Source organism: Miscanthus floridulus, chromosome 3, assembly GCF_019320115.1.
Source record: "Miscanthus floridulus cultivar M001 chromosome 3, ASM1932011v1, whole genome shotgun sequence".
Classification (NCBI taxonomy): domain Eukaryota; kingdom Viridiplantae; phylum Streptophyta; class Magnoliopsida; order Poales; family Poaceae; genus Miscanthus; species Miscanthus floridulus.
The window spans coordinates 27,076,493-27,148,581 of NC_089582.1; the positions used below are offsets into that span (position 1 = coordinate 27,076,493).

Consider the following 72,089-nt stretch of genomic DNA (forward strand, 5'->3'; position numbering starts at 1 on the left):
AAGATCTATGCTTTATCACTTAATTAATAATAATAATCACTTGATTGGGCAGTACAATATCCAAATAGACTATGACAAGATTACAAAAAAGCACAAAGTGTTTGGGTTTTAGCTGCTTACCTAGAAAGTTATGGTTACACAAACTGAAAGGTGATTGATCAAGGACCGGACCAGTGAACAACTGACCTACAGATTGCCAGAGACCTGCATGAGTAAAATAGTTTGCATTACCTAAAAGAAAAGTTAACAGTAAATTCTGCTATAACATAAGCATCTAAAGCTAGAGCCGCTATAAAGTGATAAAATTTCTTTGCACATTGTCGATAAAAGCTGATTACTTGGGATAAATAGGTAGAGATGTCCAAATCACATGAAAACAATCCCAAAAGAACCATATCAAGAAGATTTTGTAGTGCTGGACAACCAGGAGCAATAAAATTCCAACAAGTCAAATGAACAAAGGAAGCAATGACTACATTTAACTGTCACCTTATCTATCCATAAATACTAAGGGAAGTCAAAGAAACACATCATTTGGCATCAGAATAACCAAAAAGAAGATAAAGAACAAAAATAGTGAACCTACACAAGTAGCAGTTAGGTGATTGAACTATTTGATTTATATCAGTTGTGCACATAAAAATAGTAAACCGACAGCAAATTCAGCAAAAAAAACAACCTTGACAACAACAAGGGACCAAGAGTAGCGTAGTGATGAGTCGGTCACCTATCATGGGCCTCAGGTACTTCTGCTTGCAGATCTCAAAGATCTTCATGGAGTAGCGGTTGTCCTCCAGCTTGGTGAAGCCGCTGAGGTACCTCTCCACCTCGTCCCACTCGCCGCCCTGCACGAGGTCCTCGAAGTGCTTCATGTTGAAGTAGAAGCCCAGAAGAAATACCACAAGACAGTGACCATCTCCAGAAATTTACCCATTATCAAGAGCAAAAGAACTCGAGAAATGGCTCAGATTTACCCATTATCAGTATGACAACTACAAATTAATTTCACCTGGAGCTTAATTTAATTCTCTCTCTCTAATGGGAATTGAACTGGCCACAGAACTGGTTGCTTGTACTGGTACAAGCCATCCTAGTTAAGCAGCAAATAGAACAAAATATCCCAAGTACCAGCTCATAAGGTGCTAAAGTGCAGAAGTTCTCTAATGGAAACTTGATTCATCACAGCCACTCAAGAGTAGTACAAAACAAAAAAAGTCACAAGGCATAGTTAGGGACATTCGCACCAACACTCAACAACCACCTATCTATAAGCGCTGAGTGATAAAAAGAACCCTTGGCTTTTTATTACATATATGTCTCTGGGATACATATAGAGTCCACTACATTATTACATATATATATATATATGTCTCTGGGATACATAAATCATTTTGGTGCAGGTGCTTTCACCGTCCTCTTCTCACCATCGGGGCGGGCCCACGGCATCATCCCGGACTTGTTGAATCGGTCCTCGACGGCCTTGATCTTCTTTGGATGATCGGTAAAAAGCTCGAGCTCTGCGTAGTTGTTGTATTGTTCGGGACTCTGCACCCCATCAGCTCCCACAATCCGCTGCTTTCCGGACACAACCACATGCCTTTTTGGGTCCTCTGCATATATATAGTAGGCCACTTGTGCGACATTGGTTGCTAGTACCCACGGGTCATCTTTGTAGCCGATACTTTTGAGGTCCACGGTGGTTAGCCCATAACTGTCCACTGCAACCGCATTCGGTTTGACCCACTGGCAACGGAAGACGGTTATGCGTAGGTTCTGGCCGTAGTCAAGTTCCCATATTTCTTCAACTTGCCCATAGTATTGCCTCCTCTGGCCCGTGTACTCTTCTTCGCCCGCGTATCGAACACCGCAGTTCTGTGCCGAGCTCTTCTTGTCCTTGTCTTTCATGTGGAACTTGTAGCCCTGGACGTCATACCCTTGCCACGTGGTGATTTAGCTGGATGGGCCTAACACAAGCCTCTTAACGGTCTCCGTATCTTCATCAGGGCATCCTTCAAGGGGTATGTGTTGCTCTTTGAGCCACTCTACGAAATTGCTCTTGTGATGGTTCTGGACCCATGCCTCCGTGCGTTGTCCATCACTAGCGGCGTGGATCTCTTCCAGGTTCTTTTCAATATATTTCTCCATGCTCACTAACTGATGAAGGATGCTGTAATGAGCTTCTTGCACCATTCGGTTTGCCACATCGGTGCGCACTTTTCGGCCTGTGCACCCCATCCCTGAGGTTTTGCCTTCGTGGAGAAGATGGAGGGTCTGTGCTCTGTATTTGTACAGGCTTTACTGCGGCAGGCGACATAAAACGCCCATCTCGGTAAATCAACTCTTTACCACGGCGGGCAGTTTAAAGAGCCCGCCATGGTAAACCGTATTAACCGCGGCGGGCGATTCATACCGCCCGCCGCGGTAAATAACTATTTCCTGCGGCGGGCAGGTAAGGTTGCCCGCCGCAGTAAACCAATTTCCCGCAGCGGGCGCCCCGGTGGCCGGCCTCGCTGGCCGACCACCGGTTAACCGTGGCGGGCAAAAAAGGTGCCCGCCACGGAGCGTATTTTGGCCACGCTGCGCAAATTGATTCCTGTAGTAGTGAGGGAAGGGGCGAAAATAGAAGTCGTAGATTTGCTGGTTGCATACCTACATGAGAAAATAGAACAAAGAATTAACCAAACAAAAGAAATGGTTTTAACAGGCAGTTTGACATGTACCAAACTAGTAACATACATGAGGTGATATACTAGTCAGCGCTTTCACAAAAATGTCCAAATTATTGCTAAGAAATAAGACATTGTTTCAATCTGTAGAAGCATATAGACCATTTTATTTTAGAGAAAGACATACAACCAATAGAAAGAGAGAACAACAGTCATAAACGTATAATCCATTTGTCCAAAAATTGAATTACACCAACCAGATCAATGTAATGATTTTGTTTGGGTTAAAGAATTAATAAGTGCTGCCCCTAGCTGCTACAATTTGAATAAGCTGCTGCTACCATTTGAGCCTGACACATTCTTTACCTCAAAGACAGAGTAACTGCTAATGCATGGTCTGAATTTTTAGACGCAAGCAACATATACGCAACACCATAACGACACAAGGTAGTCAAAAGTAACATCTTATGAAGAAAAGAAACCATCCACCGGTGAAACTTCCTGCGTCTAATGCATAATATTTAGGTAAGTCGATGAGTTTCGGTAGCGTGTAGTAAAAACATGCACTAGTGATATGTTGCCCTGTAAACAGTGTCTCAAAATTCCATTAGTGACATTCCTTGCATGGCAGGCAGTGTAATGTAGAAATACAAGGTTGAGAAAAGTTGGTAACTTACATGGGAACTGCATTTTCTAAATGGTCTGGATGTTAAATTGTACAGTGATCTTCTGAAGATTTGGTGTGTGCTGGAGAAAGCTAAGTAATGCATGAAGATCTCCAGACAGACACCAATCAACAAGACAAAATGTTCTTAACTTGTGAAACATAGGGCAACATTCCAAGTCATTTTTGAAATTAAACTGAATTGCAAATGGATAAATCCAAGTCATGACTTAAACTTAAGATCTGATCATGCGATGATATATACTGAGGTGGACATATATGAACATTGAATATATAAGCACTGCATTTAAATATTATAAGCTCATCTACAACATTAACGCTGAAAGGAAAATCATCAATATCCCTAGTTTAGTTATTCATCAACTGAGAAATTGAAAGAACTGAAGCGTATGCAGAACAAGTTATGGATACATATCATAAAAAACTCTTACATGTATTCACCACAACCTGGTCTTTCAAAGCACATGGATGCATAGCAATTGACTTGGACTTTATTACTTTTCCTGTTAATAGATGTAGAATATAGTTGGTTAAATATATCGTGAACGAAAAAAAAGAACTAAAGTTCATGACAAAATAAGGACAGGGTAACTTCTTACATATATCATTGTATCTCCACAACCTGATCTGTAAAAGAACATTCATGGATAATTATATCATGAACTAAATTTAATTTAGTAGCTGGATAATTATATCATGAACTAACAAATTAAAAGAACTAAAGTTCATAACAAAATAAGGACACAGGCGGCAGAAATATGAGAGCGGTCATCATTTTTCCCCTGGGCTAACACCAAATCTGCACTTGACAAAGCTCAAGCGTTTCGTAGACGGGGAGATGAACTCACAGGCTTCGAATATGCACGAGGTGATCTCAAGATCCTCGAGCGCTGGACATCTCGAAAAATCCATGACATATTCTTCGGTGTACACACGCTCAATATGCAGCACCGGTGAGCGGGCACGGCGCCGGCCACCGGCGGAGCCCAGCCGCGCTGCGCTCTGGCCGGGGACGGCCACCGTGGGCAGATCCGGGGCGGCGCGGGGCAAGGAGGGGAGGGACCGGGGCCGGCCGCCGGCGGGAGGAGAGGAGGAGGCGGATCCGGGGCGGCGCGGGGCAAGGAGGGGAGGGGACGGGGCCGGCCGCCGACGGGAGGAGAGGAGGGGAGGGGCCGGGGCGGCGCGGGGCAAGGAGGGGAGGGGCCGCCGGCGGGAGGCAGTGAGAGGCAGCGGGTGCAGGGAGAGGAGGGCCGAGCAGGCGCGAGTGCGTGCGTGCGGCGGCCGACGGGTTAGGGTTAGCACTTCTTCGTTTTTTTTATTTATGGTGTGCATATATTTTTCTGTGCGTGCATACATTTTTTCTGTGCGTTTTTAAAGCACCGACAGAATAAATTGAGTTTTTCTGTGAGTTCTGATTTTTTCCGTGTGTGTATTGTCACGCACAGAAAAATCATACAATTATTCTGTGGATTTTCGTATTTTTCTGTCGGGATATTTTGAAACCGACAGAAAAATCGTAATTTTTCTGTGCGTACCGAAAAAAACGCACAGAAAATTTTTTCACGCACAGACCAATTCGAGTTTCCAGTAGTGTCCAGGTTTACCAAATTTTCGAACTTATAAGCTAGTTGTCGTCTCATCACGTTGATGGTCCAGGTCCACTAACGATTTGATGATATTTGAACAAGTTTTACTAAGATTCCAATAAACAAAGAGTTAGCTCGGTTCAAAAAAAAGGTGCGCGAAGAGCCCTACGACATATCTATTTTTTATGCTGTTACCGGACAACAGATGAATTGTAAATAAAAACTTGGTAATTTCAAAAAACTTGGTAATTTAAAAAAACTTGGTACACATTTTAAATTAAAAAAACTTATACTAGCGCCTTTAAAACTTTATACTTTATAAGATTTAAAACTTTGTAATTTCAAACTTTTAAAAAAAAATCACAAACTTTATACTAGGACAATTTAAAATTTGTATTTCAAAGATTTTAGTAGCAGCAGCAGCAGCAGCAGAAGTAGTATAGCGTGGCGCCGACGCACAAGAAGGTAGCCCCTGCTTGTCTCGTCCCGGCATGGCGACGCTCTCCCGCGTGGCCTCGTCCGCGGCACGGCGCCTCGTTGCTGTTGAGGGTCGACCAGGGCTAAGACTGGTTTGTGCACCTCAACGCCGATGAGTACCCGCTCGTGACACCCGATGGTGATTCCTCTTCTCTACACCTATCGCCGAGCTCGCCGTCGTCCTCGATGTCCTCCCCGCCGCCTCGCTCTGCCTCTCATGGGACGCCGCCTAGTACCCGCCTCGCTCCGCCTCTCGTGGGATGCCGCCCGGTACATCGACTTCGGTGATTCGTCTTCTCTACACCTATTGCCGAGCTCGTCGTCGTCCTCGACGCGCGAGGCTTGCCCTAGCGCCGAGGGAATCGGTGCCAACCACCGACCACCAACCAGTGAATCGCGGCCGCTCCAGCGAGAAGGATGGCAAGGGCGAGAGGGGGAGGACACGCGCCTTTGCAATCGCAACAGCTCGGGTAGTAGTAGTAGCAGTGATACCTGTATAACGTGAGTGGAGATAGTTACATGGTGAATAAATTCTACATGTAGTAGTTGTAATAGTGAAAGGTTTCTTAACATAAGTTTCATAAGAGGAAAAAACAGTAAGAAAACAGCAAAAAAAAATCATCAATCAAAGTCAAAGTAGCAAAAAGCAACAATGTTAGAAAGGATTTTGGAAGAGTAGTAGATTAAAAATTAACAAAAATTGCTCCACGCGCGCTTCGAGCCCAGGAGCTAGAGTTCACACAAAGGCTCATCTACAACTGGGTTACTGAGGTTTATCTTATACTAAGAGGCGTTTATTTTACTTGTACAGATACGGTGCTGATTTTCTTAAGTGGATCGGCTGCGGCGGGCGAGGGGTGCGTAAAGCGTGCGCCACACCCGTCCTCGTCACGGGCGACTCTCATATTTGCTCGGCTCACTCGCAGGTGAGTCCGCTAGCGCTTGGCTCCAGGCTTTCACGGGCTTGGGCTTCATCTGTTGCTCGTCCGACCGTCGTCCAAGGCGTCGAGGAGCAGGACTCCACACCGGAGTCGAGAAAGCCGGCCCCGCGGACGGCCCCAAGAACTACGACCGCGGCCCGGGCGGTTCGACCCTCTCAGATCCGCAACCTCCGCCGGCGCCCTTCCCTCCGCCACCAACGCCGGCGAAAGTTCTTAGGTATGCAACTGTAGTGGTGCACACCCCTTTTTTGCCTATCAAGGCAGCCTGTGACCGTTTTTAAAATTGCTTGATCAGGCACACATGGACCACGATCGATTCTGAAATTGCTTGGTCAGGCACACATGGATTTGATGACACAAGATGACACAATTTGGTTGAACACCAATCATGAATTCCTCCTCACCGTGGTTGAAGCCCAATCCCTCTCCCTCTCCTGTTTCTGTAATTCGTTTATTCACATGTGAAAGCAATTTCCATTAACAGGATATCATGTTAATGTAAACTACTGTTACAGTACACCCTCTGAGCCTTTAAGGTCTTGCCGTTCAGTACATATTGATGATGTTTATTTTTTCTTTTATGTTGCAGTCAGTTCAGATATGTAAGATCGATAGAAAAACTGAACACCAGCAGAGGTACTGAAGGCAACAATAATTTGCTGAAGTGTGGACGTATGTGCACGAGTGAGCTTCGCATGCCATTTGGAAGAAGCATCAGCCTGTTGTGAACTTAAGTTGATGGATACCTCACAGAGGTTGCAAAGGACCCAAATAGACTATTGTACAATTTTTTTAGCCTACTTGAGACAATGGCTTTTGTTCTGAAATTGATCTGTAAGAGTTGATCATAGATATGCTATAAGATGTTGTATGCACATTGTAATTTTTGATCTGAAACTTGTATACAAGGTTATCTAGGATGAAGATGATAACACTACTTTGTTTGCTTTGGTTGTGTTTGAGGCCTGTCTAAGCCTTATCTTCGTCCTCTGGTTTGCTGTGCTGCTGCAGCCTGGGCTGTAAATTGTATTTTCTCTGAAAGCTCTCTTTCCTGTCTTAATTGAAAGAGAAAGCTCCTGGTATTTTACTTAAAAAAACACTAAACTCAGCGAGAAATTTGAGAAGACGATAAGAAGGGAATTGGAGTAAGATATGTCTGGACGGAGCAATATAAAAGACATGCTGTAAGCATTTCAGAAAACAACAAAAAATTCCAACTTGCTGATATTTGTGCATATGACAGGAACCAATCGGCCTGCAGTTACCTTTTGCAAACACTGAAAGAGTCCAGCCGTGGCCTTTCATGGAAAACAAGAGTTATTTGAAAGCTTCAAACGCACACATTCGCGTTTGCCGTGCACTTGCACAGTTGCATTTGCATACCAAATAGAAGCATAATGCTCTTTTTATTTTCAGATGCCGAATGTGTGCTCTTGTTTATCCAAAAATTATTCAGAAGAAAGCAAAAAAATTCAAGCTTGCAAGTCACACCTCTAAATAGTGCATTGTATTTTATTTTAATTCTGGGGTCTGGACATAAAGAAAAACAGCAATCGAGAGAGAGAAACATTCTAAAATGACCAGCGTTGCCCCTTGGTTGAACCAGACCCTGTTGGTCGAGCCGGACCACTACTTGGTCGAACCAGACCCGCTCTATCCAACCCTAGCCGGCGGCGTCTCTAGTCTCCCGCAGCGCCGGCGTCTCCAGTCTCCCGCAGCGCCGCCGTCGCCAGCCACCCACGCCGCCGTCTCCAGTCTCCCGCAGCGCCGCCGTCTCCAGCCAACCACGCTGCCGTCTCCTGCCGCCCACACCGCCGTCTCTTCCCCACAGTCGGCGTGCCATGGATGCATGAAGATGGCTTCGCCGGCGAAATCGAAGCGGCTCCGCCCGAGCATAGATTCACCGTCCAAGGGAGTGAATCTGTCATGGGTTCCTGAGGGGTATGCACTCTTATCCTCTTCCACTTTTCGATCTGGGGTTGGTTAACAGGGTTGCAGTGAACTTGGGGGTCGATTTGCGCATCCGAAGCTAGGGTTTTCATGATTTCTTGTTCTTGTCCATGTTTTAGGATGGACAGTAGTTCTGCATTACGCATAGCAGTGCGTGTCCCATGTTACTATGAGGCTTGCAATGACGGTAGAAATGTGGCTCACAATGCAGCAGATTTTCAGCTCATTGTTGATAGGGACACTCTGAATCTGATTGATTTAAGTAAGGATGTAGCTGCCAAAGTGTCTATTGGGAAGAATCAGGGCTTCAATTTGACATATTTCAACAAGAACACCCAATGCTATACCAATCTGACCTCAGATGCAGCTTTGATGGATGCTACTAACAATTATTGGCACCTAAGGCGGCTACCTTTGTTTGTGAATTTTTATGACATGATTCCTATTGCATATAGTCAGAGTGTGTCTTTGGATAATGAGGCCAGTGCATCTGTTGCTCTCCCATTGCTGCCCCCTCTGCTTGGTCATGATGATGGGCAGAACAATCAGATTGTTGAAACTGTTGGGCCTGGTGGAGGTGAGGCCGATGTGGAGTCACTTAGTGGGGAGAAAGTGATGATGACAGTGTTCACTCTTCTAACTCTGATGACTCAGCTGAGAAATCCACACCTGGTCAAGGAAGAAGCAAGAAGAAGCATGCTGATGATGATGTTTCATGGGAAGAAGATGTTGAGGAGTATGTTGGGGTCAATGATGAGGGCCATTATATGCCAAAACAGCAAGATCAACAAGCATCAGAGGGGCATACTGACTCTGACTCTCTTGTTCATGATGATTTGTATGTTGATGATGATGCTGGTTGTGAGATCAATGAGCATGTTACTAACTTAGAAAACCCAACTATAGAATGTGGTGTCACATTTGAGGATGGGGACACCTTTAAGAGGGCTATTAGACAATATGCTGTGCTAAAAGAGTTTGAAATTGCAGCTCCTTACAGTGAATCCAAAAGGTATAGAGGGCACTGCAAAGGATTCAAGAGCAAGAAGAAGAGGTGCAAGTGGAGGATACATGCTTCTCAATTGCAAGATGGCAAGACTTGGCAGGTCAGTTTATTTCTTTTTCAAATTTCCTTACATTTTGGTTCTTATTTTTCCCAACATGTGTTTGATGATGTGCCTTCCTTTTATTTGTCAGATAAAGAAGTTGGGAAAACATACTTGTGCCAGCACATCCCAACTGGAGAAGAACTGCATGGCTACCAATGCCTGGGTGAGGGACAGGGCCATTACCATCCTGAAGGATGAACCAACAATTCAAGCTGGTAAACTGAGGAAGGATTTGCAGAACAAGTACAACATCCAACTTTCATACTATGTTGTCTGGGATGGACTGCAAATGGCTCTAGAGCAAATTCAAGGAAAATGGGATGACAACTTTAAAGATGTTTTTAGATTCAAGGCTGAGGTGGACAGGACAAATCCTAGTAGCATTGTGGACATTGAGTGGATACTGGCTGGTAATAAGAGGAGGTTCACAAGGATGTTTGTTGCATTTAAGAGCTGTGTTCAAAGTTTTTTGAATGGATGCAGACCCTTCTTAGGTGTTGACTCAACAGTTTTGACTGGGAGGTGGAGAGGGCAGTTAGCTTCTGCTTCAGCTATGGATGGACACAACTGGCTTTTTCCAGTGGCATATGGTGTCTTTGAGTCTGAAACTGCTGAAAATTGGAAATGGTTTTTTGATAAACTTAAAGTGGCAATTGGGACTCCTCCAGGCCTGGTCATATGCACAGATGCAGGCAAAGGAATAGATAAGGGAGTTACATATGTTTTCCCAAATGGAGTAGAGCATAGAGAGTGCATGAGGCATCTAGTGAAGAATTTTAACAAGAGGTATAGAGGAGTAGTGTTCAAGAAACATTTGTGGCCAGCAAGCAGAGCTTACAACCAGAGGCACTTTGATCACCATTACAACATCATGAAGCAAGCTTCACCAAGGGCAATGAACTGGATAGAGGACAACCACAAGCACATATGGAGTAGATGGAAGTTCTCTCATGTAAGCAAATGTGACTATGTTACTAACAACATAGCAGAGACCTTCAACAGTTGGATTAGGAATGAGAAGTCCTTGGCTTTAATTCCTCTATTGGATAGGATCAGGCAAATGATCATGGAGAAACAAGACCTTAGGAGGTCACTGTCACTTAAGCTGAGAGACAAGATCTTGCCTCATGTCACCAAAGAGCTGCATGCCATGAGTAGGAATTTACAGTATGCCATACATAGGGGGCCCAACAACACTGCTGAGATTCAAGGCACAACAAAGGAACTGAAAACCTGGAGGCATATTGTCGACCTTGATAATAGATCATGCAGCTGTCAAAGGTGGTAGATTACTGGATTGCCATGTACTCATGCTCTCTGCTTCATCCATTCCATGCGTAACAGAAGTGTGGAAGACTACATAGATGACTATTATTCGGTTGATAAGTTCAAGAAAGCATATGAACATGTGATAAGTCCCATGACAGATAGGAACCAGTGGCCTGATGTGGACTTGGGTTTCAAACTTTGGCCTCCAAGGTTGAAGAGGGCTACAGGTCGGCCCAGATCAAGAAGGATAAAAGGTTCTGAAGAAGGTGGCAAGCAAAAAAGCCAGCGCCAGTGCAAGAGGTGTGGAGGGTTTGGTCACATGATGAAGACCTGTAATGAAACTATTTATGACTCTGATGCACCGCCACCAGCACCACCAAAGCCCAAGAGAGCAAAGAAAAAGAAAAGCACTGCCACAACAACTGTCTCTACCCAGCAATCACAGATTGAAGGTGCTGAAGAAACAACTGTCTGTCCTGCTCTGACAAACAGCCCACCAAACATTGCACCACCAGCTCTAACAAACAGCCCCGCAGCAAACACTAGGAGGTAAGTGTAAAGACTTGATGCCTGTTATCTATGACAACATACTGTTATTTATCTTTCTAATGTTGGGTATGACTACAGCCGCAAGAGGGCATTGGAGCTAGGTGGTGAAACTTCCTCCCCAATAGTAGAAGTGCAGCATCAAAAGAAGAAGAAGAAAAAGGTGGTGACCACCAAGGCTACTGGAGAAGAAATGCAGGCTGGGGAAAAGGAGGCAAGCAAGGCTGGCAAGAGGATCAGCAAGAAGAAGCTCATCCTAGACCTGTGATGCATGTCTTATGTAAATGATCTATTTTGTGGTGAACCTGTTATGTAGTGTGATGAACCTATGAACTCAGTTATGCAATCTCAATCATGAACTCAGTTGGCAGACTCTGTTGTGTGAAGTGATCAAATTAAACCTGGATGCATGTTTTTGCAACAATTTTGCACACCATTTTCTTGCCCCATCATTCATGAACTCAGATATAATTTGGCAGACCATTTTCTTGCAACATAGTTAAGATGCATCATTGATTTCAAACAAGTTACAGATAAGCTGGATACATGTTCATGACCAACAACACTAACTAGATACATGTTCATGACCATGACCAACAACACTAACTGGATACATGATAACCAGGATACATGACAACCTGCTATTCTGCTTCACTTGACCAACAACACTAACATAACTAACACCAAAATGAAAACCATTACACCACCAACTACAAGCAGCCGCTCTCCAATTTTATTCATGTTGGTCAACAATTTCTTGTTGCTCTCAAGTACTGACTTCAGTAGTGCCTCTGAACCTTGGAGATGAATCACTGCAGTCTCCAACAGATCTTGGCAGCCATCAAATCCTTGGCAGGCCTTCTCCTTGTCATTGCCTTCCCTCATCACCTCGAGCGCCATGGCACCCTGAACTCGAACCTGACTACAAGCGCGAGGAAGAACGCCTTTGGCGACCAAGTAATTGATATACTATTCCTCAAAGTAGTACACTCCACACGCAAAGTCGGTCTGGCAAACAAGAGATGAAAAATAAAAAAAAAATGCGCATCTCCTCAAAACCAGATCAGAAGTCAACGACCACTTACATGCTCAAGCAGTGGACACTTGTAAAACCTCTTCCCCTTGCTGCCAGGCTTCTGCGACACGCGCCCGATGAAAACGGTTCCGCACTTGTGGCAAGGAACCAAGGGCAAGAATCCAGCTTGGTCTCTGTAGGGGTCGACCGACGGCGAAGCTGGGTGCGGCGCGCCGAACGGTGTGGAATGCGAGCTCGATGCCATGGCTCGAAGCTAGGGTTCGTCGAGATGGGAATGAGGATGGGGAGAGAGACTGACGAGAACGAGAACGGGGGAAGGAAGAAGACGACTGGGGCCGAGCCGAGCTGGTCCAACCGGACCACCTAAATGATAGGACTCAGGCCGGCAGGGGTAAAAACGTCTCTTTACTGTGCTTTCTCTCTCCCGATTGCTGTTTTTCTTTATTTTAACGGAGGCGGTGTCCACTGGCAAACATTCGCGATTTCATAATGGTACTCAGCAAAAGCAAGTGTTGGCGGTGTGTTGCAGCCAATTTGTTGTTTTCGCGATGTCCCACAGCAAAAATTGCCTATCAATAATCAGCAAGAATACAGAGAGAATCAACTAAAGTACGCATCACAGTTGAACAAAAAGTAAGTACTTAAACAAAGAAATCATCTTCTAGGCTTTCTACCTCAACTCACTGGTAGAGAACCGAGCTTTACTCCCGGTGGGGAACCCCCTCTAGTCCCGGTTCCCCACTCGGGAGCAAGCATCCGGGACTAAAGGGGGGGGGGTCCTTTAGTCCCGGGTCAGGAACCGGGACTAAAGGAGGACCTTTAGTCCCGGTGGGTAACACCAACCGGGACTAAAGGTGCCTCCTGACATGCCACGATGGCCGGCACCTTTAGTCCCGGTTGGTAATACGAACCGGGACTAAAGGTTTTTTTTTTCTTTTTTCTTTTCTTTTCATTTTTTTGTTTTCTTTTCAAAATAGGTTTTCGAAGTCGTATTGTACGCTGCTAATTATACATTTATACGCGCATATAGTATGTTTCGGTTCAAGCACAATGAACGTATTAAATCACACAATTCAAGCATAGAAATATATATATATATGCATGCATGCATCATATATATATTTACATGCATGCATGCATATGTGTATTTTACATTATATTATTTCATGTGCATATATTACAAAAGATTGCATTATAGTTGTTGTGACATAACAAGTTTCCTCTCATCCTCTAGCTTGGCTTCAATGGCAGTGTTGGGTCGAAGTAGAACTCGCCCTTGGAATCGATGACCTGCTCATTAAAAAATCCGGCTATAGACTCTTGAATTGCTTTGATTTGGTCTTGCCGTATGACCTTTTCCTCCAACCATCGAGTCTACAGGTTTGAATTAAAGGAAAATAAATTAATATATATACATATATATATATATAAAGACATAGTAACACAATCAATAATAATAATTAAATGAATATATAGTGTATTTTTAACGTACTTTGAGTCTCTCTGTAGGAGTTCTTTGGGAGAGCACCTTGATAAACTTGCAAACATAGTAACCACAGTAGTTGTTCCCCTGTTCCTGCCTCAGACACCACTTTACGAGAAAAAGATTTGTCATCCAATCTGGTGATCCAGTGAAAGCTATATGTTTAATTAATAAAGATGATGCGATTCAGGGGACTTACTTTCAAAGGGATTACATTCAGTGGCGCTTTGCATTTTTCCATGTGTTGCTTCTCAATAAAGGTTTTCCAAACACTGCCCAATAAAAAATTTGCCACGTCATCAGATATAGTTAATCATCATGTTTGTGTGTATATATAGTTGCTAGAGATCCCGAAATTACCTCTGGATAATATCTATCATATCTTGGTAGTCTTGTTGTGGTTTTCTCATCGAGTCATAGATTATCAAGTGACTTTTCACCAGATCGATGTCCATCAATATCCAGTGATTGCTGCATGTGTTTATAGGATATAACGCATAACACTCATTAATTAACTAGAATCAACATATGAGCCATTAAGGATATGATCGACATGATTAACACTCACTTGAAGTTATAGGGAAAGAGTATATCCTTCTTGTGGCGTTGGTTCACTAAGAAGTTCATGAGGTTACTCTCTGACTCAGACTTCCAATTAGTCTTTGGAGTAATTGGGTCTTTGAATACTATATGGGGATCAACAAAACCAATTTCATTGCAGCCTTCCTTTCTGAGCTCTGTCATTGTAAATCTGCATATATATAGTACTTGTTAGGATAATTTATATGCATATACACACATATGATATGTTTAATAATAGATCGAAAGAATTATTACTTACATGCAATAGCAGCTAATGATAACTTTGTCCAGAGAGGTCAGGTGGCATAGTTGATGAAATTCTGCAAAGTCAACATACATAACATCATCGCCACGGAACCAATGTTCGTCTCTAATTCTGACACCAACGCAGAAGTCTCCACTGGTAGACGCCTGCATGTAACACTTGTTTAGCAGGTACATTTGCGTCCCCAGATCAGATAAGGCTTGAGGGTTGTATAGACTCTGGCCTAGTACAAATTTTTTCTTCCAAATATCAACCTCCGCCGCACTCTCAATGTTTCCATCACCAAACATCTGGTAAAGGTCGAGACCAGTCTCATCAAGAAATTCACCAAGGTGATCCAAATCGACATCCGGAGGTATGTTTGCCTGATGCATTAATCCTAAATTCGAACCATATTCATTACCAACAACTAGCGGGGGGATTGATTGGTGCGCTTGTTGTCCGAGTTGGGCAACTCCTTTCCCTGCCCGCTTCTTTTTCTGTGCTGCCTCAATTGACTTGGTGAGAGTGCGGTCATAGTCTGATAACGTTGATTTGGACGGCTTACGAGATTCCCGCTGTTGTTGCTGGTAAGAAGTCACCTTTTTTCTTAGAATATCTGGAGCTACGAAGAAGTACGGTTTCTCCGGGTTTCTCCTTGCTTCTTGATTCATTTTAAGTTTGTCATAGAATCTAGACATGTCTTTTTTATATGCATCAGTTCCTTCTTCCTTCTCTTCAGATATTATTTTGGGAATAGCCCTTGGTTTCACGGTGGCTTTCTTTGCAGGTGGGGACTGGTTCTTCGTTTGAGGGGCTGGCCTCTTGCTAGGCTTCTTGGTAGGCGGGGGCAGGGGAGGCGTTGGAGACCTCCTTGGAGGTGTTGGCAGCGGCGTTGGAGACCTCCTTGGAGGTGGCGGCTGCGACGTTGGAGACCTCCTTGGAGATGGTGTGGATGCAGCCTCGTCTTCCAACACAATGTCATCATACAGAGCACTATGATGATCTGGCGATTGAACAATTGGATTTAGGTTGGGGGAGGATCTGCTACAAAAAAGGAATGACATATTATTATGAGCAGATTGTTAATTATTTAAGCCAATACAAATTAATGATGTAGTGTTTTCATCCGCACGTACCTATGGTGAGGTAGTTCAGGAGGAGGTGGAGCCGACATCCCTGGAATGATGATGTAGCGCTTGCGCCATAGAATGAATGTCTTCTCCGCTTCTCCTAGAGTCTTCTCGCTATCACCTCCACGAATGTCAAGAGGCAAATCACTAAAACCTTTTTCAGCTTTATCTACCGAGATGGTAGCATATCCTTCTTAGATTATATTCCCATGAATCCTTGGTGTCTTGATTCGGTCGATAGGATTAACAAGACCGATAGCCACCTTGATTGTGGAATTCTCCTTCGGAATGTGTAGCTCACACGTTGTACAAGGTTCAGTGACGTCATCCACAGGGAAGCGCAGTCCTGTGTCCCCTTGATTTGGTATCTCCATGGAAGCGCAGCTGCTTTTCAACTGAACAGATTGGCTAATGTTGATTCCTGGCTCTGATGCCTGCTTACTTGCACTCACTGCTATTTGCACTTGCCTTCTAATTTTCTCCTGCATTCTCGCTTCAAGGTTTTTTTCCCGCTCCTGTGCTTCACGCACCGCTTCCTCCAATCTCTAGAGCCGCTGTGCCTCTTCTTCCTTCTTTCTCTGGCGACTTCTGTAGGAAGGTCTGTCCTGAGGGAATCCATGCTCCCACGAGACACTTCCTTTGCCTCTAGTTCGGCCACCATGTTCAATAGTCCCGATGGCGTATGTCAGCTCATCCTTCTCTCTGTTGGGCCTGAACGCACCACTAGCAGTAGCTCTCTGAGCATAAAACAATCTTTCTGCTGCTTCTTGCAGTCTTGCGCCATAAACGCACTTCCCTGTCTCCTGGTCTAGTGTTCCCCCATGACCAAAAAACCAATTCTTTGCACGTTCTCCCCACTCGAGTGATTCTGGTCTGATACCCTTGGCAAGAAGGTCTGCTTCCATTTTGTTCCACTTCTTAATGGCAGTCGGGTAGCCACCTGATCCCAAGGTATGGTGGTATGTCTTCTGTTGGGCATTATGTTGGTTCTTTATCACCCGACTCACACCCTCTTCCGAAGTCTTGTACTGTACAAACTCATCCCAATAGGGCCTCTGCTTTGAGATCGGGCCTGGGACAGTAAAATCTGGTGTTATGTTCTTCTTGACATACGTCGTGTATAGGTGTTTCTTCCAAGTCTGAAACTGGGTGGCCATCTTCTTCATTGCCCAATCCCTAACTCGCTCCTTCAATTCATCACCATCTATTATATCATCATAACCATCTGTTTGGAGCGTGAAATGTACCAAGATATCATTCCAAATTAACGCCTTGTCACGATCGGAGACAAAACTGATATGAGGAGCATTGGTCTTCTTCTTCCATTCACGGGTACTAATCGGGAGCCGGTCCCGTACAAGGTAACCACAGTGGTGCACAAATTTCATTTTATTCGGCCCCCCCGGTTCTCCTGTATCCACATTGAACTCCGAGATGATGAAGCGACCCTTCAATGGCTTTTTGGGACCTCTAACATTTTTACTCTTCGTTGTAGTTGTTGATGTCGATCCAGAGGGCTACAAAACATAAACATTATTTTTAATGTCATGAGCACACATAAGACATATGATAATATATATAGCTAATAATAAAAAATATATACTTGGCCAATCTGTTGTTGCTCATTTTGTTCAAGAGCTAAGTACTGACTCCCGTCATCTGCATCCTCTTGCACGTTATTTTTAGCACCATCATCGCCGGCAACTTGAGTGCCAGTGTTGATCAAATTCATCATCAACTCCTCCTCATCCATGTTTCTCGGGTCGGCCATCTAGCTTCAAAAAACAAAACCAATATATAGTACATCAACAGCGCGGTTCGCCCTGGTGTGATTGTTTAGCATTAACGATAACGATAATACGAATGTTGATCAACTAGGCCACGAGAAAGGGCGGTGTGACAAGAGTGGCGGTGCTCCACTCCGCCATATATATGTCTATACACATGGGTGAACGAGGGCGGCGGTGCTCCGCCGTATACATAGAAACGCATGGACGAACGTGAGGCGGGCCGGCGTGCTGACGACGACGACGACGTGAGGCGGGCCGGGGCGGTGTCGGTGCGTGATGTTGTGATCCTATGTACCATGTGAACCATGTAGTCATTCATCATATGAGAAAATTCTATGTTGATAATGTAAGTATAAGTCATTATGAAATGTAAGTATATGTGTCATTCATCATATTACTTTAGCAACATTAATATATTATATCTGTATATTCAAAGTTCACAAATGAAGAAACGTTGAAGTTTTCCTTCATTTGTCTGTAGCCATGCATGCAAGTCCAACCAAAACTGCTTACATCATCACATGTGATATTTTTTATAAACTAAAAAACGCTTAGTTTACAAACTGGGTATCAAAATTGAGTTCCTATTTGACCATTATATATCCTACAACAAATCCTTCAAAAAAAAAGACCCTACATGAATATATTTGGATAAAATTTCGTTAACAAACATTGATCTATGAAGATAGAAAAAATTCTTCTATTGAAACTGCATCTTGGAATAATGGCATATCATATAGTGATGAATATATGGTGGTTGATGGGCTGGATCATTTTCAGCTTTAGTGACAACGACAATAGTTTCCAAATAATATATAGCATGTTTATTATACAAGCCATGGATTTACATCGATCTAATTAATTTCTAAAGTAATTTCATTGGTGGTCCTTAATTAAACTTGTCATGAGTTCAGGTCCCAGTGATCTTAAAATGTATTTTAGTACCATAAAATGCAGTTTTTGACACTCTAAACTTGCTAATTTATCCATATAATATCCAAATATTCAAAACTTGCGTTAAGATATGGTTTTGAGATGTGAGCTTGACAACTCCATCTTTCTCTCTTTGGCCTCGCTCGCTGCATATATAGAGTTCCAAATATTCATTTTCAGTTCCTAGATTTTGTGATTCAAAATTTGGAATTTTCAATCGACCTCGAGCGTTGACATGGCTTCCACCAAAGTTGTAGTTTTCGACGTGATCTATAACTCGGCAGTGGAGGGCTCGGGCGAATGTACAAAGAGATCGATGAACATATCACCTCGAGCTCGGCAGTGGAGGGCCTCGGGCGCGGTGGGGCCACGGGCGCGGTGGAGGGGCCTCGGGCGCGGAGGAGGGCGCGGTGGAGGGCCACGGGCGCGCGCGGAGGTGGGGCACGGGCGCGCGCGGTGGAGGCCGCACGAGGAAGAAGAGGGCGGCGTCGGTGTCACGGAAGGCGAACGGACGCGGTGGAGGCGGCGCGAGGAAGAAGAGGGTGGCGGTGTTCGACGAGGAAGAAGACGAGCGGATCGATCTGCGCCAGGCGCTGGAGGTTATATATGAGAGAGAATTACTCCCGGTGCCAGCCACCAACCGGGAGTAAAAACCCTTTACTCCCGGTGTGTATTACCAACCGGTACCTTTACTCCCGGTTGGTAACACGCACCGGGAGTAAAGGATTTTTTTGGCGGGCCACGAAACTGCAGCCCACCTTTACTCCCGGGTGGGCTTCCCACCCGGGAGTAAAGGTGGCCTGCAGTTTCGTTTCCCGCCTGTTTTAAGCAATAGTCTTGTTAAATACAATAGAAATGCAATAGTTTTTGTTAAATACATAGTAAATTAAATAAAAGGCATAAAATTATTTTGTTAAAAATATGAATTTTCTTTTTGTTTATTGCACATAGGAAAAATCTATAACCTAACTTTTTTTATTTTTTGTTAGAATTATAAAACATAATGTAACTAATATTTATTATTTCGTTAATGCAAAAATGTAGTGTTTAATTAAAATTATTAAAACTATTGGTTTTGGACATGAAATTTGTTTTCACATCATTTTAACGTTAATATTTTAATTTTTCATCACTCAATATCCTAATTTACCTTTTTGAGAGAGAAATCCCACCAAATCAAACATTGATTTAATTTGAAACATGACATAATAAACATCTGAATTCACAATTATTACATAATATCTCAAACACACACTATATTAAATCACTATATCATCAAGTGGGCACAGCAGTGAACTTCTTCTTTACGTATGTCCCTTGGTTATGATCGCTTCGTAACCATGGAGTGTCCTCATCATTTACCAAGATGCTAGGGTCTTTGTTCACTTTGAAGGGCGGAATTCGGTCATCCTTTTCATATTCTTCTGACATGTCCGACTTGTCCTCAATTCCCACGATGACTCTTTTCCCTGAAAGAACTATGTGGCGCTTTGGTTCTTTGGTTGAGTCATTATCGTTTTTCCCTCTTTTTGGTTTGGTAGACATATCATTGACATAGAACACCTGATTCACATCCTTGGCAAGGACGAATGGTTCGTCTTTGTACCCAATATTACTAAGGTCTACTGTTGTCATTCCATACTCGTTGTCTACTGTTACCCCGCCTCCGGTCACCTTGACCCATTGGCACTTGAACAATGGGATCTTCAAAGTAGGTGCATATTCTAGTTCCCATATTTCATCTATGCGTCCATAATATGTCTGCTTATTCCCATTCGGGTCTGTGGCATCTATGCGGACACCACTGTTTTGGTTCGTACTCCTTTTATCTTGGGCTACTGTGTAGAATATGTTCCCATTTATCTCGTACCCTTTGTATGTGACGATATGCCATGATGGTTGCATAGCCAATAAATACAGTTGCTCATGGATGCTCTCATCACCTTGACATTTTTTTCGCAACCAACCGCCGAAAGTTTCCATGTGCTTATGCGTAATCCAAGCTTCAGTCTTCCCTGGAAACTCGGATCGTAAGAGATCCTTGTGTGTCTCAATATACGGATCTACCAAAGAGGAGTTCTGTAGAACTGTGTAGTGCGCTTTATTGAAATAATCATCATCCGTACCAATATATGTTTTCCTCCCTAGTGTCCCCTTTCCGCTTAGTCTCCCCTCATGTCTTGATTCAGGAACACCAATCGAGTCAAGGTCGGGAATAAAGTCAACACAGAACTCAATGACCTCTTCTGTTCCATAGCCCTTGGCGATGCTTCCTTCTGGGCGAGCACGGTTGTGAACATATTTCTTCAGGACTCCCATGAATCTCTCTAAGGGGAACATGTTGTGTAGGAACACAGGACCGAGAGTGAAAATCTCCTTGACTAGGTGAACTAGGAGGTGTGTCATAATATCAAAGAAGGAAGGAGGGAACACCAACTCAAAGCTGACGAGACATTGAACCACATCATTCTGTAGTTTAGCTAGATCAGTTGGATCAATTGCCTTCTGAAAAATTGCATTGAGGAATGCACATAGCTTCACGGTGGCTAGACGTACATTTGGAGGTAGAATTCCTCTTAATGCAACTGGAAGTAATTGCGTCATGAGAACATGACAGTCATGGGACTTTAAGTTACAGAATTTCTTCTCTGGCACATTTATAATACCCTTTATATTCGAGGAGAATCCAAATGGTACCTTGATGTTGTTTAAGCATTCAAACATGATTTCCTTCTCCTCTTTGCTTAGAGTGTAGCTAGCAGGACATAAGTAATGGCGTCCATCATCTGTCTTCTCTGGATGCAGGTTGTCTCTTTCTCTCAAACAACGCAGGTCCTGTCGTGCTTCAAATGTGTCCTTAGGCTTTCCATACACACCCATAAAGCCTAGCAGGTTCACACAAAGATTCTTCGTCAGGTGCATCACGTCGATCGAGCTACGGACCTCCAGGACTTGCCAATAGGGTAGGTCCCAAAATATGGACTTCTTCTTCCACATGGGTGCATGACCGTTAGCGTCTTTCGGAATAGGTTGGCTTCCATGTCCTTTTCCAAAGACGACTTTCACATCATTGACCATATCGAGTACATCCTCACCGGTTCGGTTGCGAGGCTTGGTCAGGTGGTCTGCCTTCCCTTTAAAATGCTTGCCTTTCTTTCTTACGGGGTGATTTGCAGGAAGAAATCGACGATGGCCAAGGTACACGACCTTTCGACATTTTTTCAAGAATACACCTCTAATATCACCGAAGCAGTGTGTGCATGCATTATATCCCTTGTTTGACTGTCCTGAAAGATTACTTAGAGCAGGCCAATCATTGATTGTTACGAACAACAATGCTCGCAGATCAAAGTGTTCCTGTTTGTACTCATCCCACACACGTACACCTTCTTTATTCCACAAAATGAGAAGTTCGTCAATAAGTGGTCTCAGGTACACATCGATGTCATTGCCAGGTTGCTTCAGGCCTTGGATGAGCACAGGCATCATAATGAACTTCCGCTTCATGCATAACCAAGGAGGAATGTTGTAGATACTTAGAGTAACAGGCCAAGTGCTATGACTACTATTCTACTCTCCAAAAGGATTGATACCATCTGTACTTAAAGCAAACCTTAAGTTTCTTGCGTCATTTGCAAACTCTGGGAATTCTCTGTCGATTGCTCTCCACTAGGACCCATCAGCAGGGTGTCTCAACATATTGTCTACCTTACGGTCTTCTTTGTGCCATCGTAACAATTTTGCATGTTCTTTGTTTCTGAACAGACGTTTCAAGCGTGGTATTATAGGAGCATACCACATAACCTTGGCAGGGATTTTCTTACGCGGACGTTCGCCCTCAACATCACCAGGGTCATCTCGCCTGATCTTATACCGCGACGCATGGCATAACAGGCATGCATCCAATTTCTCGTACTCTTTGCCACGGTACAGGATGCAGTCATTAGGACATGCATGTATCTTCTCTATTTCTAGCCCCATAGGACAGACAACTTGTTTTGCTTCGTAGGTAGTGGCGGGCAATTCATTGTACTTCGGAAGCATCTTCTTTTGGATTTTTAGTAACTCTCCAAATCCCTTGTCAGATACACCATTTTTTGCCTTCCATTGCAGCAATTCTAGTGTGGTTCCCAACTTTTTTTGCCCTGCATCACAAGTTGGGTACAACAATTTCTTGTGATCTTCTAGCATCCGCTCGAACTTGATCTTCTCCTTTTCACTTTCACATTCTCTTTGTGCGTCACGAATGACCTGACAAAGATCATCAGCCGGCTCATCTTCTGCGGCTACCTCTTCTTCAGCTTCTCCCATTGCAGTATCATTGAAGCACGCACCATCAAGAATAATATCATTGTCGTCCCATTGTTCTTCTTCACCTTCTTCCATTACAACACCGGTTTCTCCGTGCTTTGTCCAACAAATATAGTTTGGCATGAAACCCGACTTGAACAAGTGTGAATGAAGAGTCCTTGAGTAAGGATATTCCACCGTATTCTTACATATGGCACATGGGCAGCACATGAAACCGTCGCGTTTGTTTGCCTCGGCCGCACGTAACAAAGAATGCACGCCGTCAATGAACTCTTGGGAGCGGCGATCAGCATTATACATCCAATGACGGCTCATCTGCATTACATGACATAAATATTATATTAAAACCTAGATCATAATTAATTATTTATACAACATGCGTGCCACCACAAAAGATACAAATTTATGAAAGCATCGCTACAATGTAGACAATCCCAACTACCACTAAAAGAACTAAAGCTAAAATACATTTCAGGAGCACAAGGATTTCGCGACCAATCTCAACTAAAACAGACAGATCCCCCGATTGTGCAACATCTTTGGGCTTCTTCGGCTGGATCACTGCCTCATTAGCCGCCGTATCTGCCTGTTGTGCAAGATATTTTTGCACGAGTTTAACATACTCTTCCTCCCAGTAGAAGCCTGAACATCGTCCACTGCCATCCCACTGAAATTAAAACAAAAAAATAGAACTTTAATCACAACCATCATGAAAATAGGTATAAACTAACCATAATCATTAAATACGATAAAATAACTCACATTGCGATCCGGACACTTGTAGAAGATACGATCCTTGTTGGGACCCTCCTTCTTCACTCGGTACTCCATCACAATCTTCGTCTCATCACGACACTTGCCGCATGGAATGAGAGGAAGGCCCGGCCTAAGTCGCTTTGGAAACCCATGAGAGGCCGAGGACCCGGAAGCAGTTGCCATCTACTCTCTATACTCATTTTTTAATACACTATAAATTTCTCCTTTTATAAACAAATAAAATTAACAAACTATAAAATTATCTAGATCTCTAAACAATGATATTTTTAATGGTCATTGTGTTCTCGTCTTTTACTGCGGTAGGTAAGTAATTCACATGATATTTCCGTAAATTAACAGAAGAATGGGAGTGTACACACATAACAGACTACTGCGACGATATCGGGACGTGTGAATAAATAACCATCCGTACTAGTTGACCTTGCTTACGTGATCATCTCGGCGAGCATTTCTCTACCGGACGGCACCGTACTTGGTCAAGGAAGAGCTCTGATTCTACGAGGAAGGGAACACGGTCTTCCACGACCGTTGCCGCTCTCCCTCGTAGAATCAAAGCTCCTCCTTGACGTCCGTTACCGCTCGGCAGAGAACATGCTCGCCGAGATGAACACGGTCCGCAAGTTCAACTAGTACGGATTTTCTATAATTTTCTAAGTTTTTCATTTCATAAAAAGTTAAAATAAAAAGTACGGTGATTGACAAACTACTGCGACGATATCGGGATATGTGAATAAATAACCATCCGTACTAGTTGAACTTGCTTACGTGATCATCTCGGCGAGCATTTCTCCACCGGACGGCACCGTACTTGGTAAGGAAGAGCTCCGATTCTACAAGGAAGGGAACACGGTCTTCCACGGCCGTTGCCGCTCTCCCTCATAGAATCAAAGCTCCTCCTTGACGTCCGTTACCGCTCGGCAGAGAACATGGTCGCCGAGATGAACACGGTCCGCAAGTTCAACTAGCTACTTTAACCTTCTTTCATGTAAATATGCAAGCTTGTAGTGATTTTGAGCTCAAATTGCTTACAAATGAAAAAAACCACAATAAAGAACCATATATATATATATATATATATAGTGAACAAAATGAGATAAGACAATGGTGAAAAATGAGAGTATGAGATTGGTAACCTTTACAGCTGAAGAATCGACGGAGAAATCAAAGAAATCGACGGAGGAATCGAAGAATGGATGGAGGAACAATGGAGGGAGGGAGGAAGCAAGAACACTACTGCAGTGAGCTTCAAAATACGCTGAGCTCGGGCTCGGGGAGGAAGAAGGAGACGGCCGATATATAAAGGGGAGACCTTTAGTCCCGGTTGGTGGATCCAACCGGGACTAAAGGTAACTTTCCAACCCCGGGCGCAGCCATGGCCCGCGAGTAGACCTTTACTCCCGGTTGGATCCACCAACCGGGAGTAAAAGTATACCTTTAGTCCTGGTTGGAGGCTCCAACCGGGACTAAAGGTCCCTGCCACCTCTGTCTGGCGCAGTAGCCGTTGGGCAGGGACCTTTAGTCCCGGTTGGAGCCTCCAACCGGGACTAAAGGTATTTCTAGTCCCGGGGGCGAAAAATTCTGGGACTACAGCCCATTTTGGCCGAGGATCAAAGGTCTGTTCTCTACTAGTGACTGGTGCAACAACTCCATCATCAATGTAGGTGTCATCTTCGTCGTCATCATCCTCATCAAGTAAGACTGCATCATCTGGTTCGGGAACTGCTTCGCCACGCACCTGATTAATAACGGAGGCATCACCAGTTGTGCCTTCCTTGTCTGCTCTTGTCCAATTAGACAAATCCTCATTTCAGCCTACTAAATTCATGTCTTGGATTCCCACATCAAGTCGACTTCCATGTCACCCTCATTTTCTGCGTCTGGCATGGCAAACAAATTTCTTGGTCTCACTGCAACAACACTGGACCATCCCGGCCTGCTCACGAGGTTGACAGAAAAACACCGGTTCAGCCTGTGTCGCCAGAATGTAAGGTTCATTTGAATATCGGAACCTGGAAGTATCGATATTGATAACACCATATTTATCCCTACTGTATCATCTACTTCTGCTGGTACTGGCAGCCGGCACATCATACCAATCATACTGAAACAATACAACTTCTTTTTGTGTAGGGAATTCGAGTGAGATAATTCTTCTAATCACTCCATACTAGGTCATGTTGCCAGTAGTACCATCACCCCTCACAAGCACACCACTGTTTTGTGTGACGAGGTTTCTCTCAATGGCAGTCATTCGAAATAGCCAGTTATTGATGTAGCATCTATTGAACACACGAGCTCGATGGTCCGGTCCTTGAGAAAGGGCATACATCAGTTCACTTGCTTCCCCTTTCTCATATAGTTTGGTGATCTGCAAACCCAGTTTGAAAACAAATGTCTTTGTTAATTAGTACATGGTTCTAACCATCACATGGAATAAAAAAATAAAGAAATAGAACTAACCTTGTCCTCGAACCACCTTACAAAGTGCTCCTCGTGTCGTTTATTAAGATTCTTTATACTATTTTTTTAGTTCTTCCGTACAATTATCTTCTTCAATCACAGGATGCTGATCTTGCCTTATCCCTAGCTGTTCCATGTCAAGCCGGGCCTTCTCGTTGTCCTTACATTTACCTTCCATTTTAAGCAAAGTACCCAATATGCTCTCGCATATGTTTTTCTCAATGTGCATCACGTCCAAATTATGCCTTATGAGCAAAGAAGAACAGTAAAGGAGCTCAAAGAAAATACCCTTCTTCCTCCAATTGTGCCATCTTTTATCTTCATCACGCTTCCTCTTTTTTGATGCCGCCTTTCCAAAACTCACTTGATCAAAAGTTTCATACTGCTCCAATACCTGTTGACAAGACAGTGGTACTGGAGCCTCCCTAGTTTCCACCTCATTGTTGAAGCTGATCTTGTTCATGCGCCATGGATGGTCTGAGGGCAAAAAATGATGATGTCCCATGTAGCAGTGCTTGTTCCCAAATTTCAACCACAAATAATTTGTATCCTTGTGGCAGTATGGACATGCAAATTTGCCTTTTGTGCTGCAACCAGAAAGCATCGCATATGCTGGAAAGTCATTAATTGTCCAAAGCATAATAGCATGTAGTTTAAAATTCTTCTTTACCTTATCATCCCATGTATCAATACCCTTTTCCCAAAGCTCCTTCAGCTCATCAATGAGGGGCCTCAAATATACATCAATATTCATTCCAGGAGATTTTTTATCGGGTATCAACATCGACATCATCGAATAAGGTTGTTTCTCAAACAACCAAGGAGGCAAATTGTAAGGGATTAGGATAACAAGCCATGTGGTGTATGTAACATTTTGCATGCCAAAGGGGTTGAAGCCATCAGAAGCAAGACCCAGCCTAATATTCCGAGCGTCCTTTGCAAACCATTCATACTTCCTATCCACGTGCTTCCATGCCTTCGAGTCAGCAGGGTGACGCATTTTGCCATCATTGACCAATTCTTCCTTATGTCATCGCATTTGTGATGATGTGCTCTCGTTCATATATAATCTTCGAAGCTGAGGAGTAAGAAAGTACCGTAGGATTTTATGTGGGACACACTTCTTATTTGTCGTATTAGCACCACCATCCGCATCGCCCCACTGATCATGAGCACCGTCGTTGACAACTTGAGATAATGATTATCCACTAAATATATACAAAGGTATCAAAAGTTTGTAAATTACCTAGTTGACAACTTGAGATAATGATTATCCACTAAATAGTCTCAACTCTTAGATCAGAATGCCCTAACTGCACGTACGCACTTTGAACCGTATGTCTTATGGGATTGCCAAATCTTGTCCTCTGAAGAATACAAATTGGAGGTAAATAAATATATGATTGGAGGTAAATTCTCTTTGAACTGAAAACTGTGGAGCGTTGCTCCCCAGCTATTTTATTAAAACTGAAGGGACTAAAATACAGAGCATTGTCCTCTAAAGCATGAAATATACAAACAAAAAAGATATAAATATAGAATAAATTAAATTACCTGGATCGGATGATGCCTGATGGAATTGGACAGAGAGAGGCAATCAGCCAATCAGGCAAGCAGCACGTCCCTGGTTTTTGGCAGTTGGCACGAGCAGGCAAGCAGCAGGGCGCGCAGCGCACAAGGCCAGGATGGCGGAGGCCTGAGCGCAGCGCAGTACACAGCACGCCGGCAACGATTGGCGATGGCCAATGCCCAATAGCCGATTGATCAAGGAAGGCAGGAAGCTAGGGAACTACCTATATACAAAGGCAGCAAGCAGCGCCAAAGGAGAGAAAAAAAATTGGAGGTAAATTAAACATTGATTATTTTTTGTAGATCAACAAAGGGAAGTAGGAGCAACTGGGCAAACGAACCGTACCTGGAACACCTGACGTGGACTCGTCGCTTGCGTAGGAGTCACGTACGTGGCTACGTGAGTTGGGCTGCCGGCCGCCGGCGACGTCGCAACGGCCGACGACCGCGCAATGGAGCGGCGATCGGATCACCGCATTGGAGCGACTCGGCGAGAAACAATTGAACCACCAAAATCACCGAACGTCCGATCGATGGAGAGGAGCGGCAGCGGCGTGCCGAACTCAAAAGGCAAACCTCTCGTAGGTTTTTCTTGACCGGGTCTCGTAGCTGTTACGATTCGCTGGGCCTTTTTTTTTGGCGTGCGTAACTCAGAAGGAAACATGTCGTAGGTTTCTTTTTTTTCGACCGGGTCTCGTAGGTTCCTGTTACGAGATTTTTTTTGAAGACATACCTGTTATGAGATTGGTTGGGCGTTTTTTTTAGAATACGGAGTATACATGTATAGGATTAGACCCCTTGCTTACTATTGTTTTCTATTATTTATTAGCTTTCTATTATTTTTCTAAAATGATTAAAACAGCTTATGAGTATTAATTAAATAAACAAAGTAAAATATTAGGCATGGAAAAAATCGTGACAACCTGCAACACATGGGAACATATCTAACAGATGATATATATGGGGTTGGTCCCTTGGCCTCGAGGGCCCAATGTGGCCGCAGAGCTCGACCCCCCTTATGACCGGGCCTGACTTGCGTTCTAGGAGACGACACATCTAGGGAGCCAGCCGAAGGCTGCTGGCCAGGTGTGCCCGATCCAGATGACGACGACCGATCGATGGGGAGAGTCGCATGCATATCTAACCAACATAACGTTCACATATGTTGTTGGGTCCTAGACAAAGAAAGGCCCACCAAATACTTTAGTACTTAACAATTGCAACGCCATAGAAGATTATTGCAACCCAAAAAAACCATGGCAATAGGAACATGCTACTGCAACCATTTCAGAATTCTTGTTGCAATAACCACCTAGCAATTGCAGCACCACTGAAGACTATTGCAACCCAGAATAACCATGGCAATAGTTATAAGCAAAAGCAACCAAATCCAATATAGTTGCAATAACACCAAGTAATTGCAACGAAAAATCAATACTAATGCAATTCCAAAGCGCCATGGCAATAATACCAACTAATCGCAAAATTCTAAAATGGTTGCAGTAGCAGACTCTTGAAACGACAAATCACACATATTGCAACACATTTAGTCCGTTGCATTATAGGCACATATTGCAACGATTTCACGAAAAGGTTGCAATACGACCCCTCTATGGCAACCAAATTAGTAGTGTTGCAATCGTGTGGCGTGGCATTAGGGGGGAATCCTTGTAGTGAATGAATGATCCAAAATGAAGGAAATCATGCTTAATCTTCATAGAGCATCTCCAACAGTTCCCTAAATCCCTTCCTAATCCTTGGTTTTTATCAAGATGAGAAAAAACCCCTCTCCAACAACTCCTAATCCATCCTCCTAATCTTTTAGAACTTGAGAAAAGTCACCCTGTTCCGCGTAAAGTTACGCGCTTCCGAGTCGCGCGTATCTTGTCTCTCCCGCGCGTGTTTGTCGGGCAATCTAAAGTTGGAAGGGCGTGGAAAGGATAAAGAGTAGGAAAGAGTTCCTGATGCAAATGTACAAGAGAGAAACAATATATAAAAGTGGTTAGGATAATTTAAAAATAGTATAGGATTCCTGATGTAAAATTGTCTTCTATATTTTAGGAGTGGATTATTAAAAACTCTTGGAGATGACCTTCTTTATTCTTTCTAATACTTTTTTAGGAGTTGTAAAACTTCATATTTTTAGGAAGAAGATATTAGGAACTCGGTGTTTATCTTTCCAACTACTGAGTATATTCTCAAACCACTCCTCCACTTTCTTCCAAATTTTTTTTCTTTATTTCTTATAATGGAAAAAACTAAATAATTGATTGGAAGATTACCCACTCTGCAGCGGAATATATTGGACATCTCCAAAGCAATACAACCCTGCTTTTATGGAAATTTATTTTGAGACCTAACACCTCCTCGAATGCACACAAAGCTAGAGCTTCATATTATGAGCTTTCTTCAAGATGATGTTCATAAAAAGAATGGTGTCATATCCATATTTTTTTTGAACTGTTGGTCTGCATATTATTGAATAGATAAGCCGTCATTAACTAGATGTGGTACTATACCATTGATCCGCCAATCATCCTTCACCCTCTTTATGATGACTCTTAACATATCTGCGACAATATTAAAAAGGAGCATAAAAGGGATCTCCACAATATTATATATCTTTGTCTGTGTTTAAACTGTGAAAACAGAATTCAAATTCAAATAAAATGGCAAAAAATATTTTTTAAACAGGGCCATCTCCGTTAATCCTTGAACAGAGGCGGGTGCCTTCTAACGACCGCCTTCGTTAAAGCATATTAACATAGGCGGTCTCCTTAAGGCAGCCGTCTACGTTAATATGGTTGATGGAGGCGGCCAAGGCACCCGCCTCCGTAAAGCGCCATTAACGCATACACTTAATCGGAGGCGGATGCCCTGTCCGCCTCCGTCAAGCCATTTTGACCGCCTCCTTTAACGTAGGCACTAGTAGTGTTCATCACTCGCTTGAATAAGTACTAGCGACTGATGGCAGTCCGTCAGGCATACACGATTCAACCCGCCTATTTAGGCTTGATCCAGGCCACGCGACACTATCCAAGGTTTTGTTTGGATACACTCGTATTTTGAGTGAATTGAGATGAAACTTATTTTAATTTTCATCTTCATCTCAATGCACTCCAACAGAGGTGGATTGAGATAACGAGTGTATCTGAATAAGCCCTGATGCATGAGTTGATCCACGCTAGCCAGACACGACCCTAGCCCGGTAGTGCATGAGTTGGGCTGGGCCACCTAGTGTGACTTCCTCGTCGTGGCCCAGTTTCGCGTTCATTGCTTAACTCTGTGATACAGGATTAGGATCATCCTTTTGAGCAATGCTAACACAGCTCACCATAAAGTCGTCGAAGCAAAGCAGCAACCTCATGCTGCCGTAGCCGTTGCGATACTCCCCTGCACGCGCATTGGGCAGGCCCTCCCTCCGTCTTCCACGCCAGGAGACCCTCCTCATCGTGTAGGAGCAACGGTGCTTTGCTACTGATGCCAGGGAGAACAAGGCTGCAGCTGCACGTCAGCTCCTGTGCTCTCGGGACTACGGTCCATGGAGATGTCGCACTCTTGTTAGGCGACTTTGTGGCTTGGAGTTGTTGTTGATTGGGCTGTGACCTGCCCTGCATGCGCTTCCGGCATTGGTAGCAAAACACCAGAAAGTACAGCCGCCTTCATAGCAAGGGAAAGTAGAGCGCTGTCCCAAAATGAATTAAGAGACCAGAAAAACCAACCTTCCGCCATCCTTTGGTCATCAAGCAGAGGACAGAGGAGGCCCCTCGTTCTAGACCTTTGGCTTGGCGGTGCGCGGGACGAGGGCAGAGACACAGAGAGACATAACCATAGGGGGATGGTCCCTTGCGCTGCAGCCTGGTAGTCGTTTGTTCCGACGCGAAGCCGCCAAGCCAAGTGCCAATTGCCGAATTAGGCGGGATAGGCACTACCATGGGCGCGGCAGGCGTCAGCAGGAAGGGGAACTGAGATTTGGGAAGCAGGGCTCTGGTAGTCGGGTCCCTTAATTCGCACTGCGGGAGGTACCTACAAACATCAAGTAGCGCGTGTAATGTCCAACACAAACACAAGTCTGTGGAAGGCTCACCTGAAATCACAAGTGCACAACAGTGTACACACAAACTAGTACGTTTTCCATAAAGACAAGGGAACTCTTTTTTTTGGGGAAGACTACATAACATTAGGAGGAAAAGCAGCAGTACTATAAAGGGTACAAAAGAGACATGGCCGGAGAACCAGCTTGGATGTTCTCAACAGTAGTAATTAAGACGATACAACAATCACCAATATTTAACTGCAATATCGAATTGGTTGGACCTCGAGCGCCTATCATTCTCAGCCTTCATCTGCTCAATTACTATGTCAACTGGTGCATGATAGTCACCTTCACAGACGAGCTTAACCTTTTTCAGGTTGGTCAAGTGTTCAATGCCAACGATGCTCCTCTCTGCCACGTGTCTGGACCTACCGTCAAAGCGAAGTTCAAGCATCTCAAGCATTTCCATCGATTCTTCCTCAAACCGAATAACTTTGGGTAGATAACCTCCAAGTATCAGGTCCCTGAGCACCAGAAATTTGTGGATGGTGCGTGCAACCAGCTCATCCCCGCTGTAGCAGTCCCAAAACACGCACAATGTCTTCAGGTTGGGCAGCATACACAGGACGCCAAAGAGCTTATCATCAGTAAGGGTTGTAATCTTAGTAGAAAAACTAACAAGATGTGTGAGTGACCCGATCCATCTAGGCAACCCATTGGCAATGTCACCTCTGATCCAAAGGTTTTGGAGGAGTCGTGGTGGTGTTGGTAGGTGATGGAGAAAGTTTAGTATCTTGCCATCATCATTACTACTTCCATGTCGTCCGATACTGAGCCACCGTAGGGAGTGCATCTTACTTATGGACAGAGCAAGTTCTTTGAGAACCTCCTCATCAATGGCCTTGTTGATGTTGATGGATATTGTTAACTCTTCTAGTTCCTCAAGTTCACCTACCTCTTGGGCAACTTTAGAGTCATTCCCAAGAGATACCCTACGCAGCACATGTAGAGCCTTCATTTTGTTTATTCCTCGGGGCATAGTCCACATAGTACCCAAATGTTTATCCTTGTTGGAAAACCGTATGTACTCGAGTTTCTCCAGCTTTGTGATAGTTTTTGGTAGTCTAGTAAGAAGCGTGTAAGCTAGATCAAGCATCTGTAAATGCTCTAGATTCCCAATCTGCCTAGGCACCTTGCTTATGTTTGTGGCCCTCAAGCTTAGGAACCTAAGTAGGTACAGATTGCAGGCGTACCTTACATGCTTGTTTGTTACTCCCTCACAGTCTTCTAGGTCAAGCACCCTCAAGAGGACAAAGTTGCCTAGCGTTTTTAGGAGCTTGTGTTGCCCATGGAGCTGGAACATGCTCAGTGATCGAACATGTTGTATGTTCAAGTTATCCTCGCCTCGGTGGCCTTCAACATTTCTCTTTGCTACAGAATCTACACTTTCTACGTCAGCATGGATGGAGAGGCGACGGATCTTGTCATACAACATCCCCTTATACTGCCCTCCATGCAGGCTAAGAAAGTTAGCTTCCAAGGACTTGGACACCATGACCTCAAGAAGCATGTCATGCACCCTATATGTTTGCTCCCTCCAGGCATAACCACCCAATTGGCCTGCTTCTTCAATCATGTTCCTACTCAAGAGTTCGTCCAAGTAAGACTCTGCAACTTCCCACATAGTCAACCCCCGCTTTTGATGAACCAATCCTTCAGCCATCCATCTGTTCAATAGTCGGACCTTTCTGATCACATAGTCCTCTGGAAAAATGCTAAAGTACATCATGCAACCCTTGAGCTCATGTGGGAGGTGATTGTAGCTAAGTGTGACTATATGCTTCATCCCCTCAAGAGTAGGGTGGATCTCCATTTGAGAACCAAGTGATTTACAGACTCTATCCCACTTATCTTTGCCTCCTGGTGATTTGTACCCTACCAAAACACTAGCAATGCTGATAATGGCCAATGGCAGCCCACCGCATTTTTTCAAGATGTCGCTCATTACATCTTCAAACTCCTTGGGGTAAGCGACATCCATGGAGCCAAACACTCTACTGACGAACAACTTCTTGGAATCTTCAAGCTTAAGGGGTTCCATTTTATGAATGCAAAGGCCACTAAAACTAGCAGGACTGCATGCATTGGCCACTGTTTCTATCCGAGTGGTCAAGATGATTCTACTGCCCTTGTTGTTCTCTGGTAGCTTGGATTGGATTGCCTCCCATGCTCGCACACTCCAAACATCATCAATCACTATGAGGTACCTGGTTTAAGCATATGTAATATAGTTAGTTTAGCCATATATTCAGAAGGCAATTTATGACCCCTCATGTGCAAAATGTATGAAAATGTTTATGTGTAGTCTCTTTATTTTTGCAGAACAAGGTTACAAGAGTGGGAAGTGCAATTATTATTATTTCTTATACTAGTCTATCAACTCATGCTCTATACATATTAGAAGAGTGGGAAGTGTTAGAAATTCATAGATAAGTTTAGGCCGCATCTATTCAAACTACTTGCATTTTTCCTATCAAATTCTTCGTGTTCTAACACGGTATTTATATAGATATTTTCTTATCTTTTCCTAGTTGTAATAGATTTTAGTTTCCAATTATACTTACTATATACTTTTTAATACCCATTCATTGTTTTCCACATTCACTACTATAGAAAAGATTTTGCGAGACAGAGCCATTTTATTATCTGAGGTGGGTAGGCTAGATGGTCACCTCCGTTAATAGGTGGTAGGGCCACCGGCCGAGCACCCGTCTCTCGGTTAATGCTCAACAGAGGCGAGCAGCATTAAGCATTCGCCTCTGTTAATCCATTAACTGAAGCGGGCAACTTAAGACGTCTTTCTCCGTTAATCGTTTATTTTCAGAGGCGGTCGTTTTTTTCAGAGGCGGTCGTTCTAAGGGTCTGCCTCCATAAATCGATTTATGGAGCTGGGTGCCTTAAGATGTATGCCTCAATTAATGATTGCAACAAAAAATAAATCAAAACTTTTTCATATGAACTCGGATGAAGGCAAACTTTATATCAAAATTATAGCTCTCGACAAGATCTACAACTTTGTAGTTGAAAAGTTTTTGAATTGAAACTGTTTAGGGTCCCAAAATATTGTTGTAAATGCACAGATTTTGAAATTTGAAATTTAAAATTATCAAACGATCTTGTATGTTGACATGGTCTATACAAAAGTTAAAGTTCTCAATAGAATCTACAACTTTGTAGTTGAAAAGTTTTTAATTTGAAGATATTTATAGTCCCAAATACGTGTTCGAATGTTAGAGATTTTGAAATTTAAAATTTAGAATTCCTAAACGATCTCAAATGTTCACATAGTTAATACCAAAGTTCTAGTGGCCGACCCAATCTACATATTTGATATTGACAAGTTTCTGATTTAAAGTCATCTAGAGTCTCAAATATGTGTTTTTGAAATTCACATGTTTTGAGACTCAATTTTTAAAAATTTTCAAACTATCTCTGATGGAGATACATCCCACACCAAAGTTATAGTACTTAACAAGATTTAAAACTTTATAGTTAAAAGTTTTTCCATTTGAGTTCATTTAGTAACCAAAGTATTCAATATAAGATTACAAAATATTGATATAAAATAATAACATATTATATAGAGACATGAATTAGTGTGTGGTTCAGTGGTAGAGATGTGGTAGTGTTGAGCACCAAGTTGTGGGTTTAACTCTCCAAAGTTGCAAGTTTTTTGGTTTTTTGGATTTTCTGGAGAACATTAACGGAGGTCCGTTAATTGATTCCGCCTGAGGTGGGCAAAGCAACCGCCTCCGTTAATCTGCATTAACGGAGGCGTTTGATTGGAAGCGGTTGCAAACTATAGTAGTGATTGCCACACGTCTCTATGTGTATTTGACATATACTTAGCTAAAACCTTAGTTTCAACTAATATGCTTGACCTAGAAATAGATATGTGACCATTGTTTCTTATACAAATATGTATACAAGGTCATGTTTGTCATGACTTCAACTCCTTGCTATAGTGCGTGGAGAAACCAGAGCCGGTGAAGCAAAAAATACGGTTTTTAGTTTATTTTGATAAGAAACATAAAATAACTTTTTGCTACACTGCCCAAGGAGGAGCTAGAGCCAAGCCGGCCTGAGCTCCACCAAATGGGACCTTGGTGCGAATGGTGACTGACATCATGATTGTATTACTTAAGTTAGTTTGTTTCTATATTTAAGAAGTCAGAGGAGGATATTGTATAAGCACATATATTAGTATTTTGGTATTTTATAAATGATAGATGTAGGTAGATGCAAATTTAGACAATTACTTTATGTTATTTTTCATAACCTGGACTAGAGGTTCCCTCATGTAAAAGCCTACGGCTCTGGCCATTGGGCAGGTGACTTTAGTCCCAATTGGTTGCCCCAATCGAGACTAATCCTCTCTTTGGTCCTAGGCCCAAATATGGCCGAGACTAAAGCCAAAAACCGATCCAAATGAAAAGTTTGTTCTCTACTAGTGTAACGACATTGCTATAGGTTACTTTAGGTTATTTACAACAATGGTTGGGCCGGTGATTTAAATGCAAATTTATGACCCTATACTTTCATAGTGGCATAGATGCATGGTTAGTTAGGATGAAGATTAAGGGCATGCCTTATATTATTTTCACAATTTTCATAATAATAGAAGCGGGAAATTTAGAATTAAGTTTAAGGTGTAACTTTTGAATCTTTTCACAATGTCAGATGTGGTAATTAGAAAAACAGAATAAATCCAATAGTGACAATCATTACAGGCATTGTACTTCTAATTAGGGTTAATGTGAACTTTTCAAAGGAAGACTATAATAGTAATAGATAGTGTAAATATGATATCATTAGAACTACCATGGTCCGTGGGAAGTCACTTTTATCATTAGATAGTGTAAATTGGAAGCTCCTTTAATTTAGAGGCGCACGTAACAAAAACTACGTGTTTTCTCCGTTCCAAATTATAAGTCGTTTTGACATTTTTGGTACATGTATAGATACATAGCAATATGGATGGAAAAAAAAAGTCAAAGTGACTTATAATTTGGAACGAAGGGGTATCTAGAAAGCCAAAACATCGTATAATTTGGAGCATAGGAGTACAGTAGTACCTTTTGTCCACGAGAAGCTCCTCGAGTCTTTTGGCTAGCCCGTTGTCATCCAGGTCGTCGATTGCACCCAGGGCAGCCTCTTCCTTGATGCCCCTGTCGTCGGCTGTTTCGGGCTTCACGACCTGCCGAAGAAGGTTCGTGAGCAACACCTTGAGGTCCCTGCTCGGCTCGAACGCCTGAGACATGGACACCATCCCCTGCCACGGGAACTCCGCTTCTAGCCGCCGGCACACCTCCATGGCCAGCGTCGTCTTGCCAAGGCCACCGAACCCCACGATGGATAAAACGGCCTTGCGTTCACCCTCGTCGCCAACCGGCGCCTTCAGTTGTGCAGCCAGTTTATCAGCCTGCTCCGCGATGCCGACCAGTCGGTGGCGGCGGTCGGCGTCGTTAGCTGGAGCGGACACTGTCATGGGGGCGGGTAGCAGAGGAGGGGAGCGGCGCAGCGCGTCACGGTTGACGCCGAACCGCGCCTGGCGCTCGCTGATGGCGAGGGTGCGGGCGCGAAGGGCTCTGATCTCACAGGCGAGGCGGCGGCGAGACGGGAGCGTCCCGAGCAGGCGTCCCAGCCAGGCGCGCACGCCGTCGGTGGGCCGGGACCTGATGCGCAGGGTGTAAAGGTCGATGCAGTCCTCCGCGTCGTAGGCAACCTCGCCCAGCTGCCTCATGCACACCTGCAGGAAGCGGTCCACGGCCCCATCCTCTGCCTCGGACTGCATGATGAGGAGAGCATTGATGGCGTCTAGCTCGTCCCGCAGCCCAACAACTTGGCCGCCGACGCCACTGAGCTGCTGGTACTCTGAACTCAGCAGCTGCCCGGCGTTGCTCAGCAAGGTTTGCGCCGCGCCCTCCATAACGCGCGCTCTCTCTCTCTCTCTCGCTCGCTCGCTTGCCGTGTAATGTAACAAGAAGAGAGAAGAAGCGCTCAGCAGAGAAGCAGAGTGCCGCACAGCCGTCGGTTCAGTTGGGGTTGGGGAGAGATTTATGCTGCGGAAAAAGTCTACTTAACCCCACCTTTCATATATGGTCTACTTCACCTCCAACTATGAAACCGTCTGTTTTACCCCCTGAACTTTCCAAAACCGTCTATTTTACCCCCCGGCGGTTTTTGACAGCGGTTGCTACAGTAACAACATTTTGCTACAGCCACGGCGTGTTGCTACAGTAATGGTGTGTTTGAATTTTTTATTTTTATTTTCGGTGAATCTTTGAAAAATCACAGTAAATCATAAAAAAATCATAAAATAAAAAATCTAATTTTGTTGGACTCCACATGAGTAGATCTACATAGTGAATATATAATACGGTATGCTTTAGTACAAAATTTTTACTGTAGCATTAGATTAATTGGAAAATCTAATTTTGTCTGTAATTAATTAGAATAATTCATAGCTGCAGCTTTTATGGTCCAATTATGGTGAAATTTTTATGGTATGCTAATTATTGTATGCTTAAACTATAGTAAAAATTTCGTACTCATTGAACTATGTATAACTTAGTTATAGATAAATTCTAATTAATTACAGACAAAATTGGATTTTCCAATTAATCTAAAGCTACAAAAAAAATTTGTACTAAAGCATACCGTATTATATATTCACTGTGTAGATCTACTTATGTGGAGTCCAATAAAATTAGATTTTTCATTTTATGATTTTTCTATGATTTACTATGATTTTTAAAAAATTCACCGAAAATAAATAAAAAAAAAGAAAATTCAAAACCGTTGGTGCTGTAGCAAACCCACCGGTACTGTAGCAAACCACCGTTAAAAAACCGCCCAGGGAGTAAAGTAGACGTTTTGGAAAGTTCAGGGGGTAAAACATACGGTTTTATAGTTTGGGGTGAAGTAGACTAAGTATGAAAGGTGTGGAGTTAAGTAGACTTTTTCCTTTATGCTGCTGGTCTGGACACTGGAGGAGTAGTGGAGGTCACAGTCTCAGAGCTCGACCCCACGGAACCAAGAAATGGGGGCGAACTTCGCAAGACAAAGACCACGTGGGCGTGGCGTGTTCGTCCCCGCATGGCGGCCACGACTGGGGAAGGTGCCTCTATAGCATAATAAATGCACGTCTTTCATTGAACTTTGGAGGTTGGAACTTGCTGGTCAGGTTCATTTCAGCTTTTTTCCCCGGAGACCAAAGGCAGACTCTTAAGGTGCTCTTTGGCACGGCTTATGTACCAGCTTCAGGAGCAGCTTATGGGTAAGCCGTGCCAAAGGGTGTCGCTCAAACCGGCTTCCATGCATAAGCCCCGCAAAATATGGACACCGGCTTGTACTAGGGGGGGGGGGGGTGAGCCAGTTTTTGTGGCTTCTTGCGGCTCATCTTTGCTTTACTTCGCGTAAATACGCATGTGCCCATGGGCCGGGTCAGACACAGCGCTCGGGAGAAATCGGAGAGAGAAAACGAAGAAGGACAGTCCTCTCCAAGACTGTAGCATCGCCGATGAAAGAAACCGGAGAGAGAGAAAGAAAGGAGGGAAAAAAAGAAAAGAAGGGGAGAAGGAAATAGAAATAAGAAAGGAAAGAAAAAGAAAAGAAAAATAGGAGAAAAAAAAGAAAATAGGATGAAAAAAGAAAAAAATGAAAGAAGAAAAAAGAAAGATAAGGGTACAATGGATAATTGACATCTTCTATACATTCTAAAAAGCTAGGAGAAGCCGTTTTGCCAAACGTTTTCGTACAAAATAAGCCAGAGCCAAAAAAGCTACTTTTCCATATGAGCCAGAGCCAAAACTGTTTTTTCATGAGCCAAAGCCATATCAAACGGGGCCTTAGTCTTTATGCACGGTAGGTATCTTGGAAGGCGAGGACCATCTCCGTGCCTAGCGCGTTTTATTTTTTTTAGAAGTACCATGGCCCATTGGTCTTTTGACTTGCCGTGTCCGCGTGCGGCTCACGCGGGGCGGTGGGACACCAGAACGCGAACACTCGAACAGAACGTAGCGTGTGCGGTGAAGTTGGTTATTTGTACAGTCACATAACGCGTGCTGACGTTTACATAACAGCCCAAATAGGAACAGGAAACATCGCACCAACTTCACTTACTCCGTTACGGCATCCAGACGCAGCAGCCTAACATGAACAGACTCTCTAGGGATGTCTCCGTGTAGAGCTATTCAACACCAACATCAGCCATCCAGGCGGCCATCGGGCAAGCGCGCATCCCTCCCTAAGCCTGTTTAGATGCCATCCAAATTCCAAGTTTTTTCACTCTCTCTCTATCATATTAATTTTTAGCCGCTTGCATGGAGTATTAAATATAGATAAAAAAATAACTAATTACACAGTTTAGTTGGAAATCACGAGATGAATCTTTTGAGCCTAGTTGATCCACGATTGGACAATATTTACCAAATAAGACGAAAATGGTACTATTCATCGGGTTTACTTTTTTTTGTAAAGTGAACGAGCCCTAGTACTACAGGATCTGGGGAGAGAATTCAGTTGACCGCAGGCGGCACCTGATCCAAGGAAGGGATCAAAATCATCAGCAGCCCGCCTCCTGCCGGTCATTCTTGATATATAAGTTTCTCCCTATAAAGTTTATTTCCTATCGTATTGGATATTTGGATACATACATAGAGTATTAAATATAAACAAAAAAAAAACTAATTGCACATATTGCGACTAATTTGCAATGCGAATTTTTTAAGTCTAATTAGTTTATGATTTGACAATATAATGCTACAGTACACATGTGCTAATAACAGATTAATTAGGCTTAATAAATTCGTCTCGCGGATTACTGATGACTTTTATAATTTGTTTTATTATTATTATCCGAACACTCCTATGTGATACCCCATGTGACACCCGATGTGGAATCCCTAAACTTTACTTCCTGGATTTAAACACCACCTAAGTCTCGATCCATTCATCGTCTCTCTTTTATCTTCTCTATTGATAGTGAGTATACAATGGTGCAGAGCAAATGACTTGTTGCTTACTGGTTCGCAGGGTTGTCATACCGGAAATAGCAGCATCACTGTAGCAGCCACCAGGACCACTGGAGGAAATCCAATTCGGGCCGATTCTCACAATCCTGTCGGTAAGGCAACCAACCTCCTCAGTCTTCATATCGTCGTCCTTTTCAGTTTTGTTTTGCTAGTTATCCTGATTCTCCCGTAAACAAACAACACAGGTGATCCGATGGAACACAGTTCTAGCAAGTAATCCGTCAGTCCTGCACACAGGTCGAGCAATACAACCTACGTGTTACGGGCAGCCTTTTCGCTTCTTCGATAAGCCGCTTGTGCTGGTTTGTACAACTAATTTGTTGTGAGAAAAAAACACTGTACCATGATTAATAAGTCCCGACTGAAATAAACAAGCAAACAGACATGTCTCTGATGTACTCCATAGGCAGGATCCGTTTTTCTAAAAAATGAAAACAGCTCACGCCTATGCGACTGAGCGCAAACAAGCTCTCACAAAAAGTTTTCTACTTTTCTAGGTAATCCATTGAGCTAGAAAATAATCATAGAAAAGTCTATTGTTTGCTTCTCAATCCATTCTTGCGGGAACGGAAAATATTCAAAGCAACGACCTCAAATGCTCTGCACACCGAGCAGTGGCGAATCTAGAATTTTAGCTTAGGCTATGCCGCCCAAAAAAATTCATATACAATTCGGTAATAATTGTAAAGTTGATAATGTAATTCGGTATATATGCACTAAGTAACACAATAAGGCTTAAATTAATGGATTAAGTTCAAACCATCAACTAAATATAGTATAAATTATTCAAAAGTCATACCGATAATTGAAATATAGGCATAAAAGAGAACCGGAGACTTACAATGCTATTTTTCTGGCTATTTTATTCGACGCTTTCGAAGCGACATAAATATCTTGATTATATCATCTTCATCAACTTAAAAAATATCTGAGTTGTAGCAGTGGCGGTGAAGACGGTTGTGGCGGTGGCGGAGGCGGTGGCGGTGGCGGTGGCATAGGATTTGCAATTTCCTCAATTCTCTCATGAGTCTGCTCTTCCACCACACGTTCAACCGGATCGGGGGAATGATTAGAAGCAGAAGTAGCTGACGCTGCCTTTTTTGCTTGATGCTTCTGAAAAAAGTGATGCAATATCCGAGTTTTTCTTTATAAATGTATAAATATTAAACAATTTGTTATTTGTGATGTTAACAAATGGCTATGAAATTAGACAATAATTTTCTAAAAAGACAAAGAGCAAAAGATTAAATTTTATATACCTAACACAAATAGCGAATCGGCGAGCCTCCATGACTACGCGGCCGTGCAAACTACAAATTGTAGATGCGTGATCGGAGAATGGAAGGCAGCAAGGCAGAGGCCCAAGGGCACCGGCCACCAGGACCTGCAGGGCGTCGCCGTCCATCACGCCTCACAACAGCGGCATTGGGGCCAATCATCAGGGCGGCGGCGTCGTGAGTTCATGAACCAGCCCCGATGAACGGATCCAGATTATAGAATACCAAAAACCAATAGAGAACCATCGTGTAGGCGTGTACGTACTTGCTGCGTGGGCCGCTTCCTGGGCCTTCTAACTTGCTGCTTTCATGATGGCGTGATCAGATGAGTATTTTTTTTCTTTTTTTATAAATACATATGTATAATACTTATATTATATTGTACACTTGCCGGTCAAACAGGGTGTGGCTCCGCCACTGCACCAAGCGAATTGTTTTCCTTATGTCTTCGTGCTGCAGTAGTGTCTAGAATCGTATCCAGTAGGCTCCTGTGAAAGTAGCCAGCATGAATTAAAGAAGTATATCATTTTTTTCTCAAAAGTGATATCGTTGTGAGTGCACCAAATTGCACAAAAGAGAGCTGCCACTCCAGGAATATATATAGCCGTGTGTAAGCTTGCTCTATGGAAATGAACTAGGCTTTTCTGTTTTAATCTCTGTCTTCCTTTAAGCTCGTTTATATAGGGCGATGTCTCTATGCTAGGGACCCTAGAGGAGAAACCTCTGCATGTGTTGTTCTCGTGTTAGCCCTGGTAGCGGCGTTTGTAGAGAACCCTATTTGCGCATATAAGTGTTCCCTTCGGGTGGAACTGTCTGGGGAGACGATAGAGCCCACACAGGATTCTCTACAAACGCCGCTACCAGAGCTAACACGAGAACAACACACGCAGAGGTTTCTCCTCAAGGGTCCCTAGCATAGAAGACATCGCCCATGTGAACGAGCTTAAAAGAAGGCAGGGATTAAAACATGAAAGCTTAATTCATTTCCACAGAGCAAGCTTACATATGGTTTTTCCTTTCGGGAAAACCCCAAGCACTTAGCACAAACCTTAGGAAAGAACTCTGAGAATCATCCACCACGAATAGTAATACTCCACTACCGTTATATTACTCCACCACTATCTGTAAATTAGAATAAAGGAAGTCACCGTGATCTTCCTGCGGTTGTAAGGTAATCCTTAAGGTTTGTGCTAAGTGCTTGGGGTTTTCCGAAAGGAAAAGCCGTATGTAAGCTTGCTCTGTGGAAATGAACTAGGCTTTTCTATTTTAATCCCTGTCTTTCTTTAAGCTCGTTCATATGGGACCAATTGTGGAAACCAAGCAAACAGACCCATTGTGACCTCATCAATCTCGAAACATAAAGACTTGACCTTTAAGACGTGCTCATGAGGGTAAGGTATAAGTGTGCACGCACTAAATGGAATGGAAAAACCTCTCCCGCAATTGGGGGCAAATCCAAAAAGTATTATATGCATATCGTTACCCATATGTTCCATGTTCCAATATACCGAAATGATAAGCACAATAGCTCACAGCATATATGCGAGCCTTTTGTGTGGAAGAAAGAGGCCGCATAATATATCCTTTGTGTTTAGAACAAAAACACAGCATATATCCCGTAGAAAAAAAGTATGGTTGGAATAAAATTGGGTGGACACCGCGTCCATCGTGGATCCCATGCGACCCCACTCCGATGTATGACACGTGTACATGGAAATGATCGCACGGTCTACTATGGGCTAGAAACTGCACGTGCACTTGGAGCCGAGCCGTGTTTATCCAAACCTTAGCAGCCATGTTCCCGTTCCCGGAAACTTGGGGTATTATTTTACAATATGGGAACGGGAACGTTCCTGTTTCCAGAACGTGGGAACATGGGAACGGGAACGTGGGTCATGTTCCGGTTCCCAGGCTGCTAAGATCCAAACTGCAGGTGCTTGTGGTGGACGTGTCTCCTGGATAGCCGCATGATCAGTTTTTTTGTCCACGCGTCGTGCATCCAAAGTATAGGTGGATGGGAGAGTTTGGACCCCGGGTCCATCTAATTTTATTCCAAAAAACTATTGATGCTCAAGTGCTTATTTTGACTCAAGCATGCAAATTAATGCTCCCCACCAACCCAAAATGCAAAAGACATCATAGAAAGAATTCTGTGACATAATGGTGTAAATCAAGTGACACATGCAACCCTTGCTTGATTACAAATATATATTATAATTACTATATTTAGATCGGTAATAGACATGAACAACAGGTATGTATGTGAATATTGCTTTATGAAATGAGTTGGGGTTACTTTATGTAGAATTTTTTTTCTGTTATAAACTAGGACAATTTTTGAATACTTAGAATAACCTATGAGGAGTAGTTCCGAGACACCGCTGACAACTTTGTTTTTTTTCTATAAATAACGTGTAGCATACCACCACCGCAACTACGTATAGCAATGTATATGGCTTAGGCCAAAGAAGGCAAGCAACCTCGTGTCCTCTTCTCCTCCTCTCATCAAAAAGGAATGTAAGTTTAGGTTTAGGATATGTCAAACTCTCTTAAGCTTAACTATAAGTATGTAGAAAATAATACTAAGTTTTATGTCTCTAAATGGGTTTACTATAAAAATATATTTTATAATTAATCTAATAATATTTATTTGGTATAAATATTACTCCATATGTTCTAAATTATAAGTTATTTTGCATTTTCTAGCTACATGGTTTTGTTATATATCTGGGCATAGCTTATTATATCTAGTTGCGCAACAAAACCTACGTAATTAGAAAAGTCAAAACGACTTATAATTTGAAATGGATGGAGTAATATTTTCATGATGCAGTTTTGACCACAGTAAAACTATAGTTTCTTTTCTAGATATAAAGTTTGACCTTTAATAGAAGTTGTAGTTTGAGTTGAGTACAACAAATTTTGTTTTTGGACCTAAACCTAAATCAGTTTGCGATATTTTATCTTCCAAATTTGTATAGCAACTCAATTTAATACCTTACTACGAGTTTGAGGGCTCTCTGAGGATATGACAACAAAACAAGTCTTGTCAAGTTTGGACTTAGCCACGGTAAAAAATCAGACCATCTCGTGGTAAATATACATATGTCCATCTCATGGTAAAATCACAGATTTAGACAGATTGTAACATATCCAAGTCACAATAAAATTCAATATGGCATGGCCATGGTAAAAATTCAAATTACATATCCATGGTAATTCTAGTCTCTAAGTCATAGCAAAAATTCAGACTTAGCCATTTTTGCATATGTCTGTCCCACGGTAAAAATCAAATTTGACAATGTCCAAGTCATGGTAAAAATCCAGGCTTAACAAATTTCAGCATGTCCATCTCATGGTAAATTTAAAGACTTAGCCAAAATTTTATATATCCATCTCACGGTAAAACTAGGGTGTTAGGTTAAATTTAGGGTGTTTGATGTGCTTGCTAACCATCGGCCTCACCAAACATAGGCCTCCAAAGGATAAGGTCAACCCTTCTGTTCTGCTCGCGCATCAATCGACCCATCGACAGACTGATCTGGTATTCAGCCTTGCCCGTCTGGGATGGCACACGAACGGCAAGGCATGGCCCTGCCCGCCCGGCTGCATAATACATATATTGAGGGATACAATGAAACCTTAAGTGATGACGATTCTTAGGTTCAAAAATCTGACTAATATGTACCGAATCGATGCGAGAAAAACAAGGAGGTGAGCGAGTATACCTTGCTCTCGAAGATCTATGGATCAAATCAAGGTTTTCAAGGTCCAATATGTCGATTCGTGAGGTAGGGTGAAGTGGCGAGAAAAAAACCCGAGGAGAAATAAGAGGAAGAACGCTCGGGGAAGAAACGAAGGCTGGGTTAAATGTAGGTGGCTCGGCGCCATTCACTATGGCGCCGAGCTCGGCACCAAGATCTACGGCGCTAAGCTCGGCGCCAGTCACTCTGGCGCCGAGCCCCTGGCAGGCCATTTTCCCGTGCCCAGGACCTCGGCGCCAGTGACCGTGGCGCCGAGCTCGGCGCCAGTCACTCTGGCGCCAAGCCAAGGGTCCATTTCTGTAATTCTTTCCGCCAGGGGTCTATTTGAGAGAAATTTTCGAAAAAAGGGCCAAATAGTAAAAAATACGGGACATGAGCTAGACCTTTTCTTTTCTTTTCTATTTACGGTGATTTTTTTTCCGTTTGAGATGCAAATTAGCGGTTGTGTCACTACACTAAGAGCATCTCCAAGTTCGCCCAAAAATATTAGGAGAAATAAATAAGACCATCTCCAACAGTTTACAATAATTTACTCATAAAATATAGAAGACAATTTTACGCCAGGAATCTTATACTATTTTTAAATTATCCTAACCAATTTTATATATTCTTTCTCTCTTGTACATTTGCATCATAAACCCCTCCCTACTCATTATTTTTTCTCACGCCCTTCCACCTAGATTGGCACACCGATAGGCACGTCTTCCACGCGCGGATATATCCGCGTTTTCGCTGATTTTTTTAAGTGCCAAAGATTGGGAGGTGGGATTAGGAACTCTTGAGGATGAGTTTTTTCTATTCTTGCTAAAATTCCTAGATTGGGAGACTTTATTAGGAGCTCTTGGAGATGCTCTAAGCTTGGCCTTATGCCACAACATTAAATTATGGAACGTTGTACCATTATCTTTCGATGGGGAAATGTTCTGTCTCAAGATTTGTTCGATTAATCCCCTTTCAACCTCTCCAATCCCAGCAAACCCAATCTGGATATTTGTGTGAAGAGTTGTATCTTAAAAGAAAAATGTCTCAACCATAAGATATGATGAAAGGATTTTCTTCTCCATCCTATTTTTTTTAAAAAAAATTCCCATAATACCCTCATGCACCTCTTTGTCCTATCTATTTTGGACTAATGACCCGTGCTCATAAAAATTAGAACTATGCAAGTTTGTGCGTCCATTGATGGTATACAATCTGAATCCAATACGTATTGAAATAGATGACATGTTGTACAGGCGCAAATCGTTCAGATCACCACGCAACAAAGGTGTCATTTCCATTTCAACGCATGGGCACATTTGCTAGATTTGAAATTTTATCAAAAAGTCAAATATAAATAAATAAATATGTACCATTTTTGTCATTTTCTATAAACATTTGTTAATTTTTTTCTCCCGTTGTTAAAATTAGCATTCTGTCGACCCTAGCTAGTAATACAACAAACTCCGCCATGGCTCCATCCAACCATGGATCTGCTATAATCTACTGCAGATTTGAACATCACTGCCGGTCTCATCACTGTCGAATTTGTGAGAACCGGCAGTGCTTCACTGCCAGTTCTGAGCTTGAAAATGAGAAAATAATTGGGGCTGGGCTAAAACCGATAGTGAAGGACTACATCACTGCCGGTTTGTGGCTTGCACCGGCTGTGAGTTGGCGGCCACTTATCACTGCCGGTTCTAACCAAGAGCCGACAGTGATTTGGTGCTATCACTGTCGGTTCGAGCCAAGAACCGACGGTGATAAAATAGCAGTACAAAAGGCTGGCATCGTCCTCTCCTTCCTCCTCTCTTCCATCCCGAGTATAGAGGCGCGTGTTTGGGCTGCTCCCTCCATTGTTGCGGCTGCTCTTCACCATGAAGCTAGCTCTTGGATTTGGAAAAAATGACTTGATCTTTTTGCTTTAAGGTCAGTAACAAGCATCCACTCCTTTGATTTTGCTGCTTAATTAGTGTTGTTTTGATGGCTACATTGCTTGATTCTTATTCTAGTTCTTTCTCCATTCTAGAGAGCACTTTTCTAATTGGACTTTATGCAAGGCTTTTAAGCAAATTGTGGTGAATCCATCATCTAAAAGGTTGGTGTCTTTGAACACATTTAAAATCCTAGCTAATTTCATGGTGGTCAAGATCATTGTTAGTATGTGATGCTATAATTAGTTCTTGATATAAGAGTAGAGTAGATTCTTTTACAATTTTGGTGAGCAAATTAATCCATGTGTCACCTACCAACATATTATTTGGAGCTACATTATTGTTCATGGTTATGTCTCCAATTTTAGTCTTTTTAAAAAAATTAGTGTCTCCATTTTATGTGGCATCGAGTAGAATAATTGTTCTTCATTATTGTGCAATAATTGTTTTTTATGGGGCTACGGTTTTTAATTTATATGGCCGGGGCTACCAATTTTAATTTTCCAATAATTAGTGTATAATAATGTTTTCCAAAAATGGGGTGACTAAAATAAATAAGTGTAGAATAAATGGTACTTTCGAGCTACAATTGTTGTCCATGAAGCTCGACTTCTTATTAATTTCTCTATAATTACTGTCTCAATATTTTTTTTGTGCAGAGATGGATCGAGAGTGGATGCATCTATCCCGAACGGACAAGCAGTATATGCATGGCGTCAGCCAATTTATCACCAATGCCAAAGCCCAAGCTAGGAATGGGAACCTTGTCTTCTGCCCATGCAAAGATTGCATGAATCAAAGGAAATGGGCTCAAATTGAGTCTGTACGAATGCACTTGATTACCAGAGGGTTCATGCCAAACTATACGATATGGACTATGCATGGCGAGGTTAGTGTGAATATTTCGCAGGAAAACGATGATGATGTGGCCATGCCTGACGTAGCCATCCATGATGCTGACGAGGAACCCGGTGTCAATGTGGAACCTATGGCCACAGTTAATGATATGTTTAGGAACACATTAGCTGATGACATCGAGGATAACGATGGCATTTCTCAGCTGCTACGTAATGTAGAGACTAGATGTTTTAGTGAAAGACAGCTGAGAAAGCTAGAGAAAATAAGATAAGATGGCAAAACACCATTGTATAAGAATTGTCCAATGAGCAAATTGAAGGCCGACATCATGCTGTTAGGGTTCAAATCGACAAACGGATTGAGCGATAAAGGCTTCAATCAGTTGTTAGGTATAATAAGGAAAATGCTCCCAGAAAAAATGAGTTGCCAGAAAAGACATGCCTGGCCAAGCAAATGATCTGCCCCATCGGCCTCGAGGTTGAAAAAATCCACGCGTGTTCTAATGATTACATATTATACCGTGAAGACGAATACAAAGACTTGGATGCATGCCCCAAGTGTGAAGCTACATGGTACAAAAAAGGGCCATCAGATGAGGGTACCAAGACCAGAGGAGGTCCCGTGAAGGTCATTTGGTATTTTCCTATAGCTCCCCGGGTGCATAGGCTGTTTGCATGTGCAAAGTCAGCCAAGCTATTGCGCTGGCATGGCGAAGAGCATAAGAAAGATACAATCATAGGCACCCCGCTGATGGGAAGGACTGGAGGACAGTCAATACTATGTTCTATAAGAACATCGGTGGAGAGGTAAGGCACCTTTGGTTTGGTTTAAGCACAGATGGAATGAATCCTTTCGACTAGGTTAGAAGCAATCATAGCACGTGGCCAGTGACGCTCTATATATACAACCTTCCACCTTGGCTCTGTATGAAGCGGTCATACCTCTAGATGCCACTACTGATCCAAGGGCCAAGACAACCTGGGAATGACATCAATGTGTTTCTAGAACCAGTGATTGATGAACTAGTGGAGATGTTTGAAAAGGGTGTGGAGGATATTTGGGAACGAGTACAAAAAGGAACATGTCATGATCAAGGTAGTACATATCGCTACAATCATAGACCTGCCAGGTCGAGATTGCTTGTCCGAAGAGAAGACAAAAGACTATACTAGATATGTCGAGTGCTTGGACGACACCGATGTGGTACATCTACCAAAGAACTCAAAGATAGTTTATATGGTACACCATAGGTTCCTACCTAAGAATCACCCTTACCGCAGGAACAGAAAAGATTTTAATGGAACTATTGAGAAACGCTTACCTCCAAAATATCGAGACGGGCCTACGATACTTTGAGAAGTCAACAAACTAGAGGTTATCCTTGGGAAGGCGGACAATGCAGTAGCAGCGCCTGATGGGAGCATCTAGAAGAAAAAAATCAGTTTTCTAGAAACTACCTTACTGGCTAGTGCTGAGTGTATGCCACTGTCTTGATCCCATGCACATTACTAAAAACATGTGCAATAAGATGCTTAACATCTTGATGGACACCGGGGGGGACATTGAAGGATTCACTAGCCACACGCCTAGACAAGCAACACTTGGGAATCAAGGAGCTGCATCCTATGGCGCTAGAGGATGGCTAGTTTGAACTTCTGGTTGCGTCGTGGACCTTGAAGAAGGAAGAAAAGCGTGTGCTTATTTCTTTCTTCAATGAACTCAAAGTCCCGACGGGCTACTATGCAAACCTGAAGAGGCTAGTGAACTTGAGAGAACTCAACTTCAACTATGGCATGCATGAAGTCCCATGACTGTCATGTCATTATGACTCAGTTGCTCCCTATTGCCTTGCGTGGTATCCTCCCCCAAAGGTCAGTGCCCCACATCATAAAGCTATGCTCGTTCTTTAATGTGATCTCAAAAAAGGTCATTTATGTGTCCATGCTGGACCAGCTGCAGCGAGACATAGCTGAAACTCTCGTTAGGCTTGAGATGCATTTCCCACTGACTTACTTTGATATCTCAGTGCATCTACTCGTTCATCTTATTGACCAAATTAGAGCCCTTGGCCCAATATACCTGCATCAGATGTTCCCTTTCGAAAGGTTGATGAAAGTTTTCAGGAGGTATGTTAGGAATATATTCAGGTCAGAAGGGGGCATGGTTGAAGGATGATCAACGGAGGAGGCCATTAAGTTCTGCGTATATTATCTGGACATCAATAGGGTCAGAGTTCTAGAATCTCGTCACGAGGGAAGACTAGGTGGCAAAGGAATGATCGGGTAGAAATCTATCACAGTAGACGACCCCGTTTCTTTTAGACAGGCACAGTTCACTATTCTCCAACAAGCAGAGGATGTGATGCCATACATTGACGAGCATAGGCAATTGCTGCAAACTTTGCATCCGAGCAGGTCACAGTCTTGGCTTGATGAATAACATAAGGAGGAATTTGTCAGCTGGTTGCGATGCCGCTTGATTGGAACAATGTTGGGTAATCAGCTGGATATATTAGCCAAGGGACCTTCGAGTACATTGCTTAAGTACCAAGGGTATGAGATCAATGGATTTACATTTTACACAAAAAGCAAGATGGAAAGAGCACATACCAAAACAGTGGTGTTTGTTTCGATGCTCACGACAAAAACAACAACGTGCAGGCGACGTACTATGGTTTCATAGAGCAGATATCGGAGCTAGACTATGATCGGTTGAAGGCAGCTCTTTTCGCTGCTAGTAGGTCTGCCTTGAGGAAATCACCACCGACAGAGAAGGATTCACTACCGTCGATCTCACCAAGACCCCATACAGAGACGACCCTTTCGTCCTTGCAAAAGATGTTATGCAAATCTTCTATGCAGGAGACAACAAGACAAAAGAAAGCTAAAAGTAGTCCTAGTAAGGAAAAAGGAAGATTGTTGGTGTCGATAGGGTGACGGAACGAAGAAGACTACATGGGCTATCAGGAAATGCCTACATTCAGGACGAACGTACCCCTACCTATCCTTGAAGAAGGTGACGAACCTGCTTACGTCCGACGTGATCACGCTGAGGCCCTCATTGTTGGACCCGATGAAGATAGTTAGATTATTATTAACTATGTAATCATTATTCAAACGTTGTATTAGTAATTCGCACTGAATATCTAATTTATATTTTGTGCACATCTCTATACTTAAATTATTGACTATGTAATCAAATATTGAGATGATGTTCACAAACACTATTATTTGATAATTATAGACGATTAATTAATTATCATAGAATTAAATAATCAAGGCACAAATTTTTGTCTAATTTTATAATATAAACTAACTGCATTATTTCTATTAATAAATAAAAAAATAAAGCAAACTAACTCGACTCCCTATCCTAGCTCAGCGGTTGAAGGCCGCACACTCTGTACTCCAAGACCAGCGCTCGAATCCCAAGCGGGCCAAACTTTTTTGATTTTTTTATTTAGTAGTGCGTTATGACCGGACAAAAGGAAAAATAAAATCAATCTAACCGAACTCCCTATCCTAGCTCAGCGGGGAAGGCCGCGCACTCTCGACCCCACGACCCGCGTTCGAATTCTAGGCGGGCCAATTTTTTTTTTCATTTATTATGTAGTAGTAGTGCTATACTACGGGATAAAACAAAACGTACAACTAATTATAATGTAATCCCTATTCTAGCGCAGTGGTTAAGGCTCCAAACTAAGAACCTTGAGACCTGGGTTCGAATCCTAGGCGCGGGAATTTATTTTTATATTTTTTTATAAAAAAGGCTGTGATAGCAGGCAGCCCAGCTGCTGGGTGTCAGCATGGCAGGGACCATCACTATTGGTTTTGGTTTAAAACCCGACAGTGATACAAGCTATCACTGTCGGTTTCCAGAACTGGCACAGAAGACCACCTTCACTATCGGGTTTGAAACCAAAACCGACAGTGATGTCTAGATGCTCCTCACAGGCCAACAATGCTCCCGCTGACCACCACAACAGGAGCACTGCTCCCACCTCCCCTACAGCTTTAGTTAAAAAAACGTACCACGACTGCTAGCCCCTATAAAATGACCCTCAACCGGGAGCCTCTCAACAGCTAAGTCTTGCCACCCTCTTGCTGCTTATTTCACACTTCATTCTCTCTAGCTAGTATATACATCTATGGCCTCTCTGTGGGAGAAAGCCCTCCACATATAAATTTCAATAAAGCGTGGTCATCCGCAAGGATGGTGCATACAAAAGGTACTAGAAGAATGTTTATAAAGATAGAGCAACGCTGAATCTTGGGGACACCACGAGGTTGACAGAGTCATACTATGCGGTGTGCTCTGGATTGTCTGACTAAAGCAGTATGGATTCATTGGTGCTCAACAACCGTCCGATGTGCTCTGGATTGTCTGTCCAGAGAGGTATTCAACAGTGCTCGGCAGCCTCTCCGTTCGTCTCCCGAAGGCATAGCTCGTCAGCCATCTCTTGCATTCTCTGGTGGATATTCGACCCTACTTGGGTTCTAAAAGAATGCTTCTGAGATTATAATGTGTTTGTACACTTCGATTGTAACATTAACCTAGACGGAAATAGGTTTTTGTTATCGTATATTTAATTTTAGTGTCATGTCTTTGTTATTGTATATGTAATTTATTTTAAGGTTTTTGTTATTTTATGTTGTATTTCTGTAACCAATATATATATATATATATATATATATATATCTCGATGTTTGTCTCTTCAAATGGCAATGCATGTATGGATATTTTAAATATATATGATGCCCTAATAATTAATTATCAAGCGTTTTTTGGGTGGACGACGGTGTTTTTGTACCCATATATGAAATTATGCAATTGATACGAAATTTTTGGAGATTATTTGAGCATTAAATAAAGATCACAAGATTACTAGTTTTTTCATAAGTAATGACCATTATTACAGGATGCCATGCATGCTAGCATGCATGGAAGTACGTGCTAGTCAGCCACATAACTCCAGTTTTTCTATCAAACCGCAGTGAATGGGTTACTATCATAGTCAGATTTCATTACAAAACCCTCGGCTAGTGATGGACTACCATCTAGCTGTCGGGTTTTATTTTAAAACCGGTAGTTACATGTTTGTCCCCCTATAAAAAGGAACCAAGGAACATACCCACGCACGCACCTCTCACTTCCACTCTCATTTCTTCAGTTTCACTGTACTCTCTCACTTCTCACTCTTTCACTCCTTACGTGATTTGGGTCATGGCTCCTGGATATTTCCATTAGCAGGTAATATATAGTTTCTCCTTCTCTCACATTGTAGCTATGTATATATGCATCATCGATTATATTTATTTAGTTTGTCGATATTTTACTTGGCATATATTTATATAATGTCAATATATATTTCTATTCATATTTCTTGAATTTTATTAGGTACAATGCAATATATATATTCTCCTCTTCCATATTCTAGCTATGTATATATATGCATCGATCTAAATTTATTTAGTTTGCTACATTTTACTTGGCACATTTTATATAATGAAATATATATTTATAGTCATATTTCTTGAATTTTAATAGGTGGGATGAACGAACCTCCCCCACCACAAGAACCAGGTTTCCACCCTAGCGATGATCCATTCAATCCTGATGTGGCCATTCAAACCACCCTATTCCCGCTATGGTATGAAATATTTTCCAACATCTTATTTTTGGATGCTAATTATTTAATAATTGTAGTTTAAATTTCATAATGTGTTGTTTCATCATATGTATGGACTCATTCAAATAATATCATTGTTACATAAATCATAGACGATAGCCCCGATAGAGTGGCTGCAAGCAGCACTTAGCTTGCTGATGGTGTCGGACATCGTTGAGAACACGGCATCTACTAATGATGGTCAAACTTGGACGTGTGAACTAAGCTTCTACATCCCTTCGAGGCTACCATCAGGGCATCAGGAATTTATCCAGCGGACGGGATCACAGATGCCTAGCATGAGAAGCGCCCAGCTCTCTGTCGTGCGCAACTGTTTGTGGCACTTCAGCACATTTGCTATCAGCTGCCCAATTTCTCGCATTTCAAGATAGAAGCTTTGCGTGCTGGTGATGTCCCCGTTCCGCAAGTAAGCGAATACTGAGCGAGCTACAACCAAATGGATGTGGTAAAGTCGACGTCAGTGATATCTAAGTCATGGTTATTTATTGTATTGTTATTGTAATAACGATCTCTCATTTTTTGTTTTGCCGCTTGCAGGTGGTGCTCCATGACAGTACCTATGCTGCATTGGGCTTGTTGGCCATTCTAGACTAAGCTACGGAGAGACTCAGATATGACTGGGAGTACTGTACTGGAAACCTCGGCCAGCACACTACTGCAGGATGCCATAAGATTTACTAATGGGGCCAATGGTCGTTGAGTAGGTTACATCTATGGACGACCATGTCACCGGTCTTTTGAGGCACAAGAGAGTGCAATTGTACGAGCATTGGCCTTCATTGATAGCTGTGGTTACAAAATCCGTGACATCAATTACCATGCTTGAATGCAAATGTATGGTGCTGCGCATCCACCCTTTTATTAGTGTTTGTTTAGGTTTAATTTGCTAGGTTTAAGTTTAATTCGGCTTATGTTTGTCATGTAATTCATGTGCTGTGGAACAAGAACTCTAAATTCTGGTGCCGTATTGGTCTCAAACTTTTTCTTAGGACTTGCACGTAGCACGAGTGAATGAAACACCAAGTTTGGGATGTTGATGAGATGGTTTGGTACTTTCTCCGATTTAATTGAATTTTCTCATGACATCATCGATTAATTAGAGGTTGAACTGAGCCTACCCCAAAACAACCGGAATGGTGCCAAACTTTTTCATGGGGTCTTATGTACCCTAGGGACCAATTTCTGGTCGAGGTGGATGCAAAATTCTAGTGTGCCCAACATGTAATTGGGCCTCTTTTGTCAATTTTAGCACAAAGAAAAATATAATAATAAAGAAAATGATCAAAAAATCTAAGATCTTGTGTGGGGCCATAATTTGGGTGTACATGCTTGCAAAAAAATTTGAAGCCATTTGGACATAGGCGGTACATGCTTGCTTCACAAACCTATAGAAGTCCTCTCATGTTACAATGACTAAACACCTAGGTTCTCAAGGTTTCTGTGGTTTATATATATTCCAATATTGTATTGGTCTCAAACTTTTTCTCAAACTTGCACATACCACGGGTGAAGGAACCTCCAAGTTTTGGATTTTTCTGAGATGGTTTGGTACTTTCTGTTGGTTAATTGAATTTTCGCGTGACGCCATCGATTAATTAGAGGTTGAACTGGGCCTATGCCCGAAACGATCCAAAATGGTGCCAAACTTTTCCACAGGATATCATGTGCCCTAGGGACCAATTTTTGGTCAAGGTGGATGCAAAATTCTTGTGTGTCCAACATGTAATTGGGCCTCTTTTGTCTAGTGTAGCAGAAAGAAAAATATAATAATAAAGAAATTGATCAGAAAAACCTAAGATCCTGTGTGGGGCCATAATTTGGATGTACATGCTTGCAAAAAAAATTCAAGCCATTTGGACATAAGTGCAATAGGAATATAAATGTGTGAATTTATTTAGTTTTAAAAAGGAAAAAGATTATATATAATTATCATTGTCGGTTTCACAAAATCGACAGTGATGGGCCCAAAACCGATAGTGATGACAAGTATCACTGTCAGTTTCTTGTTGAAAACCGACAATGATATCTATATTTTTAAAATCAAAATCCAAAAATTGTGCCCAGCCTCGGGTTCGAGCGCGTGTCTTAGGGTCCAGAGTGCGCGGCATTAACCGCTGCGGTAGTCTAGGAAGTTCGTTAGGTTTTATATTTTTTTCTTTGTTATCCTGTTATATGCACTATTTAAATTTGAAAATAAAAAACAAAAATGTTTGGCCTGCCTGGACTTCGAACGCAGGTCTCGGGGTTGATAGTGCGCGGCCTTAACCGTTGCGGTAGTGTTGGGAGTTCGTTAGGTTTAGTTTTTTTGTTTTTTATCCAGTTCTAACGCACTATTAAATTATAAAATAAAAAACAAAAAAGTTTGGGTCGTGTGGCATTCGAACGCGGGTCTCGGGGTTGAAAGTACGCGGCCATAACCGCTGCGGTAGTGTATGGAGTTCGTTAGGTTTAGGTTATTTTTGTTTTTTATCCTGTTCTAACGCACTATTAAATTATAAAATAAAAAACAAAAAAGTTTGGACCGCCTGGCATTCGAACGTGGGTCTCAGGATTGAGAGTGTGTGGCCTTAACAGCTGCAGTAGTGTAGGGACTTCGTTAGGTTTAGGTTCTTTTTGTTTTTTATCCTGTTCTAACGCACTATTAAATTATAAAATTAAAAAAAAACAAAATGGTTTGGCCTGCCTGGGATTCGAACGCGGGTCGCGAGGTCGAGAGTGCGTGGCCTTAACCGCTGCGCTAGGATAGAGAGTTCGTTAGTATAGGTTCTCTTTTTATTTTGAACCTTTTAAACAAACCGGCAGTGGAGTTGCATATCACTGCCGGTTTGCCTTTGGCACCGGCAGTGATGCTACATCATCACTGTCGGTTTGCCGTTGGCAACGGTAGTGATGTGCCACGAGTATATAACCCGATGGTGCGGGGTGAAATTTTTCTAAGTCATTTGAACCCCACGCCATCCACTTCCTCCAAGCCGATAGAGCACTGCCAACCCCCGCGCCGCCGTTCGCCACCCCTGCTCCACCGTCCGTGGCCCGAGCGCCCTCCTCTTCTTCAACGCCGATGTCCACGCATCTCCGTGTGGCCCGTGGTAGCGAGGAAGGCACGTGACACTGTCCTCCACCCCGGTGTCCCCCACTCCGTGGTCCTCCACGTCGGCGTCCCCCACCCTCGGTCCTCCATGACCCCTCCCACCATGATGCCGGCAACTCCCAACACAGCGTGGATTTGAAGGAGTGCGCGGACAGCGGCGTCCCCAACCGCCAGGGTGAGCGCCTCCCTCACTACGCCCCTTAGGTGTTTGATGGATTGCCGCTAACCGTTGCTGCCGTCCCAGCCACACCCACGCCGTCGTCTTCCTCCACGCCGACGGAGCTCCACCGCCACCCGCACCACCATTCACAGCCGTCACGCCATCCTCTTCTTCAACGCCAGACGCCGTCCCTTCCATGCTAGTGCCCTCTTCTTCCTTGATGCCGCTGGAGCACCGCCGCTGCCCTCGCCTTCCTCGTATACCCCGCGGTACTCCACGACTCAGGCCGTGCCCCACCACCACGCCTGCATCTCCCAAGACCGAGACCCTCAGGAGCGCGTGGAGAGCTGCTACCGCCCTCTCCCCCACGGTGAGTGTGTCATTGAAATGCTCGTGAGGGTGACAGCAGCCTGTTTATCCCATTTTCTCTAAATTTCATGCTGAAACACTTTAAATTTCCTTAGTAGCAAATGTTTTTTGATCTAGTGCTCAAACATACATTGAAATGAGTTAGATGTTGAAATTCATGATTTAGTTGTGTTGGAAATTGAAGTTTGAATATTTGAATATAGTCTACAACTTTGCCGATACACTAAACTTAGTTTGCTTGGTCTACAACATGTTTAAATTACATAGCACTATCAACCTAATTTGGTTAACTGTATAGGCAACCATGGCGTTATATGTAGTGCATGTTGGTTGGGTGCCTGGGATCTACCTGACCTGGGAAGATTGCTATGCTCAAGTCAATCAATACCCAGGTAATTGTTACAAAAAATACAACACAGGAGCTGAAGCTTTGAGGACTTACTATGGTCCAATGAGTGCAAACCATGGCCATCCGCCGGCACTGGAGATTGAAGAGGAGCCACCCGTCAGAGATATGAAGATTAGGAGAATTGCTCCTTGGTCTTGGAAAGATGCCATGCTTTTATTTATGGCTATGGTCATTGCTTTTCTTTTTTGGAAGTTGATGTAGGCTTTGTTTCATAAAACAGTAGGTGAACTTTGTTGTATGAAGCCAATCAAACAATGCATTTGTTGTACGTGAACTGTATGTGGACTTATTATTAGACTTTGCATTAAATCTCTATTAGTTGGATAATATATATATATATATATATATATATAAATGCTACTATTAGTTGTACGCGGCCAAAACTGACCACGATCATGTCACAGCCATGACTCGTCGTCGCCCGTTAACCCGTCACCCAAGAACTAATAGGCGACAAGAAGCGGTTGATATCGGTGGGACAGGAGAGCCGCATGATCCGACAAACAGTGGCGGTAACAATTAGGACGATGAGAATGAGGTACCATGGACCCCTACCACTCTTCTCGAGCTGATCAAGATGACCAAGATGACCAGTTAACTTAGGTATCATGTGACTAGGTACCCACACATGCTAATTAATTGAGAGTTTATTAGCTTATTTGGTGTCTCCAGTAGGAGGTTCAGCCAACCGAGCAGCCAGATGGTTCGGGTAGCAGCAAGGCCAGAACCAAGTGAGGCGTGTCACAGCTTCCTACTGGTAGGAATGCACACTGGCACATCACTAAGTTTGACCAAGTTGGGGAGCAGCTCGCACCAAAAAAAGCTACGTCCAAATACAAGACTATCATCGGGGCACTTGTAAGGGACTACTTCCCGATTAAGTATAAGAAGTGGATTGGGAAAGATGATGACCCGTGGAGGGTTCCCAAAAGTGAGAAGGATGACATATGGGAGAAATGAATCCCACAGTATTTCACTTTCCAACAGGACTATGATAAGGAGCAAGTCAAGAAAAAAGCAAAAGAAATCATGGAAACATGCTTCAAGACTTTCATGGGGATATTGTACAAGAAATTTATCCTCGAGGATAAAGAGCCAAATTGGGATGGTGGACAGTATGCCAAGCAGAAGGACTTCTGGCAGGAATTCAAGCAATACTAGAAATCTGAGTACTTAAAACCGAGCAGGAAGAATAAGGAGAACTCGCTTAAAGCGATGAATCCTCATAAACTCGGCTCTCGTGGCTACGCCAGTAAGATGGATGCATTTTAAAGGGAACTTGAGAAGGTGGAACACCTTGGCGTTGAGCCTGAGACTGCCAATTGGGAGCCTAGATCGATATATTTCTGTATGGAGAGGGGGTACACCACGGCCCGGACGGGAGCTTTAGCTCCACAAATCCAGCCATGAGCAGCCTCGTCTAGAGGATCTCTGAGGTAAATGATGAGGTGAGGAAAGGGACCCGCAGTACTAATAGGGAGAATGATGTGCTCAACCAAGCACTCGGAAAACAAGGAGCACCCTGGTCGCACTAGAGGAGCCGGTCTTGTTCCTTACAATTGGAGACCCTAGACCAGCCGGCAGGAAACAATAAATGCGGGTTCTACGTAATGTGGGCAATGCTTTGCTACCTCGGCGTAAAATCGGAGGCAACATATGCTTTGGTGTGTATAATCCCCATTCCATTTATATCTGTTAATTCAACAAAACGATCTACTTATTTCTCTAACATTTCTGCCTTTCGAAACTATTTTTTTTAATGATAGCGCAAGAAATTTAAACACAATAGGTTATTAGAAATGGAGGTCATAGCACTGTCATTGGAGCTAGCAGCCTTCATCGTATCGGAGTGCTTGGAAACAAAAGGAACATTCTCCATTGCACAGTCCGTGAAATACAAGGCGCAGTACGGGCCAGAGCGGCTCGCTAGACTATTGTAATTTCTTTTTTATTTCAAGGGATCAAGAGTTTCATTAGTACATTTGAACTATAACCATAACATTTGTAATATTTAATGTTGAAGGACATGTCGTCTATGTAGCGAATATAAAGCAAAACCTGATTCCACCAATAAAATAAAATAAAATAAATTATAAAACATTAAAATGCGAAAAAGAGATAACTGCCGGTTAGCACAAAACTGACAGTGATGGTAAAGAGGGCACCGCCGGTTCATGGCTCCTCTCTCGCTCCAATGCAACATTGCCTTCCGGGACCGGAGAGGCCTTTGTGTGAGAGAAACATAGAGATCTGGTCTGATCATGGAGGCGACTGTCCAAACCATCTTGAGCAACACTGGGCTACTCCTGAGTGAGGAGTACCGGCTGCTCAGTGGCGTCGGCGGCAAAGTCGCTGAGCTGCGGGACGACATGGCCACTATGAACGCCCTCCTCCGCATGTAGTCCGAGGCCGATGATAGCGCCGTCGTGGACTACTTCATCCAGGAGTGGATGAAGCAGCTGCATGAGCTCGCCTACGACGCGGAGGACTGCATCGACCGCTACGTGCTCCGCATCAAGTCCAGGCCCAACGACGGCGTGCGCGCCTGCTGGGGACGCTCCTGTCGCCCCGCTGCCTCGCCTGGGAGACCAGCGCCCTACACGCCCACGCTATCACCATCAGTGAGGCGCTGCGCCGTTCCCCCGCTACTCTGTCCGTCCCACCACCGGTGTCGGTGTCGGCGGCGGCGTCCCTGTCGTCTGCTCACGCGCTACGCCGTGCCAGCGACGATGGTGCGGGTGCCGAGGCGGAGCACCACCATGTTGTGAGCGTCACGGGCCAGGCTGACAGCCTCGTCGATAAGGTGAAGCCGCCATCTGTCGCGTTCAGCAAGACTGGTCTCTCAAGGTGTTCTCCATGTTAGATTATTAGGATCACCTAGGTAGGTGTAGATCAAAGGTATCTTCTTAGGAAAACAAGTAGTTCGTTCTACAACTTGAAAGAGAGAGAGGAGAAAGGATGAGAGAGAGGAGGTAGAGAGAGAGGAGAAAGGATGAGAGAGAGGAGGTGTTACCGACCATCGGTGGCCTTGGCGAAGGAGCTCGAGGTCGCCATGGGAAAGGTGAGGCAGTGCAGAGTGAGTGGCGGTGAAGACAGTGGCCCTGCGGAGTGAGTGGCAGTGAAGACAGTGGCCTTGCGGAGTGAGTGGTGGTGAAGATAGTGGCGGCGGTGCTTCCTGTCGCTCACAACGAACTGTATAGATCAGACTAGGGTTTGTTGGTGGAGTTTGTGGCGGCGTCGGTGAACCTCGTGCCTCGAGCCCCGGTACCCACCTCCTTTTATATGGCGCCGCATGACGGGGGCCCACCAACCATGACTTGGTTTGGCACCTCCAATCAGGGCTTGGTATCAAGGCCAGACTTGGTCGTTAGACCGAGTCGGAGGATATCAACCTAACATTCTCCCCCTTGATCTCAACTTATGACTTAAATTTAAAATACTTATCTCTTTTCCCATTCCATCATAGATTAGCGCATAGAGCGTGCCTCATCAAAACAGTTAGTACCATTAGATTAACAGCTACAATACACCTCTCTGCTTTGAAACAGATTCCCAACTAGTCCCTTATTGTCTAGGGATTATAGGCTTTCCCGTAAACCCATGCCGGCATAATCCCAGACTTTGTCTTTCACAACATTAAACTTTATGTCAATGTGTTTGGCAGCACCGCTTAATTTATTATTGTGAGCATAACATACTGCTGGCTCATTGGCGTAGTATAACTTGAGTGGTCTATGAATGTCATCGACTATTTTCAACCCGGGCATAAATTTCTTTAGCCAGTTCACCTGCCCCGTGGCCTCATAACATGCTACAAACTCGACATACATCGTGGACGATGTAGTGACGGTTTGCTTGAAGCTTTTCCAAGATATAGCTCCCCCTGCGAGAGTAAATACATAGCTTGATGTGGATTTTCTATCATCTACATCTCCAGCAAAATCTAAATCTGAATACCCCTCTATATGAAGGGAATCAGATTTTCTATACGTTAGCATGATGTCTTTTGTGCCTTGCACATAACACAAAGCTTTCTTTACCATTCTCCAGTGTTCTATTCTTGGATTACTCTGATATCTACCAAGTATTCCAGTAACAAAAGCTAAGTCAGGGCGTGTACATACTTGAGCATACTGTAAGCTTCCCACAGCTAAAGCATATGGAACCGCTTTCATTCGGTGAATCTCATATTGGTTCCTGGGACATTGGAATTCCCCAAAACTATCGTCCTTGACTATGTGAGCAGGTGAAGGCTTACACGCATGCATACTATATTTTTAGTACCTTTTTCTAAGTATGCCTTTTGCGATAATCATAAAACCCCATTTCTTCTATCTCGGTGAATCTCTATTCCTAAAACAAACGAAGCTTCACTGAGATTTTTCATATCAAAATTTGAGGACAAAAACTTCTTCGTCTCCAGTAGTAGATTAACATCACTACTAGCGAGTAAGATGTCATCTACATATAGGATTAGGAAAATGAATTTCCTATTCTTGAACTTTGTATAAATGCAATTATCCTCTAAATTCTCTTTAAACCCAAACTTCCTTATTATTCCATCAAACTTTAAATACCACTATCTAGAGGCTTGTTTTAATCCGTAAATGGATTTTTTCAGACAACATCTCATACGTTCTTTTCCTTTCATGACAAAACCTTTTGGTTGTGCCATATAAATATTTTCATCCAAATCCCCAATAAGGAAAGCCGTTTATATCCATCTGATGTAATTCTAAATCATAATGTGCCACTAACGCCATTATGATTCTAAAAGAATCCTTACATGAGACTAGAGAAAATGTCTCATTGTAATCTATTCCTTCTCTTTGCGTGAAGCCTTTCGCCACAAGTCGCGCTTTAAATCTTTCCACATTCCCTTTGGAGTCATATTTAGTTTTGTAGACCCATTTATAGCCTACTATCTTGGCTCTTTTAGGAATTTCTTCTAAGTCCTAAACATCGTTGGTGCTCATTGATCTCATTTCATCTTGCATGGCCTCAAGCCACTTCGACTTGTGAGCGCTTCTCATGGCTTCTTCAAATGAGGTGGGATCACCCTCCATTTGAAATTCTTCTTCACCCTCCATTTGAAATTCTTCACTAGTATAGACTTCGTAGTCATCAGGAATAGCTGATTTCTGGCTCTTTGAGACCTTCTAGGGGCCTCATTAGTTGGTGCTTATTCCATATGGGGCTGTTGTTGCTCTGTCTCATGTGCGACAACAGGCTCTATAGGATCCTGAAGGATAGGTTCCTCATGTTCATTTATCGTTGACATGGGAGAAGTAACAACAGTTGCTGTCACTATAGTGTCTTGCACTGTTGGTGTAGCAGTAACAGGTAATGAGAAAAGAGGCTCCTAAACCATCGGAGTGGGCATGTGTACTCGCTTCTCCGCAAGGTTAATTTCTCACGCTACCATGCTCGCCCTAACCATCTCGTCCTACAAGAAGACAACGTGTCTTGTTTCTACAAACTTTGTATGTCTATCAGGAAAATAGAAACAATAACCTTTTGACTTATCTGGATAGCCAATAAAATGGCAACTGACTGTCTTGGAGTCTAGCTTCCCAATGTTTGGGTTAAATAATTTAGCCTCGGCTGTATAGCCCCACACACGTAAATGGTTAAGTGAGGGTTCCCTTCCTGTCCACAACTCATATGGCGTTTTGGGCACCGACTTGCTTGGTACTCGATTGAGAATATGAATTGCGGTTTTTAACGCCTGCATCCACAAACTTATTGTTAAAGTAGAGTAACTTATTATACTTCTCACCATATCCATTAATGTACGGTTGCGTCTTTCAGCTACTCCATTCTACTGAGGCTCGCCCGGTGTAGAGTACTGGGCCACTACGCCATTTTCCTGTAAGAACTTTGTAAAAGGTCTAGGAACTTGGCCATTTGGGGTATGTCTACCGTTGTACTCCCACACGGTCGGATCTTACTATCTTAATCTTTAAATTGTGCTAATTTTCTACTTCAGCCTTAAATATCTTAAATTTATCAAATGCTTCTGATCTTTCCTTAATAGGATAAATATAGCCATAACGAGAATAATCATCTGTGAATGTTATAAATGCATCGTAACCATCAAGACTTTTCATAGAAAATGGACCACAGATATCTATGTGAATTATTTCTAAAATTCCTGCGCTTCGTTTGGCGTCTTTCTTTATTTTCTTAACAAACTTTCCTTTAATGCAATCAATGCATTGTTCTAAATCTGAAAATTCTAATGGCAGAAGAATTGATTTCTTAATCAATCGTTCTATTCTCCCCCTCGAAATATGGCCTAAACGACAGTGCCATAATTTCGATGATACATCATGAATTCTCTTCCGCTTATTTCTTGCATTCATAGACGAGGAGACATTCTCATTCGTAGTGCTCACAACATTCATATTCTCAGAAAGTGATAACAAATAAAGCTCGACTTGTTAGAAGGCAAGACCAACACACGTATGATTAAACATAATCTTACATTGGCCATTACCAAAATGGCAATCATATCCATCATCGTCTAAACGTGGGACACTTATTAAGTTTCTACGCAAAGAGGGTACATAAAGGACATCTGTAAGCTTAAGTACAAAGCCATCATTTAATTCTAATGAGAGTTCTCTAATGGCTTCAACTTCAGCTTTGACTCCATTTGCTACCTTAATATGTCTTTCTCCTCTTTGCAGGGTCCTCCTCGTATGGAATCCCTGTAATAAATTTACAACATGAATAGTTGCACTTCAATCAATCCACCAAGTAGATTTTGCATAAATTGAATACAAGGACTCATCTATAAATGTAATAATGTCCTCACATTTTCTCATTAGGTGCTTCAGGAACCCTAGACAATCCTTTTGGTAGTGTCCCCTCTTCTTGCACCATTTGCAGGTATCCTTGTCTACTTGAACATTATTGAATTTCTGATGGTGATCAGTCTATGGGGCCTTTCCTTGTGACTTAGAAGAGGAGCTATTGTCCCACTGAGGTTTCCCTTGTGGTTTAGCGTTCTTGTTGTTAAAGTTCTTCTTTTTATTTTCCTTCACATGGTTGACGGAGTCACCATGTGAGCTCTTAAGCCTTTTCTCTTCTGGCACACACATGGCAATGAGCTTCTCAATGTCCCACTTATCTGGCTGTAAGTTGTAATTAACAACAAAGGTCTCATACTCTTTGGGTAAAGATGCAAAAATTAAATGAACTAGGAACTCATCCTTGAGCCCCATGTCCATTGGTTTGAACTTGGATGTCGTGTTGCTCATCTTTAATATGTGCTCGCTAATCCCTCCACCAGTGTATTTCTCATTGACTAACTTCTTAATAAGAGTGCTTGCATAAGCCTTTGAAGAGCCAGTAAACTGACTCTCCACCTTCTTGATATACTCAGTGGTGGTGGTACATTCTGGGATTGATCCCCTTATTGGATCCTCAATGGAGGCCTTAATCACCATCAAACACTTGCAGTTTGAACTATCCCACTTCGCACGATCAAGGTCATACTTCATTCTCACTATTGCATGGTCATGCTCCCGAGTAGCGAAAGCTGCATCAGTCTCATTTTCTGCCCTCACTGGGTCCTCAGGCTCAGTGGGACAGAGAGAGGTTAGCACTAGATCATTGTCGGACAGCGTAAGTGCTATCTCATGCTTCTCTCGCCATAGGTTATAATTGGTTCCATTGAGAGGCGGAATGGATGAGATAAACATCATTGGGTTGTATCATGAAAACGACATAAGAGATTATGAGAAACATTTGACATAATAATTGTATGCCGCAATTTAACGTTGGTCAAATTTAAAACATACAATAATCTTCTACATTAATTCTACATTACCGTTGGGCAAAATTAGAATTAATGCATGAAACATTATGAATAAAAAATTATAATATTGTTATGATCAACTTTGGTCAGAAAATAACAATATCATAATTTATAGAAAATTATTACTACTCTTCAAAATTAAATCCTCATGTTGGTTCGAATTTAATTATAAGATAATAAATATCAACTTTGCGTCGGGGCCACCCTTTGCTCGTCCATGGCCTACCCCTATGTGACTCGGAGCGCCAAGGCGCGCGGGACACCGATATCAGGCGTTAGAGGGTGCCAGTGTTCCAGCCATCGTCTCGAGTCGCGGCGCCGTATCTCAGCCCCTGACGCTGATGGTTGGATGAAGATTCTACCGCGCGGCATGGATACATAGGCACGCCCGGCTAGCCCCAGGACTCAGGCTCGTCCCGTCCTGTCTGCACTCGTTGGGCACTACTTCAATTGCTTTGGTTCCGACCATGTTGTCGCCATTTGCCGCAGTCGGACCAGGTGCCTCCGGTGCGGGGATGAGGGTCACCATGCACGTCGGTGCTAGCATAAGCGGGGAGCAGCCCGTGGACGACCTCGTCGCCGGTCTTCTGATGGGGTACTTCGCACTTCCACCTTACGCGTCGCGGTGGGTGATGCTGATGTTGTTGCATTGGACACCTCAGTATGTGGTCATCGGAGGCGGCGGCGGAAGCGAAAGCCAGACCAGCGCAAGGGTTCATGGGCTACGTCTCGTGCCTGCCTCGGCGCACCGCGTTGGGATGTGATGCCCAGTGGGATCCTTTCCGCGTTCGACCCGTTGACTTTATCGCTGTGCCTGGACACGGGGCATGCCGATCAGGACGTGGCGGATGATCCGATGATGGTGGAGCTCGTCGTCTGGCTCCCTGTCATCCAGACAGCTAGAGTACCGCCTCCTGTGCTTGCTGCTCCCACGAAGGACGAAGCCCCCAAACCGCCATCTTCGCCTGTGCGTAGCTGTGGGTCGCTGCGCCTGGATGCGGGGCATGTCGGTCGAGATGTGACGGAGGATCCGATGATGGTGGATCTCGTTGGCTCGCTCCCTATCATCCAGATAGCGGGAGCCCAGACAATGGGGCCTTTGTCTCCTGTGCTTCCTGCTCCCGCAGAGGACGAAGCCCCCAAACCGCCACCTTCGCCTATGCGTAGCTGTGGGTCACCGCACACGGATGCGCTGGCTTCGGATGCTTCAGGGGAAAATGGCGCGGTGTCCTCCCCAGACCTCAGCGATTTGCAGAGTTTCATCAATGCCATCAAGCTACCGCTTCAGCAGCCGCTTATTGCGTCACCGCCTAGGCTGTGCATCACCAAGGACTCAAAGGCAGATGATGATGACGATATCGTCCCCAAGCGCAGTGCCCGTTTAACTACTAAGAGCAAGTTCATAGCAACAAAGTTGAACGCCCAGGCAAGAAAGGTGCTCTTGAAAAAGCTCGGGCTTGAGGTCAAGGCGGTGAAGCCTGATGAGACGTCCTTTGAGGAGATTGTGTGTGTGAGCACGCGCATGTGTGTGTCAGGGTGGTGGCGGGAGGCGACAACCAATTAGGTTGTTTTATTTGGGCCTACATTTACACAGGCGGAGGTTTTACGTTGCCGGCTTCCAAAAATGATTTTTAGAGGTGGATCCTAGATATAATAGCCTTCAACATTTTTCAGAGGCGGAAATGATTTATGACCTCTTCTATAAATAAAAGGGTGACCCTCCCAAAATCAATTCTGTAGCAGCAGGACTTTTTTTCGGAAATTTTACTTGGGTGGGGGGGGGGGGGGGGGGAGGGGGAGAGCTTCCCCACCTGATTTGATCATGGGTAGCGCAATTCCTTGACATTTTGACTTGTTGGTGGCGTCCGGTCATCGAGGCTGCGCAAACGGCTGGTCTCCCCGCATGGGGTAGGGGAGAGCTTCCCCACCTGATTTGATGGTGGGTAGCACGGTTCCTTGACATTTCGACTTGGTGGTGGCGTCCGGTCATCGAGGAGGCGCGAACGGCTGGTCTCCCCGCATGGGATCGACTCTAGTCTGTTGGCGCTTTGTTGTGGTGGGTCGGGGCTGCACTAGTGCAATCCATGTTGATATCAGTGTCAACTTAGACGGTGACAATGATTTTGGGCATCGTTCCCTTCCTTGGAGGTGACGTCACTACATCTCCGTCCTACACCACCACGGGCTCAGGTGGGACAGAGAGAGGTTAGCGCTAGATCATTGTCGGACAGCGCACGTGCTATCTCATGCTTCTCTCGCCATAGGTTATAATTGGTTCCATTGAGAGGCGGAATGGACGAGATAAACATCATTGGGTTGTATCATGAAAACGGCATAAGAGATTATGAGAAACATTTGACATAATAATTGTATGCCGCAATTTAACGTTGGTCAAATTTAAAACATACACTAATCTTCTACATTACTTCTACATTACCGTTGGGCAAAATTAGAATTAATGCATGAAACATTATGAATAAAAAATTATAATATTGTTATGATCAACTTTGGTCAGAAAATAACTATATCATAATTTACAAGAAATTATTACTACTCTTCAAAATTAAATCCTCATGTTGGTTCGAATTTAATTAGAAGATAATAAACATCAACTTTGCGTCGGGGCCACCCTTTGCTCGTCCATGGCCTACCCCTACGTGACCCGGAGCGCCAAGGCGCGCGGGACACCGATATCAGGCGTTAGAGGGTGCCAGTGTTCCAGCGTCTCGAGTCGCGGCGCCGTATCTCAGCCCCTGACGCTGATGGTTGGATGAAGATTCTACCGCGCGGCGTGGATACGTAGGCACGCCCGACTAGCCCCAGGACTCAGGCTCGTCCCGTCCTGTCTGCACTCGTTGGGCACTACTTCAATTGCTTTGGTTCTGACCATGTTGTCGCCATTTGCCGCAGTTGGACCAGGTGCCTCCGGTGTGGGGATGAGGGTCACCATGCACGTCGGTGCTAGCATAAGCGGGGAGCAGCCCATGGACGACCTCGTCGCCGGTCTTCTGATGGGGTACTTCGCACTTCCACCTTACGCGTCGCGGTGGGTGATGCTGATGTTGTTGCATTGGACACCTCAGTATGTGGTCGTCGGAGGCGGCGGCGGAAGCGAAAGCCTGACCAGCGCAAGGGTTCATGGGCTACGTCTCGTGCCTGCCTCGGCGCACCGCGTTGGGATGTGATGTCTAGTGGGATCCTTTCCGCGTTCGACCCGTTGACTTTATCGCTGTGCCTGGACACGGGGCATGCCGATCAGGACGTGGCGGATGATCCGATGATGGTGGAGCTCGTCGTCTGGCTCCCTGTCATCCAGACAGCTAGAGTACCGCCTCCTGTGCTTGCTGCTCCCACGAAGGACGAAGCCCCCAAACCGCCATCTTCGCCTATGCGTAGCTGTGGGTCGCTGCGCCTGGATGCGGGGCATGTCGGTCGAGATGTGACGGAGGATCCGATGATGGTGGATCTCGTTGGCTCGCTCCCTATCATCCAGATAGCGGGAGCCCAGACAATGGGGCCTTTGTCTCTTGTGCTTCCTGCTCCCGCAGAGGACGAAGCCCCCAAACCGCCACCTTCGCCTATGCGTAGCTGTGGGTCACCGCACACGGATGCGCTGGCTTCGGATGCTTCAGGGGAAAATGGCGCGGTGTCCTCCCCAGACCTCAGCGATTTGTAGAGTTTCATCAATGCCATCAAGCTACCGCTTCAGCAGCCGCTTATTGCGTCACCGCCTAGGCTGTGCATCACCAAGGACCCAAAGGCAGATGATGATGACGATATCGTCCCCAAGCGCAGTGCCCGTTTAACTACTAAGAGCAAGTTCATAGCAACAAAGTTGAACGCCCAGGCAAGAAAGGTGCTCTTGAAAAAGCTCGGGCTTGAGGTCAAGGCGGTGAAGCCTGATGAGACGTCCTTTGAGGAGATTGTGTGTGTGAGCACGCGCATGTGTGTGTCGGGGTGGTGGCGGGAGGCGACAACCAATTAGGTTGTTTTATTTGGGCCTACATTTACACAGGCGGAGGTTTTACGTTGCCGGCTTCCAAAAATGATTTTTAGAGGTGGATCCTAGATATAATAGCCTTCAACATTTTTCAGAGGCGGAAATGATTTATGACCTCTTCTATAAATAAAAGGGTGACCCTCCCAAAGTCAATTACATCTCCGTCCTACACCACCACTGGCTCAGGTGAAAACTTTGCCCTATTCTAGTAAAGCAGTGGTAGTAACTATCTTGCTCACCAGAGTTCAACGACGGTTTCCTATATTTACTTTAGGATGATATTGTTCTTTTAGTGGTGGACAATATACCCTGATGCATATAGGGCGCGTTTGGTTCGCTTCCTCACCGCGGCGCGCCTTACGGCCGCATTTGGTGCGCTTCCGCACTTGCGGCACACCGCTAAGCCTCGCAACCGCATGCTAGCTCATTTCCATGCCCTTTCTCGCCAAAAGTATGGCATTAAAAACGAGCGCCACACTTTGGACGCAGCCGAAGCCTGGGTGCGGCCAATTGTGGAAACGAAGCAAATAGACCCATGGTGAGCTCATCAATCTCGAGACATAAAGACTTGACCTTTAAGACGTGCTCATGAGGGTAAGGTATACGTGTGCACGCTGTAAATGGAATGGAAAAACCTCTCCCGCACAGGGGGCAAATCCAAAAAGTATTATATGCATATCGTTACCCATATGTTCCATCACTACTGGATTTAGGTTCTTGGCCAGATTGCACTCGGCAAAGCCTTTGCCGAGTACAACACTGGGCAAAGAACACACGACAAAAAATTGATCGGCAAAGTCCTCATTGCCGAGTGTCTTTTATCGGGCACTCGGCAAAGAAAAGCAACCATCACGGGCCGGTCCCGTTGACGGTCACTTTGCCGAGTGCCAACCCGGCAGGCACTCGACAAAGCTTTTTTATTTTTTTTTAAAAAAAATTCTTTGCCGAGTGCCAACCCTTCAGGCACTCGGCAAAGAGTTTTTATTTTTTTTTACAAAATTTCTTTGCCGAGTGCCAACCTTCAGGCACTCGACAAATATTTTTTATTTTTTTTAATTTCTTTGCCGAGTGCCCACTGTCCGACACTCGGCAAAGTTTGAATTTTTTAATTTCTTTGCCGAGTGCCCTCTGCTCGACACTCGGCAAAGTTTGAATTTTTTTTTTAAAAAAATTCTTTGCCGAGTGCCCTCTGCCCGGCACTCGGCAAAGTTTGAATTTTTTTTAAATTTCTTTGCCGAGTGGCCTCTGTGCGGCACTCGGCAAAGTTTGATTTTTTTTTTAAATTTCTTTGTCGAGTGTCCTCTGTCTGGCACTCGGCAAAGTTTGAATTTTTTTTTAAAAAAAATTCTTTGCCGAGTGCCCTCTGTCCGGCACTCGGCAAAGTTTGATTTTTTTTTTAAATTTCTTTGCCGAGTTCCATGGTCACAGCACTCGGCAAAGCTGGAAAAATGGTTGTCTGGACACCAATTTTTCCAACTTTGCCGAGTGCGGTGACCATTGCACTCAGCAAAGGGGTCCTTTGCCGAGTACAACACTCGGCAAAGTGACCTAAAACTGCAATTTTTAATTTTTTTTACATTCCATCATGACAAATAAATTCATACAAACATATATCACATATATATCTCATCCATCACATATATATCTCATCCATCACATATATATCTCATTCATCACATATATATCTCATCCATCACATATATATCTCATCCATCCACACATCCATCCGCACATATCACATCCATCACAATATATGTCACATTTTTAATAATAAGTGCTCAAGTCCATCCAAATAAATACACAAGTCCATCAAAGTCCACAAGTGCATCACAAGTATATCACAAAGTGAACAACAAATGAAAAAAAAATACAACGTGCACTCATCTCGGCCAAGGCGACTGTGGTGAAGGCTCAGCTCCATCATTCGGAGGTGCATGAGGTGGATTATTCAAACCACCATCAGATGGAGACTGCACAAAGGAGAAAAGATTGCATGTGAGACAAGATTATTTGGATAGCTAATCTAGGAAGGTAGAGGCTATACAAGCAAAGCACA

General features: G+C 43.6%; 2 protein-coding genes and 1 long non-coding RNA gene across 6 annotated transcripts; 1 reads left to right on the top strand and 2 right to left on the bottom strand.

The window, feature by feature from the left end:
- The first annotated feature begins 6,325 nt into the window (after positions 1-6,325).
- On the top strand, positions 6,326-7,300 carry LOC136545297 (uncharacterized). Of its 2 annotated transcripts, XR_010780982.1 has the most exons (3): positions 6,326-6,572; positions 6,651-6,797; positions 6,945-7,300. It is a non-coding gene; the product is annotated as an uncharacterized lncRNA (long non-coding RNA). The 2 variants fall into 2 exon arrangements; XR_010780981.1 differs by having other exon boundaries at positions 6,651-7,300.
- A 17,793-nt stretch (positions 7,301-25,093) lies between these two features.
- Positions 25,094-37,663, bottom strand: LOC136541496 (disease resistance protein Pik-2-like). 3 transcript variants are annotated; one of them, XM_066533406.1, is made up of 7 exons: positions 36,719-37,663; positions 27,894-33,850; positions 27,533-27,767; positions 27,225-27,345; positions 26,649-27,140; positions 25,979-26,565; positions 25,094-25,886 (listed from the first exon to the last, which is right to left on the bottom strand). In XM_066533406.1, exons 1-2 carry the CDS (start codon positions 37,570-37,572, stop codon positions 31,828-31,830), a joined length of 2,877 nt encoding a protein of 958 aa, XP_066389503.1. In that variant the 5' UTR covers positions 37,573-37,663; the 3' UTR covers positions 25,094-25,886; positions 25,979-26,565; positions 26,649-27,140; positions 27,225-27,345; positions 27,533-27,767; positions 27,894-31,827. The 3 variants fall into 3 exon arrangements, with proteins under 3 accessions (XP_066389503.1, XP_066389504.1, XP_066389502.1); XM_066533407.1 differs by having other exon boundaries at positions 26,649-27,056; positions 27,533-27,771; XM_066533405.1 differs by having other exon boundaries at positions 27,533-27,771.
- Positions 37,664-65,149: 27,486 nt separating this feature from the next.
- LOC136543371 (uncharacterized) lies at positions 65,150-65,716 on the bottom strand. Its single transcript, XM_066535838.1, has one exon. The coding sequence runs from the start codon at positions 65,714-65,716 to the stop codon at positions 65,150-65,152; it is 567 nt and encodes a 188-aa protein (XP_066391935.1).
- Between the last annotated feature and the right edge of the window lie 6,373 nt (positions 65,717-72,089).

Excerpts from the sequence above, each read along its gene's own strand:
- LOC136541496 (XM_066533406.1), bottom strand. The coding sequence starts at position 37,572 with ATGGAGGGCGCGGCGCAAACCTTGCTGAGCAACGCCGGGCAGCTGCTG. Across the intron at positions 33,851-36,718 it reads GAGCTTCTCGTGGACAAAAG|GTACCTCATAGTGATTGATG; the intron begins GTACTACTGTAC and ends TGCTTAAACCAG.
- LOC136543371 (XM_066535838.1), bottom strand. The coding sequence starts at position 65,716 with ATGAAGTATGACCTTGATCGTGCGAAGTGGGATAGTTCAAACTGCAAG.